This window comes from Camellia sinensis, chromosome 4 (genome assembly GCF_055761805.1).
Source record: "Camellia sinensis isolate YWXY chromosome 4, ASM5576180v1, whole genome shotgun sequence".
NCBI classification, from domain to species: domain Eukaryota; kingdom Viridiplantae; phylum Streptophyta; class Magnoliopsida; order Ericales; family Theaceae; genus Camellia; species Camellia sinensis.
Genome location: NC_138964.1, coordinates 219563319 through 219633586, shown reverse-complemented (window position 1 = coordinate 219633586; position 70268 = coordinate 219563319). Strand labels below are relative to the sequence as shown.

The 70268-nt window shown below is 36.3% G+C and overlaps 3 protein-coding genes and 2 long non-coding RNA genes across 8 annotated transcripts; 1 reads left to right on the top strand and 4 right to left on the bottom strand.

The window, feature by feature from the left end:
- Positions 1 to 10309: 10309 nt before the first annotated feature.
- On the bottom strand, positions 10310 to 15634 carry LOC114316292 (cysteine-rich receptor-like protein kinase 46). Of its 4 annotated transcripts, none has more exons than XM_028262963.2 (8): positions 15108 to 15634; positions 13616 to 13940; positions 13191 to 13319; positions 12736 to 12860; positions 12040 to 12247; positions 11699 to 11933; positions 11313 to 11463; positions 10310 to 10679 (listed from the first exon to the last, which is right to left on the bottom strand). In XM_028262963.2, the coding sequence occupies exons 1-8, from the start codon at positions 15537 to 15539 to the stop codon at positions 10353 to 10355; spliced, it is 1932 nt and encodes a 643-aa protein (XP_028118764.1). In that variant the 5' UTR covers positions 15540 to 15634; the 3' UTR covers positions 10310 to 10352. The 4 variants fall into 4 exon arrangements, with proteins under 4 accessions (XP_028118764.1, XP_028118766.1, XP_082778861.1 ...); XM_028262965.2 differs by having other exon boundaries at positions 11313 to 11400; positions 15108 to 15625; XM_082922735.1 differs by lacking the exon at positions 11313 to 11463 and having other exon boundaries at positions 15108 to 15625.
- A 2348-nt stretch (positions 15635 to 17982) lies between these two features.
- On the bottom strand, positions 17983 to 35303 carry LOC114316294 (polyribonucleotide nucleotidyltransferase 2, mitochondrial). Its single transcript, XM_028262967.2, has 16 exons — positions 34837 to 35303; positions 29674 to 29829; positions 29408 to 29578; positions 28629 to 28754; positions 28389 to 28550; positions 28089 to 28208; positions 27435 to 27572; positions 27168 to 27330; positions 26300 to 26425; positions 25760 to 25890; positions 25250 to 25469; positions 25052 to 25135; positions 20296 to 20375; positions 19959 to 20102; positions 19176 to 19709; positions 17983 to 18670 (listed from the first exon to the last, which is right to left on the bottom strand). The coding sequence occupies exons 1-16, from the start codon at positions 35299 to 35301 to the stop codon at positions 18566 to 18568; spliced, it is 2925 nt and encodes a 974-aa protein (XP_028118768.2). The 5' UTR covers positions 35302 to 35303; the 3' UTR covers positions 17983 to 18565.
- Positions 33020 to 33268, bottom strand: LOC145823209 (uncharacterized). Its single transcript, XR_014365479.1, has 2 exons — positions 33179 to 33268; positions 33020 to 33106 (listed from the first exon to the last, which is right to left on the bottom strand). It is a non-coding gene; the product is annotated as an uncharacterized LOC145823209 (long non-coding RNA).
- LOC145823210 (uncharacterized) lies at positions 33523 to 33887 on the bottom strand. The gene is made up of 2 exons (XR_014365480.1): positions 33776 to 33887; positions 33523 to 33703 (listed from the first exon to the last, which is right to left on the bottom strand). It is a non-coding gene; the product is annotated as an uncharacterized LOC145823210 (long non-coding RNA).
- Positions 35304 to 55082: 19779 nt separating the features above from the next.
- Positions 55083 to 65718, top strand: LOC114316295 (isocitrate dehydrogenase [NADP]). Its single transcript, XM_028262968.2, has 15 exons — positions 55083 to 55475; positions 55564 to 55607; positions 55704 to 55813; positions 56762 to 56799; positions 57151 to 57228; positions 58258 to 58311; positions 58415 to 58516; positions 58624 to 58712; positions 58795 to 58898; positions 59067 to 59135; positions 62678 to 62793; positions 63726 to 63760; positions 63849 to 63991; positions 64601 to 64723; positions 65354 to 65718. Exons 1-15 carry the CDS (start codon positions 55112 to 55114, stop codon positions 65445 to 65447), a joined length of 1563 nt encoding a protein of 520 aa, XP_028118769.2. The 5' UTR covers positions 55083 to 55111; the 3' UTR covers positions 65448 to 65718.
- The last annotated feature ends 4550 nt before the right edge of the window (positions 65719 to 70268 follow it).

Sequence of the window (70268 nt, the reverse complement as noted above, 5' to 3'; positions counted from 1 at the left end):
ATCCAAATAACCCAACCTTCACCCATAGGCATTCAGGCAGATATATCACATAAGCATATAGCCTCATGGTAAGCATGCTATTCATGGCAGTCACTCACACGCATGCAAGGATACTAAAGCATGAAAACTTACCGAGTACTCCAAGCCAAAACAGAAGCTAATTAGAAATCCATGCATGATCCTAATTATACGGAAATGCCTAATGCAACACATGCAAAAATGCAACTATAGCAGGCTCGCCTATTCTAGACATGGCATATAAAATGCTACAGCTAACATGTATTCAACTTGAAATTGAAATACAAATGCAGTTAGTATGATGCGCCGAGCCCGGTGCAAAACAGATGAATGAATGCAAACATGCTATCATACTCTATGCTAATTGAGACATGCCCTAATCTAACCATCATAAGCGGGTAAATAAAAGGGAGAAAGACGTGGGGTTGGAAAACATACATCACACACACGCACACTTATTACAGTTGTGCCCTCGCGCAGAGGGTCCGAATAAATAATATACAGTCCCAAATAATTACAAAAAATCCTAATTAATTACCAAATTAACTAAGAAAACAATAAACTGGCATGCAAGCCAGGGACTGCCTTGACTCTTCTTCAGATGATGAATGATGCATATCCGAGTCGCCTTTGCACAGAAATCCACTGTGATGCCCCAATTAGCCTCTGTTTTGCAATATTTTTTTGAAAAGCGCACCAAGCCCCGGAAGACTGCTGATTCTTGATTTGCTGCAACAGAGAGCAGGAAAATGGCATGGCAATGTATTTTCACAAATATATGCATGTCTCGATCCTCGTGCCACCAATCACGCATCTCGATGCATGATGGCCGAGGAGTCGAATTGTGCAACTCAATATAGAATGAATGCATATGAAAACACAACAAGACCTAACTCCATCATGGATAATCCGGAGTGTCGGTGACTGGGAATTGAGACACGTTCCGTCACTCGAAGTACGAAACGTCCCTCGTTTCCTGTGCTCGGGCTAACTCCTATCCCAAGCACGATGCAATATGCATGATATGCATGAAATGCAACTAAGATACAACCTAACATACACGATGCTATAAAATGGCATACACGATGCACGAGATAACATGGTATACACAATGCGCTGACATACAACCTAGCATACACAATGCTGTGAAATGAAATGGAATACACAATGCAATATGGGCTTACACCAACATGAGTGAACCTCAGCCACACTCACATAAGAGGCCATGAGATGAAAATGAGACAACTCGGAATGCGTGCACACATGCACGCAAACCGAGGACCGATCCTAAGGCACCGAATGCCACTCTAACAAGACATGGCAAGGAATGGAATGTGGTATATTAGCATGCAAATTTCAGTAGCAAAACATGATGCAAAACAGCCCCGAAATATGGAAACATGGCACCCGATGCATGGAATGAGACCCGAAATGCAAAACTAGGCATGCGCGATGACCTATAGCTATACAAAACATGCACTATTTGAACATGAAGTGTGAAGACAGATTCAAGGCAGTCCCAAAAAAAGCATGTTTACAGTTTTAAGCAAGGCCAAACAATGAACACAAATGGGGCTAAGTTAGCATGCAAAAATGGCCCCGTAAGAGAGGTAATGAAGCAAGTAACAGCTTCTGGCCCCAAATGGCCAAGAGTCTTTCAACAAAGTTGAAGAGGGGATCAAAATGAAGCACTTTTCAGTTTACAACAAGCCACGGATCCAAACACAAACAGGCCTAAAACAATGTGCAAGAAATGGGCCAAAAGGGAGACAAAGAAGCAAGTGCTGGTTGCTAGCCTCAAACAGAGGAGGGCCCTTCAACAAAGTTGAAGAGGGGCCCAAAACATGATATTTTACAGTTTATGATCAAACCCAAAACAATGCGCAAGCATGCTCAAAATACTATGCAAAACAAGGCCAAAAAGAGAGCTATAACACAAAGTACAAAAAGGATGCCTCAAACAGTAAAATACCCTTAATGAAACATGAAGAGGGGGTCAAAATAAGGCCATTTATAGTTCGGACCAAAGTCCAAACAAATAAGCACAAGGGGCTAACAAATCATGCAAAAATAAGGCCAAAATAGGGATATAAAGGCAAGTGGCAAATGGAAACCTCAAACAGTGATGATTCCTTCAACAATGTTGAAGAATGGCTTAAAATAAGTCACTTTACAGTTTATAACAGAGCTCAAAACAGTTTACACGTAGGCCAAAAATACTACACAAGAAAATGGCATAAAAGAAAGGTAAAGAAGCAAGTGCCACAAGGAAGCCTCAAACACTGAGAGGCCCTTAAACAAACAAGAAATAGAGCTCAAAAAAATGCTATTTTCAGTTAGGGTCGGAGCTCAAAAAAGTAAGCACAAGGAGCTAGAATATGAACCAAGAAAAGGGTCAAAAAGGGGAGAAGAGGACTTACCCTTGAAGACTAGTCTTTGACAGCGTTTTGGACCAAGAAATGCTGCCTCCTAAGCTCTGAGAAGACCCTCCAAGCTGCTGGAATGGAGTGGTGATGTGGTGCTAGGTGATGGTGAGGAAATGGTGTAAGAATCAAAAGGGTTTTTTAAGGCTTAGAGTAGAGAGAGAGAGAGAGAGAGAGAGATTTAATGTGAGAGCTCCAAAATAAAATATTCTAACCCCTAAAACACAGTTGGGGGGGTCTATTATATAGACACAAGAGGGTGGAAAAGAGGGGGGAAAATAAATTCAAATTTCCCCCAAAAATTGGCCTAAAAGGGAGATAAAGGGGCAAGTGATAGTAGGAGATCTCAAACCGAAGATAGCCCTTCAAAAAAGTTGAAGAGGGGCTCAAAATAAGACACTTTGTATTTTATGACAAGCCACGAAAATAAATACAAGTAGACCTAAACTATCATGCAAGAAAAGGCCTAAAAGAGGGATAAAGAAGCAAGTGGCAGTAGGAGATCTCAATCAGCAAAAGGTCCTTCATCAAACATGAAAAGGACCTCAAAATATGACTATCTCAAGTTTGGGTCGGAGCCCAAAAATGCAGAATGAAGGTTCGGGAGCCAAAACACGTAGTTCGGGGCCCCGAAAGTGGGCTGTTAGGCACCGGAAGTGGTGTCCGACCACGAAGTTGGTCTCTCGGAGCGCAGTGTCCCTCAAAAGGGAGTAAATAAGATGCATGCCAAAAATTGGAGCAAACGGAGGTGGTTAAGCGGTCCCGAACCGAGGCACACGGCCAACGGCTCCGAAAAACCGGAAACCGGACTCCAAACGGGCAAAACGGCCTACGACCACGAAACGTAGCCTACGGCCACTGAGAGATGATCTACGAGACCTCACCCTCCCTTTGGTAAGAGAAAATAGAGAAAACAGAGCCTGGTTCGCAAACCGAGGCAAAGCACAAAAGAGTCCGGAAGTCCGGAGGCAAGGCTCGCAGCCGAGACTCTGAAACTTCTGAACGAGCACAATATGCAATATCACCGAGCGTTCAACTGGTGACGTCTGAGTCTCAAGGTCGGTCAAAAATAGGGTGTCTACACGGTTTTAAACTAAAAGTTGAGCAAATCATCAACGCAATTAACCGTAGTTAACATCTCAGTTGAGAGTCTCAGAGTTGAGCAAAACATCAACTCATTCAACCGGAGTTAACATCTCGGTTGAGGATCTGAAAGTTGAGCAAAAATCAACTCATTCAACCGGAGTTAACATCTCAGTTGAGAATCTAAAAGTTGAGCAAAACATCGACTCATTCAACCGGAGTAAGACATCACGGTTGAGAATCTCAGAGTTTGAGCAAAACATCAACTCACTCAACCGAAGTAAGACATCACGGTTGAGAATCTAAAAGTTGAGCAAAACATCAACTCATTCAACCGGAGTAAGACATCATGGTTGAGAATCTCAGAGTTGTGCAAAACATCAACTCATTCAACCGGAGTAAGACATCACGGTTGAGAATCTAAAAGTTGAGAAAAACATCAACTCATTCAACAGGAGTAAGACATCACGGTTGAGAATCTCAGTTGATCTGATCGTCGACTCAATGAACCGGAGTAAAACATCACGATTGAGAATCTCAAAATTGAAAAGCAACAATCAGAATGCTAAGGCAAAGATGAGACACTTCTATATATTACCAAAAAGAATATTACATTCTGAAGTGTAAGGCAAAAAATTCATTTGCCCAAAAAGAAAACAAAAGCTAAAAATAGTACAGTTTGATGTTGGCCACATTCCATGGCCGGGATATTCCTCTGCTTTCCAAATCCTCCAAGTGGTATGCCCCCTTGCCCGCCAGGCCGATTATCTTGTAGGGTCCTTCCCAGTTTGCTCTTAGTTTGCCTTCACCTGGAACTAGGGTATTGCCCATGACCTTCCTCAAGACCCAGTCACCTACTTTGAACGGTCTGGGGTGCACCATTTTGTTGTATTTCCTTAAGAGCTCTTGTTGGCAGGCGGCCACATGGATGAGAGCCTTTTCCCGACGTTCTTCCACGAGATCCAATTCCAGGGTAATGGCTTCGGCGTTCAACTCGGGCTCAAAACTTTCACTTCTGAGGGTGGGCATTCCAACTTCCAAAGGTATGACCGCCTCCATGCCATATGCCAAAGCAAAAGGTGTTTTCCCAGTAGATCGCCGCGGGGTTGTTCGGTATGCCCAAAGGACGTTGGGGAGTTCCTCGGCCCATTTTCCCTTGGTTTTCTCAAGCCTCTTCTTCAACCCATCAAGGATGGTCTTGTTTGATGCTTCGACTTGACTATTAGACTGGGGGTAAGCTGGGGTAGATTTGTAGAATTCAATCTTCAAGTCTTCACAAAATCCTTTGAATAGGCAACCGTCAAATTGGGTGTCGTTATCAGAGATCAAAATTTTTTGGAGGCCAAAACGCATTACCACATTCTGCCAGACAAACCACTTGACATCTTTCTCCTTGATTGTTGCCAAAGGCTTTGCTTCAACCCATTTGGTGAAGTAGTCTGTGTCCGCGATGAAGAACTTCAGGTTGCCTGGTGCAGTTGGGAGTGGCCCCACTATATCGAGCCCCCACATCGCAAAGGGCCAAGGGCTGGTGAAGGGAAGGAGTTCTCTAGCCGGTTGGTGAATTTGGTGGGCAAACTTCTGGCACTTCTCACACTTGCAAACATACTTCTGCGCGTCGACTTACATGCACGGCCACCAGTAGCCGTGCGAAATAGCTCCGTAGGCCAAAGATCTGCCCCCTATGTGACTGCCACAGATGCTTTCGTGAATTTCGTACAGGAAGGCGTCCACACTGCTCGGGTGCACACACTTTAGATAAGGACCGGTAAAAGACTTCTTGTATAAAGCACCTGACGGAGAGAGCTAAAACCTCTCTGACTTCACCCGGACTTTATCTGCTTCCTTCTTCTCGGCTGGAAGGGTCCGGTCTCTGAGAAAGAGGATTATAAGGTCTATCCATGAAGGACCTAGCTCAGCACAGAGTACTTCTGTCTGCTCGATTTCCTCAATGCTGGGCCGCGGAAGGAATTCAATCAGGAAAGGGTTGGGAGATGTGCTACCGACTATGGAAGCAAGGCCGGCCAATTCATCTGCTCGGTCGTTTTCTTCTCGGCCAATCTGTTGGACCCTTATTGCTTGGAATCGCTTGATGTGGTCTCTGACCAGAGCCTGGTATTTCATTATTCTGTCATCCTTTGCTTCGTAAACCCCAGAAACTTGGTTAACCACCAGCTGTGAATCACTGTAAACCATTAGCTCGAATGCGTGCATCTGAAGCGCGCTCTTGAGCCAGGCCAAAAGCGCTTCGTACTCAGCCTCGTTGTTTGAGGCAGGGAATCCGAGGGTGATAGAATGTTCGATAGTCAGCCCGTCTGGCGAAATCAGAACTATACCTAGCCCAACACCGTGACGGTTCGAGGCTCTATCAACAAAAAGTTTCCACATTTTGCCAACAAAGAGCTTCCAACAGTCTGAGGGGTCCTGTGAGGCTTGAAGGTTGATGGGATCACGGTTGTTCGGCAGTTCGGCTTTAAGTTCTGTGCTGAGCGATTTCATTTCAGCCCCCCTCGGCGATTCGACCCCGGACTCAGCAAGTTGATCCGTAATGCGTAAGTCTGTAGGCGAATCGCCGGGTTGCAGAATTATGCCGACTGCAGGCTCTGTGCTGAGAGGTTCCATTTCTTCCCCCCTTGGTGATGCGGTACCGAACGGAGCAGGTTGGTCGGTGACACCCGACTCCGTCATCACATCGCCGGGCTGTGGTATTGTACTAACCGAAGATTCTTCGGTGGGGCGCGCAAGTTTCGCGTCGCCGTCATCGCCTAGCTGTGTTATTGCGGTCTAGCCTGCATTCACCTCCTCATCTGCCGCGGCAATATCTACCGGGCATACCGGATGAGTTCCAAGTGAGAATTCAGCAACGAAGTCGGCCAATGTCTGAGCTTTTATGGCAGTTCGTGGCTGGAATTTGACGTCAAATTGTCCCAGTTCAACCGCCCACTTGAGGATTCGACCGGAGAAGTCCGCCCGTTTGAACAAAGCTTTGAGGGGGAACTCGGTCAAAACGATGATTATATGGGCATGAAAGTAGTGCGCCAATTTCCTGGAAGCCATCATCAATGCCAATGCAAGTTTTTCCAGCGACAAGTGTCTCGACTCTACTGGTAGCAAGGTTTTGCTGACGTAGAAGATAGGGAGATGCTTGATTCCTTTCGACCGGACAAGCACCGCACTTACCACATGCTGTGAAACGGCCAGATAAAGGTAGAGCTCTTCGCCGGGCTTCGGTGTTACCAACAGTGGCACTGAAGACAGATACTCCTTGAGCTCGGCCAAAGCCCGGTCACATTCTTCATCCCATGAGAACTTTGAGTTCAGAGCTTGAAAGAAGGGGCGGCAGCGATCTGATGACCGGTTTATAAATCGGTTAAGCGCGGCGGCCATTCCGGCCAGATGCTGCACGTCCTTAGCCGAGCTCGGCTGCTTTAATTCTTGTACGGCTCTGATTTGTGTGGGGTCTGCCTCGATGCCTTGGTTCGTGACTAGGAAGCCTAAGGAAATATTTGATATTCATCAGAGAATAATAGAGATATTATGTACAGAGAATATTGTTTAGATTGATCATATTATCAAGTGTAAAGAGGATATTGAGAAATCATATACAGAGAATCTGAAGAAATTAGAAGAGATATCTATTTTGAGGGAGAAGCAGAACATAATTCAGAAGAAGATTTGTTGTATGATCGTTGATGAACGTTGCAAAGATCTATATGAAGAGGCAACAACAAAACTGTGTATGTGTTCAGAGGACTTTTATTAGCCATTTAAGACTTTGAAGAAATTTACAGAGATCTAGAGAAAGAAGACGAAGACTTTGTCAATGGCGCTCCGATATTATTGTTTATTATACATCAGAACGTGTTTATACAAATATATTGTGGGACCCATAAGGAAATCAATAAAATAATCCACGTCAGCCATTAGGCGGTGGTTCTATACTTGGTCTTAGAATCTAAAAGGCTTCAAGAATTCTTAATTTTTTATTATTATCTTAAATAATCCCATAGTCTATAACCCATTTTCTTATGCTACAATCTCGCTATGATGATGCCACCTGTCTAGCACAGGAATACCTCCAAAGTTGCAATTTATTTCTATAACAACCATCAAATTGCTACTTTTACCCCTGTGTCCCAACGTCCCAAGATTGGACTGTTGGATCTTAATAAAACACGTGGAGGGCCTGGATTTCATTTAGGGCGCGGGGTAGATTATTACCCCCGCACCCCTTTGAGGCCCTATATAAAGCCATGGTTCAGGATCTGTGATATTATCTGACGGAAGAACATGGCGATTACAATCTCTCATATCTCAGATGCTTCTAAAGGTTTAATCATTAAATATTCGGATAAGAGAGTTAAAGGAAAGGAATCATTACAAATAGACACAGTGTTATCAAAGGATACGACATTGTTTAGCATATTCCAGAATAGAATAAAGCAACTATGGGGAAGATTAGATCTCAAAATAACTCATGAAGGATTAAAGGTTAGTTTTTTTTATCCTTATGATGGAGATCAAGGGAATTTATTCTATATATTGTTGAATATATCAGATCAAGCAGAACAAGCTATTATATCTTTTACAGAAGAAGGATTATATATATCTCATACAACGAGAAATTAAGCTTATGGTGCTCTAACAACGAGATCCTTGAATACACCAATCTTTTTTAAACGCCTAATACGATGACGAGTGTGATAAATAGAAGACATAAGCACGCCAATTCTTCCGTCAAATTATATCACAGATCCTGAACCCTAGCTTATATAGACATAAGGCATGTGCGCCTCATGTGAGCAAAGGGGCACTTTGGGCATTACGAAAAGTGGGTTTGTAACGCAGGGGGTAATACTAGCCCCTGCGTCCTCTATTCCAATATTTAATTGGCTCTAACTACCATGTGAGTTCTCACATGTAAGTTCTATTATATTTTAATGTCCAAAGACTGAGTCGTTCTCCTCGTTAAGCTGATGTCATCATAGCAAAGGTGCATCATAAGAAAATGAGTTATAGACTATAGGAATATTAAGATAATAAAAAATTAATAAATTCTTGAAGCCTTTTGGATTCTAAGACCAAGTATAGAACCACCGCCTAACGGCTGACGTGAATTATTTTGTTGATTTCTTTGTGGGTCCCACAACAGGTACTGTAAAGATTATAATTATACTGAAAGATCTGCAAGCTCTTCTTCTTCGTCTTCGTCTTCGTCGTCTTCTTCTTCGTCTTCTTCAATAACCTTTGATTCATATATATGCTCTTCATATTATATGTTCTGATCACCTGTTAAATTCATATCTAATAAAGATCTATTAGATATAATACATATAGTTGTATGCCAATCTCAACAAAATACACAGGTGCCATATTTGTATGGATGAAATCCCTGATCCATAACTCCCCTGTTCTGAATATGAGATACCCATGATATATTTACCTTCTGTTTTTGCTTCGTATCATCTGTAAATCTCCTTTTTAATCCCCCCAGATAACTTTGGATATATAGATAGTTCTTCTGATATTTCTGAAAATAAATTGTGCGATGAGGGTCTGTAAGTTGATGTTAGTGTTGTCATGTGACAAATTAAGGAGGTGAACAATGAGAGGAGAGGATCAATAAAATGTGCTTTCGGTGGGTTAGGAATATGGGACGTATCATATCAATTCAAAAATGATACTATGGGGCTTGCCTTGTCCCAAAATTCAAATAAATCGGTTACCAAAGCTAGTTCTCGAGTTTCTCATCATTGTCTTATATGCATTTCTATTTCATTCCGATTAATGGGAAAAGAAAAAGAAAAAAGAAGATAGAGAAAAAGATAAAGAAAGGTCTAAATTCTGCCTTTTGGAGGTAGACATTCTACAAAACTTGAACAATATTAGAAAGAAACAAAAAAAATAGTTTTATCATATAAAAGAATGGTTGTAATTTCTCATATCAAAGGGAAAATGATTTCATGCAAGCCATCATTTTAAAATTTAACTACTAATATGAATGGATGAGGTGCCGCCATATTAGTTTATTTCATTAGTTTATTTCTGTCATATTATTGATGTACTTTTTTGTATGTCTTTTTATAATAAATAAATAATAAATCATGTCCAAACCACATCTGATACAGCTTATATGTGATTTATCCTTTTTTTTTTATTTATTTAAAAATTTATGCCAGAATGTTGCTTGACACAATTTTTACTTATACAACTTTTACTTTAGGTTTTTGATAAAAATAGATTAGACAAGTTAGAAAAAAAATAAAATAAAAAGAGTTTGCTTCCGATTATCAATTTTAAATTTACAAAAATGCACCAAACAGTATTATGTGAGAGTTCCATGAACTTCCTGGTTATGACATCTCCCTTTCTTCTTCTTTTTCTTTTTCTTTTATATATATATATATATATATATATATATATATATATATATATATCTATATCACATTTAAATTTGAGTGAAAATCTCAAAACCTTTCGCCACTTCTCTACTCAAACTCGTACCAAAATAAATTTTACTAAATTCTTACCCAATCAAAGGATAATCATTTTTTTACTCAAATTTGTAAGGGCAAACTTGTAGTGATATAACAGCTTCTAAATTTACAATTTTGCCACTTTCCAAACTTTTGCTCAAATTTGAGTTTGGCCATTGGGAGTCCTCTTTATCAAATGAAGCTTTTGCTCAAGATTTTACTCAAATCTGAAAAAAAAAAATGAGTAGACTGGAGATGCTCTTAGCTAGTAGTACATTGTGCCATGAGAGAGAGAGAGAGAGAGAGAGAGAGAGAGAGAGGGAGAAATCATGGATATATAAGGATATATAAATCATCTGTCATTATGATCAAACTCTAAATATTTATTACAAGAATCAACTGAAAGCAAATGTCGGTGTTGTTGCCTAGAAGAGCCAAAAGAAGCAGATGAGATTGATGAAAAGTCATCCGTGAAAGGAGGCTTTGATGGAGTTGGCAATTCTACATTCTTCTCTTTAAGCATTTCAACTACATTTGTCATTGTAGGCCTTAAAGCTGGTGACTCTTGTGTACACAACAAACCAATCTGTACAATTCTTTGTACTTCTTCAACATCTTCAATCTCCATGCTTTTGTCTATGATCTCTGCTACTGTATTTTCCTGGAAGTGCCTCCATGTCTGTAGAGAGTATTAAAGAAAAAAAAACAAGGTTAAGCATCACACCAACAACAACTAATAAAATATTTTGGCAAATCATTACCTGTGGTGTCTGTTATTTGCCTCTTGTGTCAATTTAGTCATTGTAGTTCTAATTGCATCAATTTTGTCTTTAAAATTTTCGGATTATGGCATGGAGTCCAATTGATAACATTCATTAAGAAATTAATAGAAATCAAGAACAAAATGGTCCATTCAAATTAATCGATAAGTTTTCAGTCACCTTGGGGAGAGAATAGATAATTTTGCTCCTTGATTTCAGTCTAACTTCTATAGGGGCATTTTTAATTGGACTAAATTGGCATAATGTAGAGAAGAAGAAAAAAGGGGGTAAAATTGATGCAATTAGAATTATAAGGGCCAATTTGACATAAGAGGTAAACTACAGGGGCTATGGATGTAATTTTCCTTAATAAATAATGGAAAGAAGTCATGGAATCATCTATCTCCAAAATTCATATTCCTATGTCCTTAATGCACTGGCTGCATAACCGTGCCTCCAGATTCCCATATTTGAAACTTCTCATCACATGAGACCAGAATTTTAGAGACACAGGATCTTGGCCCAGATAGGAGAGAGTCATGGGGATTTACCGTGGTAACTAGTGTGCTGAGAGTATCTTCGGAATGAAATTTGTTATTCTGCACACCACTGACTACTTCGAGTACAAGAACTCCATAGCTATAAACATCAACTTTTTCCGTTAATCGTCCTTGTGCAAGGTATTCAGGAGCCATGTAACCTCTTAAATCAATGAATCAATACAAGAGTTGGTTTTCAAAAGGTACAACAAAATCATAACGAGACATCACTAATTGAAAAGGTCAAGTATTTTGAAGCAATAATGCTACGTGCACAGAAAAAACTAAACACATTGATTTTTCTACGCACATAAAATTATTGATTTTGAAGTGCTATTCGTTCAAGAGTTAATCACGAAAGGAGAAACAAAAGTGAGGTTATGGCAGAAAGTACTTACAATGTGCCCACAATGGCAGTGTTGGCAACTATTCTTTCACTTGAATAGAACCTTGCTAGACCAAAATCTGCAATTTTTGGTCTATATTTCCAGTCTAATAAGATGTTACTCGCTTTGATGTCTCTATGAACAACCCGAACTTGACAATCTTTGTGAAGGTACTCTAAACCTTTGGCTGTCCCTATGATTATCCCAAGCCTCTTTTTCCAGTCTAATTCTTTCTTCTTCTCTGGGTCTTCCTTCCATGGTACCACAACATAAATCAGATCATTTAGAGAAAGGAAATATCAATACACTACCTACTTCAATTTTTTTTTTGAGGATTGGTTATGATAGCATACCAAATAAGATGCGATCAAGGCTTCCATTTGCAAGGAACTCATACACAAGGAGGCTGTCATTAGTGAAGCAACAACCAAGTAAGCGAACCAAATTCTTGTGTTGGGCTTGACAAATGATGTCGATTTCATTGCAAACCGCCTGAATTTGACACTTGCCGCCTACGAATAGCCTCTTTATAGCAATTTCTCTACCATCCGCCAATGCTCCCTATTGCACTAATAATATTAGATAAAATAATAAAATTAAGCTTTTGGTAACAAGTGTTCTAAGGACACTTGTTAACAAGTTTGAAATGACTGTATATATATTTTTTTTTTCATAATTGTGAGTGTTGTAAATAATATACAACTATTTTAAGTTTTGTTAACATTTAGACTGTGTTTGGTTGGGGGATTTTGGAAGGGATTTGGAAAGGGAAAAGGTGTGTAAAACTAGGTGAAATATAAGTATATTTTATTCACATTTTACCTACCTTTTCTTTTTTCCTTTCCAAATCTCTTCTTAAATCCCTCAACCAAACACATCCTTAAGGCACTCGTTAGTAAGACCCATAAAATTATGAAAAGGATGTGAGAATACATATTGTATATATGGTATATATTAGGAAATTGCCTAATTCCTAATATATACCATATATACAATATATATTCTCACAAAGGATACTTAAAAGAAACTTACTAAATGCATGCATTTACCTTGAATACTTCACCATATCCTCCTTGACCAATCTTGTGGGATTCTTTGAAGTCCTCTGTTGCTTTCTGTAGTGTTGAGTATTTGAACCGCAGGCACATCGTTGCTAATGAATCTATCTCCAATCCTTCAAAAAATTCAATACAAACACAATAGCAAGACCAACTCAGGAGTTCATTGAAGTATACCTTAAGCTATCTGTTTGTAAAAGATAAATATAAAAGGAAATTCTAATATACACCCCTTTAAAAAGGCTATACCATATACACCCTAGTTACGCCATGTTCTTGAGTTATGAGCAATTTTCTTCTTTAATTATGACATTATTTTAGTATGACTCACAAGTTCTTTAATTATGCCTCATGTTTGAAGGGTGTGCACCATAGTGTTTCCCAAATATAAAACCCATCATAAGATAGAAAAAGAAATCATCGCATCTGTCTATAATCAACCTTACCCTGTTCTTCAAACTGGCGATTTAATCGTTTCTTGAAAATGATTTTACCCACAAAAAACCCTATAAAAACTGCCATTAAGCAGGTCCCAACTGCTCCAAGAGTATATACCATGTATAGAAGAATAGCATCTGCAAGAGATTTACATAGTAAACCGTAAAACTTATATCAATGTCTTGAAAATGGGAAAGAACGTGAGAAAAAGAGGTAATGTATGTAAGATGTTAATAATCACTTAAGCTATGGCATCCCAAAAGCCATCACGTAAATCGCTAGGGTATTAGCTTTTTCTAGCAACACTGGTTCAGTTTTTAGTAAAAAATTTAGGAACCCACTAAAAGTTTGGTTTGGCCACCCCAATTTGAAAGTCTTGTCTCAAATACTTTTTTGTGTAGACTAATTCCAGGAATTTAAAAGTAGGACTAACCTCGAGTTATCAGTGCAGTAGGCTTATTTGAAAATGCATAACTAGAGTAACGTAGAAAGCAGCCGGTGTTGAGTGCACGCCCCTCCTCTGATGGCAGGCATAACGAGGCGCTATCGCTTGCATTTATCAGGCATTTATTGCACTGTTCACTGTCCAAACTCTTCCAACAACTAGCCATACCATAGACTGATATGCCATTCGTTTTTGTCTCCTCGTCTGCAAAGCCTTTGTTCATAGGTGCCTTTTCTACCAAATTATCTATCAATACCATTGCCGAAAATGCATATTCCTTAGAGTTAGCAGCAGCATCAGTGTCGCTGCATCTCTTTTTACATTCAATCCCCAAGAGAGGTCAAGATACACAAGAATATGTTAGATGAAGGAAATTATAATTTTTGCTAAATGTATATAAAATATGAAACAAACCATGGTTGTAGAACAAAAAGTGACTACTTTTTTTTACTAACAAAAAGATTTAATTGCAATATTGGTCCATAAACTATGAGTTTCGTGTAATTAATTTTAATCTCAACATTTGATTGTGTCAATTTTGTTCCCAAAGTAATAAATTTCTGTTAAAGTGATCCTCGCAAGCAAGGATTCTCTCCTTACATTTCCTACTTCACTTCCTCCTTGCAATGGTCAAGATTCATTTTAAGAGAATTTAATGGTGTAGATCCTTCCAAAAAAATTATTTTTTAATTTTTAATAAAGTAATCTGAACCATTAGATTCTTTTAAGATGAATCTTGACTATTGCAAGGAGGAAGTGAAGTAGGGAATGCAAGGAGAGGATCCTTGCTCGATCCTCACAGTCAATATTCAGAATCAGGGGTTTTTTTGGAATAACAAATTACACATCAGCATTTTTATTTTATTTTTTGGTGAAACACATCAGCATTAATGAAATTGACATGAAATGTTGGGACCAAATTCAATGACATAGAACACATTTTAGGAATAAAAAATTAATTAACTCTTCTTCTTTTTTTCTTCTAAAAATACTCGTGATTCTGATTATGAATATTGACGGGTCAGATATGAGGATCACTGTAACACACTAAATATTTTATATATGAAATTGATGCAATTGGAATTTTAGGACTAAAATGACACAAAATTCATATTTGAAGACCAAAAATGCAATTAACCCTAACTAAAATAAAGAATTATTTGCATAGTAACCATGATGATAATCACATTTTGGTACCTTATTTTTAAAATAAAAATTGCAAAAGAAGTAACAATTTATTGCTTTTTATCTTACATGAATATCTGTTAGTTAAAAAAAAAATTAAAAAAAATATATCATTTCTCTGTGTTCATCAATGAATAAAAGCTCTTATGTTTTCCAAAAACAAAATCAAAAGTAGAATCAACAATCAAAAAATTAATAGAAATTCTTATTATTTTCCATTTCGCTCACAAATTATTTACATGCAAAATTAACAACCAAAAATAAATAAATTTGGAGAAATGTAGAATGAATTTACCTGCACATCATAGATTTCTGAAGCGATTTCTTCATAGAAGCTATAATTGTCGAACCTCATGAAGCAACCATCGAGAAAAACACGACCGGCGGTGAAAGGGAAGCAACCGATCAATCGAGAACTGATCTTCGAGAAACATTTATCGCAATCGTCGAGAGAGAGATCATCCATACACTGCCCTAACACGAAAATCCTATTAGGTGTTTCACCGTCTTCACCTGTCGCGAACTTGTTTACGAGCGTTTCTCTCTGCATTGTTAGCAAAATCTTAGCGTAGCTTCTCATGTATTTGGTTTCGTCTTGTGCGCGCACATCTCCGCATATTTTTGCGAGGAGGTCTGTTCGAGGAGCCGCCATTGTTGGAGGGAACAATGAAGCTTTGAGGACGAACATGATGATGATGATGATGGACGACAGAAGAACAAAGGCCATAAGAGAGAAAGAGACAGAGGACGGTTACACAGAGATTTTCTCTCTTTGGATACAGTACAGGGGAGAGAGAAATGGGTTTTGATTTTTCTTTTCTTGGTTTGAAAAAAAAAAAAAAATGGTTATATTTAGATTTAGTTGGTTATTTTATGGTGTTAAATTTTTACCATTTATTCTAAGTTTTGAAAGATATAACCGCTAAATATTAAAAATATTTTAATATAAATACATAATAATGAATTACGAAAAATCCATTGATTAGTTCAGATTGGTTTTTTAGTGTAGACTACAATTTTTAAAAAAAACACTGTAAAAAGTCAAACTATTTTCTTTATTTTTATATATATTTTTCATATTTTTTATAAAAATAAAAAATTATTAAAAAATCAATTTCTAAACACTCCTTAAATTTAATGATGTGTTGGTAATAATTTTTTAATTAAAATCAATGCTAGTTATTTTCTTTCAAAATGAAAAATTCAAATTCAATCATATTATTCTATAGTATAACTTTTGTTTACTTTTATTTGTATAATATTAGAAAAATGGGTGGGTGCTCGAAATTCGTGGGTCGAATTTGGGTCGAATTCGAAGAGGGAGAGAAGAGAGGGAGAGAAGAGAGGAGAAGGAGAAGAGAGGGAGACGGCGGGTGCTGGTTTTGCCGACCCCGTCGCCTCGTCGCCTCGCCATCCTCGTCGCAGCCCTCCTGTGCCTCCGCCGCGAGGAGCTCGTCGCCTCCGCCGCCTCCGCCCGCCGTCCTCGTCGCAGCTTCGTAGCTCGTCGCCTCTGCCCCCCGCCTCCGCCTTCAGCCCTAATAATTGGGCCCCCTCCAGTCCTCCTCCTCCTCCCTTCCCTTCTTCTTCTCCCTTCTCCTCTTCTTCTTCTTCTTCTTCTTCTTCTTCTCCCCTCTTCTTCGTTTCTGATTAAACACAAGAAGAAGAAGAAAAAAAAAAAAAAAAAAGACACCAAAACGGCATTGTTTTGGTGTCGAGCCAAATTCGACCCACGAATTTCGAGCTACCAACCGGGGTTGATAATATTATTCTATAATTAGAAATCCCATTTCAACATTTTAAACCAATCTCGGAATATGAATACGTGGTACTATATGATATTGTGGTTGGTGAAGAAAATAAGTTAGTGAGGTATTGTATGGAGTTCGGGTGCCCACCTAGCACAGCAGGCACTACTATGCGACTTTATGGACTTATTTCGGAATTCGTTTTGATAATCTGAACCGTTTACGTTTTAGAGTACATTAAATAGAATATACCTGTAAAAAATTAAGTTAATTAGATATCGTTAACTTTTTCATCTATTCACATTTGTATCTTCAAAAATAAATAACATTATAATTTAAAGTATTAAAATGAATACAAATGTGAGTAGATGAACGGGTTAACGATATCTTATTAACTTAATGTTTTACAAGTATATTTTACTCGATGTACTCCAAAACGTAAACGATTCAGATTATCAACACGGATCGCAAAATAAGCCCATAGGGCTGCGTAGCAGGCACCCTAAATCCGTATTGTATTGGGTAATTGAAAAATATAAAAAAAATATGATAAATAATAATTGCTTAGAAAATACAGGCACATATAATATTCCGAAAGTATTCTATAATTTTTCATTAATTTGCTGGTTCCTGCGAGATTGAGACGGGATTTGATAAATGTATTTTTAATAATTTTTTATTTTTTAAATTCATTAAACTGATATTTTTAACAATTATTACAAAAATTAACTTTTGAGTCATTTTAAATTTACTTTTTGTTAAAAAAAATTATCATATTGGGGACATTATAGAATTTTTAAAAGTATTGCGTAAAACGACTTTTCACAAATTTATGTTAAAATTTTAATTTTTTGATGGAAATTTTAATTTTAAATAAACTTATTTACTTTATAAATAAAAAAAATATTTGTTTAATTCTTTCAGGACATGACCTGTGTAACCATACCGGTCTAAATGAAATACGTAAAAAGGTAGGGAAAAGACTATATCATATGTACATTATAAGTCAGTTTAAAAAAATAATAATAATATGCACATTATAACTATAAATAAATAAAAAATGATATAATTTTATGCTTCTTGAATCATAATTAAAAAAAAAATTATAATTAAAAATAAAAAAATCATAACTAAATATCTCAAGAAAATGACATAATTAAGAGTGCATATAATATATGAGGTGTATAATAGATTCTTCAAAAAGTATAATTAGTAAATGACACTAGCCCAAAGTCAAAGATCACACACCTACATAATCCTGACCGTCCATCTGGGTCGATTCTTTGACTCTTGAGGTCAGAACTGAACCCACAAACAGATCCAGGTTAAATTTCTGTTACCTAACTAACTAACTTACTAAGAGAATTATTTGGTTCTACTACATATTCTGTACATTGTAGATAATCCAACATATAAGACGAAAAATAATGGGGATTTTTTTCTTACCTTTTTATTATTTTTGTTTTCAAAAATATGAAAACTGAACAAAAATGAATACAATTTTTTAAAAAAAACAATACCAAACAGGGCCTATTCAACTGCCACATGCTCTCTCAATGATTCTCATTTTTCCTTAAACAAAACTCGAATAGATATTAATAAGAAAATCAATAAATAAATAAATTTACAACAAAATCACACAGCACAGGCCACCTATATAATCAAAATTTTGAAATCCGTGTTGTGCATCATAATCATGACAGTTCAGATCGATGAAGTTCACTAGCTTTGGAAAAACGAACCTTCAAATGAGAACCGAGAGCCATTCTAATTGTTACGTGGACAAGCCCTAGGTCGCAAAAGCTTTGCTCCAGCCAAGGCTGCATCGCCCACCAGGTCATATGAACATCACACGCCTTGATCCATGCACACCCCAATATTTTCCCAGCATTTTCAACATCTCTGCGCTTATGGTACACGATATTTTTTCACACCAATGTTCTTGCTCATTGATGGGCATGACAAGTATGCAATTTTATTCTCAGGAAGGATATAAGCCGATACAAGACTATTCATCTTCTACCATAGACATTACAGGAATTCCCTTGCTAGAAAAACTTGAACACGTGACTCTCAACTCATCGCCGATCTCAAAGTCTCTCCTGCCGCTACTCTGCAAGGAAGAATGAGCCATTTAAAAAAAAAAAAAAAAAAATCAATATTTTCACGTTTAAATAAGCTTTGAACGTGTTTTAATGTTTAAAGGTCAATTCCTGAAAAGCATGTCTGCGATCAGGTTAAAATCAAAGTCATGTTTCTTTTATGGTCAAGAAATCATGCTTCTTTTCAGATTCTTAAAAATCAGTAAATGTTATTCCATGATAGACAAATGTTGGCTGAGTTTCCTAAACTCATTTTCTGATTTTTTTTTTCCTTCAAAAATTAGAAACTAGTTTGATAAAAATAAATACCAAGAAGAAGATTCTGAACTAATTAAAAATCATTATGCCCCAAAAAAGAGAGAATCATATGAAAATAATGAGTATTTTCCATTTTTCATCAAACTAGTTTTTGAGATTTTTTCGGAAAACATATTTTAAAAACTCAGCCAAACACAAAGACAAAGATAAAAACTAAAAAGACTGCTAACAAAACAAAAGCAAGAGGCTAATATGTACCTCAAACCGATACATAGCATGAATTCCACCACCCAAGTCAAGGACTAATCCCCGTGCACGAATTTGGTGAACCTTAGCTGTTACCTTCATCCCAAGCTTCAGATTTCTCGCATTTATTGGAGCCTTGACCACAGCTTCCTTATCATTTAGATCATCCCGAGGGCCACTTTTAGAATTCTGATTTAAGCCGGCAGATTTTTCCGCCTCGTCACACTCTGCAGCACTTCGAATTAGAATAGATGATGATGAGAAAGAAGAGGAGTTTTCCACACTAATTTCATGTTTACTCGCTAGCACATCCCCCATGGCAGAGTGCTGATTTCCTTGCTCAGTAGGCACATCGCCAACTGATGTCCAATCATTATGTGCTTGTTTTATAAAGGCAAAAGATTGTTCAACCACATTATTTGTTCCGGATCCTGGTTGGGGTAAAGTTTCTTTAAGAGATAATTTGATGTTACCACGAACATCCTGCCCTATGCACTTTAATGAAAGTTGCTGGCCAATAGATACCACATCTGAAACTCGGGACACCTGATGAGAAATAGGCAATGAGTTTCATGAAGAGAGGTGAAAAATCAACCCAAACGCTACTAGATGCAAATTCTTCAATAAGCTGATCCGCAAAAGTCACATGAGAAGTGAGATTGTGAAAATCACCAAAAATAAAGTATACTTGAAAAACTACATGCAAATGTTCAAAGAATTAGATAAACAACAGAGACGTTGTTCAATGAAGAGGGGGGAAAGGGAAAGGTTGTTCTAACACAATTATTTACATACCAGTTCATGTGACAATTCAGAAATGTGTAGGAGACCTTGTTGGCCTCCATTAAACTCCACAAAAGCACCATATTCTTTGATCGATGTTACAATGCCTTTGTAAATCCCTCCAACTTCAATCTCACGACCAATTATAAAATCAACCTGAAGACCATGTTAAAGTTAAGACGCACTTTAATTGGAGGATTCTGATAGAACTAACCTTATTATTATTAAGAATGCTAAACAATCGATGAAATGTAAATATTTAGCCTAGCTTCTAGAGATCAGGCCAGATATCAAGTGATACAAGTTAAAGAACACATAATAAATTATTACATCCTAATGCAGGAAGTACCTTTTCTAATACTTTTTCCAGTACAGAGTGGTTCTTAGCGACTATTGTAAGTGTTCCATCACTCACAGAGATCCGTGCACCTGGATTATAGACATTAATATAGATCATTATGGAAAATTATTAGATGCATATAAAACAACAGTCTTAATCTAACTGCTAAGTGATCTACACCCAAGTGAGCCTTACAAGTGTCCATCAATCTTACAAGTTTAAGGGGTTGTTTGGGAATATGTTATTTTAGTAACTTTTTGCTTTTTACTAAAAGATGTGCAATGTGCTAGAGAGGTGATGTAAACTAAATACAAAGTTTCAGAGTGATAAAAAAAAAAAGGGACAAATTACACCAACAGTCCCTATAGTTTAGGGTTCGTGTCACTTTGGTCCCTGACTTTTTAATTGTGACACATTTGACCTTGAATTTTAAATATTTTTCCAAATAAAGACAATTGAAAATATCATTACTTAATTTCAATGGCAAAATCATCAATTTGATCAAATATAAATTAATTTGACAAAAATAAATGTCAAAAAAATATTTTAAAATTTTTAAAAATTATTTCTACCCACCAAAGATAAAATTATGTAAAATTGATAAAAATTACATGATTAATGTTTAAAAATTAATTTTACATGATTATCATCCAAACACATAATAAAAATTAATTTAGTAAAATAAATAAATAAATAAATGTCTAAAAGATATATCAATTTTACATAATTTTATCTTTAGTGGGTAAAAATAATTTTTAAAAATTCAAAAATATTTTTTTGACATTTATTTTTGTCAAATTAGTTTATATTTTATCAAATTGACAATTTTGCCCTTGAAAAATCCAATAGTATCTTTAATTGTCCTCATTTAGAATAAGATTCAAAATTCAGGGTCAAATGTGTCACAATTGAAAAGTTAGGGACCAAAATAACACAAGTCCCAAACTATAGGGACCATTAGTGTAATTCACCCTAAAAAAAAACACAAAGTTTGGCATTGAACAGTTCTTTTAGCATTTTACGTATCAACTAAATAATGCCCAACCAGTATTTTACACATCAACTAAACAATTTTTAAACAATATGCAAATATAATTTGATGGGGAAGATACGGTGGCAAGTTTAAATGTGAACACTCAAGGGGATGGCTTCAAAGAATCTCATGTACCACATCTAAGTCAAAATATCCGCACACATTGTCCTTGTAAAAAAATATATTGATGTATATTATTGATTGATGTATTACAAGATTGATTACAAGATTGATTAATTACAATTCCTATACAATCTATATATAGAAGAAAATGTGGTAGTAGGTGTAGTGGAGGTGATAGTGGGTTAGGTGAAGTGGAGTGTGTGGTGAAGTGGAGGTAGGTGAAGTGGAGTATGTAGTGGAGTAGGTGAAGGTAAAGATGGGAAATTCTAACAGCCCCCCGCAAACTCAAGGAGGAGAGAAACTAACCAACTTGAGTTTGGAGAGAGGAACAAAACAAGAAAATACATAAAAACAAAAAAGGATAGGAGACACTGTATGGTCGTGTCAGACCGTTGGTGAAGACACTGTATGGGGTGTCATAACGTTGTAGAGGACACTGTATGGTGGTGTCAGACCGATGTAGAAGACAGTTTATGGGGTCATGTCGGACCGTTGTAGAAGACAGTTTATGGGGTCATGTCGGACCGTTTGTATAAACTAACCGGAATCTATGTCGGGACAGTTTACAGAGTCTTGTCGGACCCATAAAGGAGCTAACCGGAATCAATGTCGGGACAGTTTACAGAGTCTTGTCGGACCCTTAAAAAAGCTAACCGGTATCAAATGTCGGGACAGTTTATAGAGTCTTGTCGGACCCTTGTAAAAGTGGCACCCTCAAAAGGTGTGCCCAATTTTGTCAAAAGGCGTGCCATCAAAAGGCGTGCCCAATTTGTCGGGCGTCAAGAGGCGCGCGATGCGCGTGGCTGGCCCTGGCTATTTAAAACAGGTTGAGGCGAAGGCTGTGCATACTAGCCTGAAACCTCTGAACGCTCGGAGAGCTTGTCTCTGCAAATCTTGAAACACCCGGAAACTAACCCTTCTCTGAAACACTTAACAACTCAAAAACATGGCCTCGTCTTCCCGTCCAGCTACCCAGAACCTGCTCACGCTCTTTCCAGAACTGAACGAGCCCACAAGAGAAATAACGGGTGCGGTGGCCAGTGAACCGCAACCAAACACCTCTGGTTTTGCTCCATTGAACTTTCCGATGCGGTCGGTGGAGCAAAAAATGGCGATGCAAACTGATATTGAGGCTAATCAGTATACTCTGAAGTCATGCGTGGAAACCATGACGGCGGTCACAAATTTGTCGAACCGGCTGCAGAGTAGGACAAATGAGGTGCAGCATTTAAACTCCCAGCTGGCTCTGCTCCAACGCATGTATAAGGATGCGCGAGCAGAGATAAGCGTGCTAAGGGCAGAAAACAAGGAGCTGAAGCGGAAGGCCACCGTGATGTTCCGATTTGGAGGTCCTCCATATGCTGCAGTGGATGAGTATGGGGGAGTGAACTTGCTCGGCGGCGTGGAAAACACGGAGGCAGCACCGTCAAGGGCTGCTCAGGACGGAGGCAAGAAGAAGAGACCGGCGGCAGAGTAGAGAAGAAAATCCTGCCTGTGGATGTGGTTGTTGTTTGTTTGTTTGTTTTTTTTTTTTTTTTTTTTTTTTTTTGTGTAAAATGGTGATCGGGGTGAGCCCCTGATATGAATAAAATAGGAGTGTTGGGCAAATATGTAAATTTCGTGGGTTTTTTTTTTTTTTTTTTTTTATTATTTTATTTTTTAATAAAAAAGAGATATATATATATATATATATATAAAATAAAGGAAGTGGGAAAGTGGCGGTGGATGCAAAGTGGGTTGGAAAGTGAAAAGATGAGAGAGAGGAGGCATGTGGGTGGAGAATAAAGAAAAGAAAAGAAAAGAAAGGGGATCATTGTGTGTTGATCATTACCGAGAGAGAGAGTTTGTGCATGTGGACCTCATTTGAACAGCATGTGTAATGGGTCTTCTTTTGTCAAAAGGCTGACACTGCAGGCCAAGTGGCCTAAGCTCCAATGGAAAAGAACAGGTTGGCTTGAGTTTCCCCAAAGACCTTATAGAATGAACAAACAAGAAAATCGGGGCGTATAAGAGAGAGGCCAAAGCTATTCATGTCTTTTGGTCCCAAAGCACAAGCATCGAGCAAGACATGCCACCCATTTTCCTGTGCCATGCTCATCCATTGATAAGAGTAACTAGTTCCTGTAACTCTGGATTGAAGAGGGAACACAAACAGTCCCCTGTTTTTCTGCTTCTTCCTCTTCCTCACAACCATCGTTTTCAATTTTTTTCGAGTGAATTCTCAGTCTAGGCCACGTGAATTCCGCTGACCTGACTCGAGCTCCTCTCTTCTCTGCAACAATAGTCATGGCTTCAACCGCTTCACTCTCGTAGTCATAAACGGTCAAAAGCTTCCGACTAGATTGGAATGGGTACGATTCTGCAAGAAGCTTAAAAGCCGATGACCTGTTTACGGTAAAAACCATGCAGTAATCGTTTTCAGAGATATTGAGAAAATCCATGATCTTTTTTTTTTTTTTTTTTATGGAGGATTCCAATTCAGATCCTTCCCCACCATGAAGTAGCTGCGACTTGAGATTCACAGACTTGTAGGACACACCGAAGAATGGAAAATCCGAAGATTGAGGCGGGGGAGAAGAAGAGGAGGATGCAAGACTACGGCGGCCACGAGATCGAAGCCTAAGCTGGAATCTGCGTCTTCGGACTCTTTGGCGGCTGCGTAAGCGTTCCAATCGGCGAGCAAAGACGACGACGATTTCTGCAGATCGTTGCTGCTACTGGGGCCTCCGGCGAACCATGCTTGGACAGTTTTCTGCATATTTGTAGAATTTTGAAGGACGGAATGGAGAGAGACGACTGTGATGATCGAGAGTGAGAGACTTCCGAGAAAGAATCGGATTTATCACCAGCAATTTCACTCTCTCTCTCTCTGGAAAGACTGAGAAACAAGCTTTGATGTCTGATCTGTCTGATTGGCGAGGAAGAGGAGGAAGACGCTGGCGACTATACATGACGCTACGTTTGTACGGCTTCTGCTTCTTCGAGATCTCAGGTAATGAGGTTGAGGTTTGTGCACTGGTATGTGGGTGAGAGTATGGAGGAAGGAGAGAGAGAATTTGAAAATTTGGGTTTGTCCGGCGGACGGCCAAGGTGAGGCTGCCGCCCGCCGGTGAAGCGGAATCACTAATTTCTTAACCTTGCTCTGATACCATGTAAAAAAATATATTGATGTATATTATTGATTGATGTATTACAAGATTGATTACAAGATTGATTAATTACAATTCCTATACAATCTATATATAGAAGAAAATGTGGTAGTAGGTGTAGTGGAGGTGATAGTGGGTTAGGTGAAGTGGAGTGTGTGGTGAAGTGGAGGTAGGTGAAGTGGAGTGTGTAGTGGAGTAGGTGAAGGTAAAGATGGGAAATTCTAACAGTCCTTTCAAATCTAATGTGGCATTATTACAGAAAGAGGAAAAGAAATTCATTGCAAGAACACAAAGACATCAAGATGGGCAAAAGGCCATAAAATTTTACCCGACAATCAGAATAAGACACAAAAGGTAATAGGAAAACTGTAATATATAAACCAAAAATTTTAGTCATTCATGAGAGGGACTTCAAAGATTGAATTAAAAGATATGAAGAACTCTCAAGCTTAAGCCAGACCTGTTTCTTCTTCAATTTTTCTCTTTAAGGCACCAAGAGGCCCAATCATGCGGCGAAGAGCTTCATTGCTGTACTTCAAGGTAACTGCATCATGGATCATAAATTTTACCCAAAAGCACAAAATACAGCTCACGGTCAAAAGTTTCCCAACAAAAAGAAATCTACAGAACAAAGTGCAATAGGAGTGCAAAATCTTACCTATTCGTGGAGAATTCCTTTCATCCTGAGTACGCGGCGCGTTTATTTCTTGTTCCATGTGGTCAAGGATTTGAAGCCGAGCTTTAAATGCAGGTTCCAAACTCTCACAAATAATATTTAGAGGAATTCCAGCAGGCTTTATATCCAATTGAATTGCTGTTATTCCATTCCGTGTGCCTGCAATTTTGAAGTCCATGTCCCCCAGATGATCTTCCAGGCCCTATAGAGTGGGAGAGACGGACAAAGAGATAAAGAGGAATATAACTAGTAAAAATTTTAGGTGCTCCAACCAAAAGATTAAAAGAACTTAGTACCAGAATAATTCTGCAAAAGACAGCAAGACATTTCCCAAAGTATATATTAAATTAATAAGCAAAAAGATGACTGAAGTGAGCAATAACTGCTTCAGCAGACTTCCATGGACTTTCCAATGTTCTTTTTTTGTTCTTTTGCTAAATTCCAAAAACTTTTCAGCATTCAGCCTATGACAATAACAATAAAAATCCTTACCAAAATATCAGTCAGTATGCGGTAATCCTTGATTATGCCAGTTGATGGATCAACATCACTCACAAGGCCTACGGACACACCTGCTACATGTTCACTTAATGGAATTCCCGCATCCATCAAAGCCATGCTGCCTACAGTAAATAGAAATAGAAAAGCATAAAACAACTTGATGAATGAAATATACCCATTAGTCTATCACATAACTGACTTTCAAATCACACAGCAGCTTTTTTGCATCATTATCAAAGCTTTTGTGAAAAGGAAGGTGTGGCCATCCATTTAAAACAATAATTTTTGTTCATGATTTGCAAGTGCCCCAAACATTTAGTAGTGAATACTGGAAAGTTTCACAATCACTTTATCACTCAATAAATATGACTCAACCACAACTGTAAAAGAGAGGTGACAGACAATCAAATATAAAACGAGAATAAAGTGAAAAGGATGACAAAAGTTCAAGCAGGATGAGGGATCCATAGCACAGAAAGGAGACAGGGAAATGCCTGACTGAAACAATTGCAGTAGGATAGAAGGGTATACCTCCGCAGACAGTTGCCATTGATGTTGAACCATCAGAGGCCATGACTTCTGAATTAACACGGATTGTATATCTTAAATCATTTTCAGGAGGTAACACAGCAAGCAGAGCTTTCTCAGCAAGAGTGCCTACATTTTTTTTTAACCCAAGCAAAGGCAACAATTTTAGATATTCTTAGCTCATTGAATAAATTATGTAGCTATTTAGATTAAACAGTACAGATACTTGTACAGAAAAATCATCATCTCTTGAGAAACATAATAATAAAGCATTAGCAGACTATCAGTGAACATATCACTTCTCACATAAAACTATGGCAACTTGATAATTGATAGTGCAGAGGAGCATTGAATCATGCCATTATGCAATCATATAGAAACATGCATCATACGGTCTGTTCCACCATAGAATATTCAGTCCGTTTGCTTTCATATAACTTCACTTCTTGAAATATGGTGCCTTTCCATTCACTAACAGCCAAAGCGGTTTCAGAGGACAACAATATGAAAAGTAAGGTTGCCTTACCGCCAATAACTTTTAGCTCTTAATTCTTTACATATATTGTATGAGAGTGCAACGTATTGTATATAGAGAAACCCTAACACCCCCAGGGAGTTGTTATACATAATCTCCCTGCTTAACAGCAAGTTTGCTACACAAATCACCTCAGATTTGAACACCATCCACATAAATTCATATACAGACATATGGCAAATATTTTAAGAAAACAGATATGGAAAGAGTTAAAATTGAGCAACAGAATTACTGGAGCAGTGTAAGAAGCTTGATTCAATTGGTCAAAATAAACAGACCAATCTTAATTCATTGCTGACATGACATCATGGCATGAAGAAAAATCAATTGCTTTACCATGCCCAACTTCCCGCCTATTCAGGCCAGCTCTTTTACCCACTTCATTAATACTGAATGGTGGAAAACTATAGTGAAGCATGAAACGCTTGGTTGAGGGACCGACCAGGGACTCCAAACGTTGAGCGTCTCCAGGTGCTCCAAGGGTCACAGTACAAAGAACCTGTAGAAAACATCAAATATGTCTATAAAGTTGGATCTCAAACATGCAGAGATAAGGCAGATTATGTCACTACAACAAAGTAATCTAAGTAAATAAGTACTGGCCTGGGTATCTCCACGTGAAAAAAGTGATGATCCGTGCAATTGAGGTAGATAACCAGCTTCACAAAACAAAGGCCTAACTTCATCAAGACGCCTTCCATCAACTCTAAGTCCTTCAGCAATAATTCTTCTTCGAACAATCTGGTATTTTCATAAAACTTGACAAACTCACCATCATTGAGAGATGTAAAAACTAATATAAATAAATATGAATTTAGTAAGAAAAATAATATATCTAAAAGCTTAAATGGATAGTTCATAAAAGAACATCAATTTCCTTCATAAACAATTTACCGCCAAATCCAAAGTTTTATGGTCCAATAATATGTCACATTACACATCTTGGTTTCGTTAGAGAAAATGAATTATGTACATATATATATATATATATCCCCCAGCTGCAAGAACACAGAAATAGCAAGTGGTATCTTTCCTCCAAGAGGAAATGCTATGTTGCATTACCAATACCAACTTAAATAATAGGAACATAAACAATTACATAGCACGATAACAAATCGTAGACAATAGGTGTTTATGCATTAAAATTTTGAGAAATAAGTTAAATTACAGAATCCATTCTGCAGACATGAACATAACTGAAGAACTTCACAAAATATAGCTTACTCAAAGAATTAACTCACAAATTTCTATGCATACCTGTTTCCTTACAGTGTCAACCGTCTTTGATAGAACCTTTAAGCTTTCTTCATCACACTCTTCAACCAGTACCTTTTTTACATCTTGTGTAATCTTATCTAAGGCCTCTCCACGTTCAAACTGAATGTAAATAGTAGGACAATAATTAAAAAAATACATCGGGCAGAGAGAGAATATCACAAATCTTTCTTGCTTTGACGCAAACAAGACAAGATAACCAACCAAACAACAATATCCACAGGTATTATATACACATAACCACATGGCAAAGTAAAATGTTACTAGAAGAATGATTCACACCTTGCCATAGGTAGGATCTGTAAAGACAGCTTCAATAGGTGCTTCGGTCAAGTTCCTGATTTTTTCCAATGTGCCCTCTGACACCACAGACAATTTATATTCCTTCTTCCGCTTACCAGCTTTGGCTGCTAGTCTGATTTGAGGCTCAAGATATTTAACTGCCTAATTATTTGGAGTCAGACACCTTAATATAATTCAATTACTACACTGCTGAAAGTTGTTGTGAGGCTAATGACTTACCTCAGGATGAGCCAGCCTTAAGGCAGCTTCCAGATCTCTTTCTGAAATCTCACGAGCTTGCACATCTACCATCAAAGTTTTGTCCTTTGTGCAGGCATATACCAAGTTGAGATCGCTTAAATTAAGCTGCATGACGTTCATTATGTTGCAAATGCTAATCATAATCCAAAGAGAATTAGCCATCTATATAACAAAATATGTAGCGCATCGTAAAAGCATATGTGCAACGTTTCAAGCATATGGAGAGATTTGAGAAATTTGAAGCTAATTTATACTAATTCAAGCCGATACAGCATCAAATTCAATATGTAAAAAACTCAAGTGAATGTGATACTCGCAACAAATCAAAAAATTACCATTTTACAATTGATACTACATTGACAGTCATTGCAGGAACAGAACCAATGAAGCAATGCAAACATATATTATAGCTATGCCATGAACTAAATATTTTTGTCAACAACAGGCCAAGAAAAGGTTTCTGCTCTATTTGTTTCCACATATCAACATGCAAATCAAATGCTGGTAAAATTTGAACATAAAAATAGCATGATAAGGCAAAGAAAAATGAGGAACCAAGAAGCAAAACTTCTGTGACGACTACCTTCAAGATCAGCTGAAGAACCACCATTATAGAAAAGAAAAACCCCACAATTTCAAATATCATTGAATATAGGCATATCTAGCATGCTAAAACCATCCTACGAGTGTGGCAAGCAATGCGTGCAACAAGAGGACATATATGCACCACTACCAAAAAATTATTAACCGAGTATTACCTCATCCATGCTTGGATTAACAATAAATTTCCCAGAAATCCTTCCCATACGTATCATTCCAATGGGACCACCCCAAGGAATATCTGATAACATAAGAGCAGCAGATGTTGCATTAGCTGCCATTACATCTGGATCTTGCCTCCCATCAGAAGAAAGAACACTTGCCATTACCTATGAAACAGTCCACAATGATCAAGAGAGTAAGAGCAGTGAGTGAGAAAGAAAGTCAGCAGAATATGTCACAAACCAAAACAGCAATACCATACCTGGACCTCATGGTAGAATCCAGCAGGAAAAAGTGGTCGTATGGGTCTATCAATGATACGACCACATAAAAGTTCACGTTCTTTTGGAGCACCCTCCCTTCGCATGAATGTGTTGGGAATCACACCTTGTGCGAATTGTTTCTCTTGGTAATCAACCTTACAAGAATAAAGAGGCATTAAAATCTTCATAGAAGGCAAGGAATCATAAAAGAGAATAAATTTGTAATCAAATAGCACCCAAGAGAAAATAACACTAACTCCATCACGAGCTGACCATAATGACATCTTTTTTTGTGAGGAGAAAGGAACTTATAAATATGGAAAATTTATCAAATATTTGACTAACCAAACATTTGGCTGGTCTTTCTCCTGGATCATGTGTCATTAGATACAGAGGGGCATCACTGCCAAAGACATGATTAGATGCTAAGTTTTTCACTTGAGTCTATATCCCACCTTAAGTTTGTCATTAACTTATTATCATTTTGTCATTTTTACTAGGGGTGAGCATGGTCCGGATTGGACCGGATTGGGATAAAACCAGGACCAATCCGTTATTTACGGTTCCTAAAAAATTGGAACCAATCCAATCCGTTTAAATCATGGAACCAATCCGAACCAATCCATTTAAATACGGATTGGATCGGTTTAGGACCACGGATTCACATAATTAAATAACAAAAATATATATATAACACTTGAATTTCATAAAAATATAAACATAGCGCTATATTAGTTCCATAATAGCAACATGTTTTTCTATAATAACGACATACTGTTCTAGAATTTAAACAACCATAAGAAAACTGGTTTCACCATAAGTATTTAGACCATTGCAAATTAAAACTTAAAACTAACAAACAAAAGTAATAAAAGAAGTGTTAAAATTCACCTACTCTCCACCTACTTCACCCACTTAAACCTACTCCACTAAACCTAACCCACTACACCACTACCATCTCACCTACTCCACTAAACCTTCACCCACTTAAACCTACTCCACTAAACCTAACCCACTACACCACTACCACCTCACCTACTCCACTAAACCTAACCCACTACACCACTACCACCTCCACTTCACCTACTCCTCACCTACTACACACTCACCCTCTCCTATATATAGGAATCATTGTAACCATAACATCTATATCAATCAATAATACAATTCTCTATTTCTCTTTATACATTAAATTTTCTACATGGTATCAGAGCAAGGTTAAGCACTTAGTATTTTTCGCTTCACCGGCGGGCGGCAACCTCGCCCTGGCCGCCCGCCGGACCTCAACCTAATCTGCTAGAATTTTCTACACATACCTTGAAATTTCTTCGAGTCCACCACCACTGCCTCTCCTCTCACTGTTGTCCTCCCATACACCACCGTCTCGATCGTCTTCATCTACAATGTTGCAGTGAAGGATCTCAAGCGTGGTTTTGTTGCATCCAACTCAAAGGATGATCCAGCCAAGGAAGCTGCAAATTTCACCTCCCAGGTTATTATTATGAATCACCCGGGTTAGATTGGTAATGGGTATGCTCCAGTTCTTGACTGCCACACCTCCCACATTGCTGTCAAGTTTGCTGAGATTGATCGTCGATCTGGCAAGGAGATTGAGAAGGAGCCCAAGTTCTTCCGTGAACATGCTCTCCTTCCTTTTACTCTTGGAGTGAGGCAGATGATTTGCTGCTGTAACAAGATGGATGCTACCACTCCTAAGTACTCAAAAGCAAGGTATGATGAAATTGTGCATGAAGTCTCTTCCTATCTGAAGAAGGTTGGTTACAACCCTGACAAAATTCCTTTTGTCCCCATCTCTGGTTTTGAGGGTGACAACATGGTCCACGAACCTCGATATGATTACACAGCCCAAGAGGCCATCAGACAAGCCTCCTCTTCTCCACATTCTTGATAACACCAACAGCAACAGTTTGACGCATTTATTAGAGAAAAGGTCCAAAGGCAGCTCCTGTCAAAGCTGATGCTCAGCAGGCTGTACCACCTATTGAAGTGCCAGCACTATCCTTGCACATGGGGGGCACCCACTCATTTCTTTATTGTTTTCTTTTACTCACCCATGTGACCCACGATGCAACCTATACTTTTTCTTTTCTTTACACTCTTGTTCCCCACTTTCTTTATTATATATATATATATATATCCCTTTTTTATTATATTATATTAAAAAAAAAAAAAAAAAAAAAAATCTTCATCTCTCCTCCGTTTGATTTCCAACTCCATTATTTTTATTTTTATTTATTTTCTCCAAACCACTTTCCTTATTTCCTCCATCTTTCATTTTTTGATTTCAAATATATTTTTATTATTTTTTCTTTATTTTTCTTTCACATTCTTTTTAATCTTTTTCCAATTCCCTTCATACCATATAGCTTTGCACACCAAATCATATTTTATTTATCTCAGGGATCAACCCCGATCACAATTTTACACACACAAAAAAAAAAAAAAAAAAAAAAAAACAACCAACAAACAAACAAACCACCACAACACACCCGCACCCACAGTGGGATTTTTCTTCTCTACTCTGCTGCAGGTCTCTTCTTCTTGCTTTTCTCTTGGGTGTCCCTTACCGGCGCTGCCTCCATACTACCCACTCCACCGAGCACGTTCACTCCACCCTGCTCCTCCACTACAGCATATGGTGGACCTCCAAATCGGAACATCACGGTAGCCTTCCGCTTCAGCTCCTTGTTTTCCGCCTTCAGCACACTTATCTCTGCTCGCGCATCCTTATACATGCGCTGGAGCAGAGCCAATTGGCCGTTTAAATGCTGCACCTCATTTGTCCTACTCTGCAGCCGGTGCGACAAGTTTGTGACTGCCGTCATCGTCTCCACACAGGACTTCAAAGTATACTGATTGGCTTCAATGTCAGTTTGCACTGCCATTTTTTGCTCCACAGACCGCATAGGAAAGTTCAACGGAACAAACCCTGGGGCGCTTGGTTGAGGTTCACTGGCCCCCGCACCAGTTATCTCTCTTGTTGACTCGTTAAGGTCTGGAAAGAGAGTGAGCAGACCACGGGAAGACGAAGCCATTTTCTGGACAACAGAGTGGTACAGAGTGTCTCTCAGAAATCTCTCTCAGAAAACAGAGTGTTACAGAGTATCTCTCTCAGAAATCTCTCTCAGACAACAGAGTGTTACAGAGTATCTCTCTCAGAAATCTCTCTCAGAAAACAGAGTGTTACAGAGTATCTCTCTCAGAAATCTCTCTCAGAAAACGAAGAGTTTTTCAGAGTTTTTCTAGCAGGTTTTTGTCTCTGCTTCCAAGCCTCAGCCTCCGCTTAGGTTTATAAAGACCATGACAAACAGGCCGACACGCGTTCTGTCGATCACGTGCATCGCCGCGTGTCTGGCGCACCTTTTGATGGCACGCCTTTTTATGGATTGGGCACGCCTTTTGATGGCACGCCTTTTGAAAACATGGGCACGCCTTTTGATGGCACGCCTTTTTATGGATTGGGCACGCCTTTTGATGGCACGCCTTTTGAAAGATTGGGCACACCTTTTGAGGGTGCGACTTTATAAGGGTCCGACAAGACTCTGTAAACTGTCCCGACATTGATTCCGGTTAGCTCCTTTATGGGTCCGACAAGACTCTGTAAACTGTCCCGACATTGATTCCGGTTAGTTTCTACAAGGGTCCAGCAAGACTCCGTAAACTGTCACAACAACTGTCACAACATTGTCTGCTACAACGGTCCGACATGACCCCATAAACTGTCTTCTACATCGGTCTGACACCGCCATCCAGTGTCCTCTACACCGTTATGACACCCCCATACAGTGTCCTCTACAACGTTATGACACCACCATCCAGTGTCTTCACCAATGGTCTGACACGACCATACAGTGTCTCTTATCCTCTTTTATTTTTATGTATTTTCTTGTTTTGTTACTCTCTCCAAACTCAAGTTGGTTAGTTCCTATCCCCCTTGAGTTTGCGGGGGGCTGTTAAAATTCACCTACTCTCCACCTACTTCACCCACTTAAACCTACTCCACTAAACCTAACCCACTACACCACTACCATCTCACCTACTCCACTAAACCTTCACCCACTTAAACCTACTCCACTAAACCTAACCCACTACACCACTACCACCTCACCTACTCCACTAAACCTAACCCACTACACCACTACCACCTCCACTTCACCTACTCCTCACCTACTACACACTCACCCTCTCCTATATATAGGAATCATTGTAACCATAACATCTATATCAATCAATAATACAATTCTCTATTTCTCTTTATACATTAAATTTTCTACAAGAAGATATTATACGATTTTAAGTTTGAGTTTAGATTTTACATAGAATAAGAAAAGATACTATGGGGGAGGATGTATAATAAAAATATAGACTATTTGTATACGGTCCGGATCGGTTCCAATCCGAAACCGTGGGATTCAATCCGGAACCAATCCGTGAACTACGGATTTTTAATTATTCAATCCGGAACCGAACCACGGATTCAAAAAACCAATCCAAACCTATCGGATTGGACTGGACTGGATCGGATTACGGATTTCACGGATTCCTTGCTCAGCCCTAATTTTTACCTCATTCACATTTTCATTTTATGCTTTTGTTTTATTCTTTCATCTTGAAAACATCAGCCACTGTGGCATGACATCCTCTCCCAGTCCTCGAACTTTCGCTCACTCTAATAAAATATTCTCTCATCAACATTGTAGGGTAATGAGGAACAACCCTCGCTTTGGAATTCTTTTTTTATATATAATTACTTATGCAGAATGTACCCAGTGCCTTATTTCAGTATTCTCTTTGGCTAGTGATTTTTTGCATTGTTTACAACACACTGTTTTCAAGCAACAACATCTCTCTAAGCTTTCTCTCTCAAATAAAAATTAGGGACATTGATTTATGGTCATTTGTGCTATAAATAATGGGTTATGATTTGCTAAAATTACAAATTTACATCACTATCACACCGAGTTACAATTTTGATTTGTCAATATTTAAGTTTTTAATCAATATAAGCTCAAAAAAATTATTATTATCTTATTGTTGTTGCTTATTAATTTCCTTTCTCCGGCACTGCCTATGTCCCTATCCCCTACAATGTGAGCTCATAACAGGATAATAAGTGCAACATATGAACATGTCGAACATACAGTGAGGGGCAAGAAGTCGCGAACAGAGTCGCCTTTAGCTGAAGAAACGGTGGAGAGAACTTTGGTATCTTCCATGGCTAAAACAACTGCTCCGTTGGCAAATCGAGCTATCTTTCCTGTCTCCAATGTAATTTTCCTCGATCCGATTTCGAATTCTTCTGTGAATTTTTCGAGAACCTTAGTTCCGGCGACAGAGGTCTCGTAATCGGACGGAGCGAAGCCAATATGACCGCTGTGAATGGTGCGGAAGCCGAATCTTCTCCACGTGAAGATGAAAGGTAAGGATGTGAGGACTGGGTTCCTCCTGCTCGCCATAGATGCCATGGTGAGGAGAGAGAGAGAGAGAGAGAGAGAGAGAGAGGGTTTAGGGTTTAACTGATATTTTAGCGCGAGAGATAGAGGGATTGAGATGTGCGAAAAGGGTCGGATCTCCATGAGCCGGGTCACACTAGTCAATAACTTCATTCCTCCCTTTTTATCTCGCTTTTTATGATTGGGAAATATCAAATCAATAGATTTTGTAAAAGATAATTACAAATAAATAATAAATTTTATAAATATTAATAATTTATAAGGACGCTCATGCCAAAAAAAATTTTGTTGTCCACAAGTTCAAGCACTAAGCTTCCATTTGGCATGTCAAAATAATTTTTTTGACTATTTTAGTCAAAAAAAAAAAAAAACAACAAATTAAAAGGTTAATAAGACAAAATATCACGTTCAAATTATAATCATTTAATTTTTTCTATCAAAAAAGTCAAAAGTCTATCATAAACGAGACTTTTTAACCTCAAATTAAAATAACTAAAAATTTAAAAAGTCAACCTATATCCCAAACGAACTCTAAAATATTTTGTTCATAATGACAAACTAGTATAAAAATACCAAATTACCCATTGTTAATACGACATATTTTTCAGCCCCTCTCTATATTCTCTCTCTCTCTGTCACGACCCAACCCTAGGGCTTAGGGCTGGAATCGCAATTTACTAATTTATTTGTAGCAAATTAAATGGTGCAGACGAAGACAAATAAAAATAATTAAACAGAAAATTTACTTCATTTTACTGTTTTAATAAGAGAAAAATACATCTATAGGGCTTTTATTTATTTATGTTTTTATTATGAAGTGACCGGCCCTCAGTAAAAAAATAAAAATAAAAGGAAGAAAAGGAAAAAAAAATAATAATAATGGATCAGTATCAATTCTTGTTCAGGTTTCACTATATGAGATTACGGGTCTTCCTTACATCTCATCGCCTTAAAAAGGCAACAGGTATAAGCACAAAGCAGAGTGAGAAATATTATGCCAAGAGTATAAGGAATACAAAATAACTATGGATAGTTAGTTAAGTTAAAGCGTTTACATAACTTAACTTGAATAAACAAATTATTCAAAGTGGCAGAAACTGAAATACGAAAATTATGTAAATAAATAACCATAACCACGGTACAAAAACATAACAGAACAGAGGTCACAGAAGTGACAGTCAGAACAATGGTCAATAGATCCATGACAAACAAAGGACCTGCAATAACCCCGACCTCCGATTAATGCTAAACCATGATTATTTATGCCTAACAGTAATTTAGAAGAAATCCGGAATTAAATTGCATATGTATTGCATTATCCTTGTAGTTTTATCTGTTTGCCATAAAATGATCTATTCGTGTTTTATGTTTTAAACTGCAAATTGAAGGCCTTATCGGCGGCCGACTCCGAAACTGATTAGTGTTTTATGTTAATTAGAATTAATGAGATTTTATGGTAAATTTAGTTGAAATTTGATTTGGTGTGATTCAATTGGATTAAATAGGCTAAATTACATTAGTTCAAGTTAATTACTATTTTGCCACTTAGTGGACAATCCTAGGCCATTACTCTCCATGTTATGTGTTGATATCATTTTCATTCATATTCCTAAGCCAAAACCGACTAGAGAGTGAGAGAGTTAGGAGAAAATAGAGTTCATCAAGATTTGGCTTGGAACTTAGGAGAATTGAAGAGGCATTGCAAATTTGAGCTCCTAGACTTGGAATTAGGGCTGCAAGTGAACCGAACTGTTCATGAACAAGCTCGGCTCGGCTCGTTAAGGGCTCGGCTCGAGCTCGAATATTAGGCTCGTTTAGTAAACGAGCCGAGCTCGAGCTCACATAAACTCGGCTCGTTAAGCTCGGCTCGTTCATCTTTATTTAAATTATATAATAAATATATTATTTATATATTAAATAATATATAAATACATTATTTTTATATTAAATATATATATATATATAAATAATAATATAAATACATTTTTTTATATTAAATAATATAAATAATATTTTTTATTTAAATATTTATATTTAAATAATATTTAAAAAAATTATCAAGTCGAGCTGAGCCGAGCTCGAGTTTCATTAAAATTAACGAGCCGAGCTGAGCTCGAGCCCAGTTCCTTATCGAGCTGAGTTCGAGCTTAATAAACGAGCGCGATAAGTAAACGAGTTGAGCTCGAGCTCAGCAAAGCTCGGTTCGGCTCGGTTCATTTGCAGCCCTACTTGGAATTCAAGGTTTAAGGTAGGAGATTCCCCTTTCAATTGTGAACTTAAGATTAATCCTTGCTTGGTTCATGGGACATTAGTAATCTAAGTCATGAATTGATTGAAAATGTTGAATTGAGGCATAAATCATGCATACATGTCTACATTCTTGAATTGTGAGGTTGTTCTCATAGAATCCTCACATGCATGTCCATATTTTTGTTATAATCCATGAATTCATCATATTCTTGAGCTTAATCTTGCTTTGGATCATGTTTTGGAGCATTAGAAGTCATGAGAATTCATGCATGTTACATTTAAGTTTGTTCTTGAAGTTTTATTTGAAATTGTGTTTAATTGACTCACTTTTGGGCTTGATTTTACAAATTGATCTTTGAAACATCTTATACTATGAGTTTACAAGTGTTTTCCAAAAAATGGGCCCAAGAGGTCGAGTTTTGAGGTGTTGAATGCTTGGTTTGAGCTTGGGAGGCAAATCTGAAAATTCCAGAATTTGGCTTCCTCGCTCGAGCGAAGGAACGCTCGAGCGACCATCGTTTGTTCAGAGCTCCGCTCGAGCGAAGGAATGGTGGCTCGAGCGTAAATTCCAAGCTCTCAGGTTTTTGGTCCACGCAGACGCACGCTTGAGCGACGAGACCTACGCTCGAACGAAGAGCTGTGTCTTACGCTCGAGCGAGCATCGAGCAGGTATCGAGTGTAAAATTTCAACAACCAGTACTTCTGCATTTTTACAAACCGCTCGAGCGAAGGAGTTTACGCTTGAGCGACCCCTCTGTTTTGACAAGCTCGCTCGAGCGAGCGAAGGAAACTACGCTCGAGCGAGACCCCTATTTTCAGCAAGTTTTGAAAAATATTTTCCAAGGCATCTTTGCATCCTCATTCCATCCTAGACATTCCTAGGTCATGTTTAAGACTCTTTAGTGAGGATTTAAGGTTAGAAACACACTAAGAACCATCGACGTAAGTTTTGTGCAATTAAAATGTGTGTTTCAAGTGTGTGTCCGTTATGTGTTATATAGGTCACGTGCCGCGTATCGTGTGATCAATCTGCTCCGTCTATCTATTTTAAGACCAACTGTGAGTAATAATTTAGTAAAGTTATGTTCAAACTATATCTACTTTCCGTGTGATAAAACAAGATCTGCTTTCCGAAATGATATGTTCTGTACAATGAATGACTATTCAATTTCTGATATGTATTCATGACATCCTTAGCATCATGTGATATCTATTAGCTGGTACCCGGTATCGAAGGTTCCTTTATGGAACTTATTTTTGTCTACACTCTATTACCCGTACCGGAGGCCCTGTCACGGGGGCTCAGCTTTTGTTCTGTTCTGTTGTCCGGATCTGGAGGTTCCTTTATGGAACTGGTTATTCGTAACCTCACGTGTATACGTTATGTTCTGTTCTATTCTGTTTATGCTAATGGATGTATCACGTAAACTTAATCATGACTTATGATTTTTGTCTCTATATGATCTGGACAAATGATGAATTTGATACAAATCTGAATTATGATTTCTGAATCTGTACGAACTCATTCATTGAAACCCTTTACTCTATTATTATTCATTGAGCTTCGCTCACAGTTTACATTATGTATGTAGGTGAGCCGGCATGTGACTAGGGCCAGAGTTGACGGCCTTCTATTTTGTTTTTGTCGGTCAACTGTTGTGCCTCCTGAGAAGGTTCCGAACGAAGCCTAGGACATGGCTGTTTTTTTGTAATCATGCTAGTCTGTGTGTATGCTCTGTAGAGTCAGGTCTTGGGAAGTATATTCTGTAAATACCTTGTAAATATTGTGTATCTGGACTGGGATGTTTGTGTATATATAAATAAGTTTTGAAATGTTCTGTCCCACGTACGTTTTCACAGCTCATTGGACCTTGTCTATTTTGTATTATTGCTTCCGCAGCCCCTTATTATTTGCTAATCTGTTCAGAGGCCTTCGGTAATCTATGGATTACTGGCCGGTTACGGTGCTAAACCTACAGGGGCGGGTTTGGGTCGTGACAGAGTGGTATCAAAGCACGTGTTCTACCACACACACAGGTCCGTATGAGCTTAGGATGTCCTAGTAAGAGTTAGGGGCATTCCATCTGCATGTGTCAGCGTGTGGTATTGCAACGGAATATGAAAACTGAATATACATTTAAATCAAATGAATTGAAGGAAACGAATAAGATTATGCTTGTGTTTATTATCATTTGATGTCTATCTAGTAAGATAGAGAATGCAAGAAGAAGTGGTGAAAGTAAACCTTCAGAGGCTTGCATGGGCCGAATGGAACAAATATTAGCAGCACTGACTGAAACCTTGACACAACAACAGAGACAACAACCTTTGCCCCCTCCGCCTCCACCGGCACAAGCTGAGGTAGATAATAATGACATCATCAATCTGACACAGAAATTCATGAAAATGAAACCGCCAACGTTCTATGGTGGAATTGAACCTCTAAAAGCTGAGACTTGGTTGCTTGAGATAGAAAAATTGTATGAAGTATTTCCTTGTTCTGAAACTTAGAAAGTCCTCCTAGCCACCTACACTCTGAAAGATAAAGCCCGCAGGTAATGGTTATTGATCCGAAGTGGCAATGAAAATATGACATGGGCACAGTTTAAGGCTATCTTCTACGACAAGTACTTTCCCCAATGTTTCAGGGATCGGAAAGTGTCTGAATTTCAAGAACTCAAACAGGGAAGGACGTCTGTGGCAGAGTATGAAGCTAAATTCACCGAACTGGCACGGTTTTCTCCACATATGGTGGATACTGATTACAAGAAAGCACGAAAGTTTGAAGGTGGACTGGATTTAGAGGTGTTTGATCGGGTAGGCATCCTAAAATTGCCTACTTATGTGGAAGTTCTAGACAAAGCCTTAATGACAGAGGCCACCCTAGCCACCATGAAACAAGGTAAAGCCCCAGCAACTACAATAACTGAGTGGAGAGGAAAAAGATCCGGGTTTGGTTTTAAAAAAGGTCGGTCCTTTGTTAGTAAAAAGCAAAACACAGGGACTTCGAACAGCTCGAGTCAGAGTAGTGGGTCTATTCGAGTCCGTTTTGATTGTGGTAAAAGGCACATGGGTGTGTGCTACCGAGTGTCCGGTGCTTGTTACCGGTGTGGCCAGCCAGGTCATGTAGTGAAAGATTGCCCGCTAAGGTTTGAGACTACTAGTCGTCTTGCAGCAAGTTCAGCGGGATCCGCTTGTGTGGCCAAAACCAATAACAAAGCCAATATTGGGAAAGAACCTCTGAGACAAGGCCAAGCGTTTGCCTTAGTACCCGGTGACGTACCGAACACCTATACTGTGGTATCAGGCATACTCCCTATATGTTCTCAAAATGCATGTGTATTGATAGATTCTGGTTCTACACATTCCTTTGTATTGCATGTTTTTTCTCGAAAATTGACTAGACCATTAGAACTTATGACCTATGTATTATCTGCGTCTACGCCGTCTGGGGATTCTATGATGTGTGCTCATGTGTTATCCAGCATGTGATGTTATGATTGGCGATATGATGTTACATGTAGACTTATTACCCTTGGACATTAATCATTTTGATTGTATTTTGGGGATGGACTAGTTGACTAAATACTGTGCTACCATTGACTGTGCAAATAAAACTGTTGTGTTTAGGCCACCGGGTATGCCTAAATTTACTTTTATTGGGAATGGGGTAAATCCTCCCCTATATTTGATTTCGGCTATGAAAGCTGTAAAACTCCTTAGGAAGGGATGTAAGGGTTATCTGTGTTGTATACTGACTGCACCATCTGACAGTACTACTGTAGAAACAATCCCTGTTGCTTATGAATTTCCCGATATGTTTCCGACTGACTTACCTGGGGACTTAGTTGATAGAGAAATTGAATTTACTATTGAGGTGTTTCCAGGGATGCAACCTATTTCTAAGACTCCCTATAGAATGTCTACCTCTAAATTGAAAGAGTTGAAAACCCAACTTCAGGAACTGTTAGATAAGAAATTTATCCGTCCGAGTACTTCACCTTGGGGTGCTCCAGTTTTGTTTGTCAAAAAGAATGATAGATCTTTAAGATTGTGTATAGACTACCGAGAACTGAACAAAGTGACTATCAAGAATAAATACCCTCTGCCCCGAATAGATGACTTGTTTGATCAACTTCAGGGTGCCCAAGTGTTTTCCAAAATTGACCTCAGGTCCGGGTATCATCAATTAAAGGTTAGAGCTGAGAACATAGAGAAAACTGCATTCCAAACTAGATATGGACATTGTGAATTTTTAGTAATGCCGTTTGGGATGACCAATGCACCTGCAGCTTTCATGGATCTTATTAATAGGGTGTTTAAATCATATCTGGATGACTTCATTGTTGTATTTATTGATGACATTTTGATTTATTCTAAAGACAAGGAAGAACATGAGAACCATCTGAGAACCACTTTGCAGATTTTGAGAGAAAAGAAATTGTATGCAAAATTGTCCAAGTGTGAATTCTGGCTTGACAATGTGGCATTTTTGGGACATGTAATCAACAAGGATAGAGTTTCTGTTGACCCTCAGAAAATTGAAGCCGTCGTGGATTGGCTTAGACCGACAAATGTGACAGAAGTCCGAAGTTTTCTGGGACTTGCAGGTTATTACCGGAGGTTTGTGAAAGACTTTTCCAAGCTTGCCATGCCGTTGACTCAGTTAACTCAGAAAAATGTGCCATTTGACTGGAGTGAACAAAGAGAGGCAGCTTTCCAAGAGTTGAAAGCCAAGTTAGTGACTGCACCAATCTTAACCTTGCCCAACGGTACTGATGAGTTTCAAGTGTACAGTGATGCTTCCTCTAAAGGCTTGGGGTGTGTACTAATGCAAAACGGAAGGGTGATTGCCTATGCTTCTAGACAACTTCGACCTCATGAAAAGAATTGCCCAACACATGATCTTGAATTAATGGCTGTGGTGTTTGATTTGAAGATATGGCGTCACTATTTGTATGGGGTAACTTGCGAGGTGTATACAGACCATAAAAGTTTGAAATATTTCTTTACCCAAAAGGAATTGAACATGAGACAGAGACGATGGTTAGAACTAATCAAGGATTATGATTTGCAAATCTTGTATCATCCAGGAAAGGCTAATACCGTAGTAGATGCCTTGAGCCGAAAATCCAGTGCGAATTTGTCATGTTTGCTATTCAACCGAAAAGAATTGTTGACTGACCTAGAACAAGATAGGTTATTAACTGCTATTGCCGCTCAACCTACAATTCTTGACGAGATCAAACAGAAACAGTGTGAGCATGAATACTTGAAAAAGATTACGGAGGAATTTGATTCAAAGCCAAGGCCAGGATTTGTGTTTGAGAATGATGTGCTGAAATTTCAAAACCGTCTTTGTGTGCCCAATTGTTATGATTTAAGGAAACGTGTTATGACCGAAGCTCACGGTAGTAAATTTGCTATGCATCCGGGGAACACGAAGATGTATCATAATTTGAAACAGAATTTTTGGTGGCCTGGAATGAAAAAGAGTATTGCCGATTTCGTGACTAGATGTCTACATTGCCAACAGGTTAAAGCTGAACATCAACGACCCGTTGATTTGCTACAACCACTCCCAATACCGGAATGGAAATGGGAACACATTACCATGGACTTCATTGTGGGATTGCCTCGTTCTTCTCGAGGTATGGACTCTATCTAGGTTATAGTTGACCGTTTAACTAAGTCTGGCCATTTTCTGCCTGTCAAAACTATTTATAACACTGATAAATTGGCCAATATCTATATGACTAAAATTGTGAGATTGCATGGAGTGCAGTTTCTATTGTGTTTGACAGGGACTCAAAGTTTGTATCGAGATTTTGGCAGAGTTTGTAACAGGATTTGGGGACTGAATTGAGACTGAGCAGTGCCTATCACCCACAGACAGATGGGCAAACTGAACGAACGAACCAAACTCTGGAAGATATGCTCAGAATGTGTGTGTTAGACTTCCAAGAGAATTGGGAGACCTACTTGCCATTAGCTGAATTTGTGTACAATAACAGTTACTATTCAAGCATTGGAATGGCTCCTTACGACGCTTTGTATGGAAGAGAATGTTGTTCTCTAATATGTTGGGCTGAAGTAGGTGATAGACCTTTGTTGGGACCAGAACTTGTGCAAGAAACAACCGATAAAGTGAAACTGGTACAGCAACGTCTGAAAACTGCACAGAGTCGGCAGAAGAGTTATGCCGATATTCGAAGAAGAGAGAGGGAATATGAAGTTGGGGACCACGTGTTCAAAAAGGTGACCCCGATGAAGGGTCAAACTCGGTTTGGTGTTAAAGAAAAATTGGGGCCAAGATATATTGGACCTTATGAAGTCCTTGAAAAGATCAATCCGGTGTCGTATCGGGTAGCCTTACCTCCAGTAATGGAACACATGCATAACGTCTTTCATGTATCGATGCTACGAGAATATTTGAGGGATCCACTCCACGTCATTGAACCGACACATGTGTTTTTGAAAGATGACTACACTTATGAGGAAAGACTTATCCAAATTGTGAATCGCCGGATCAAAAAGTTGAGAAATAAAGAAATACCATTGGTAAAAGTTGATTGGCAAAACCATGGAGGAACCTATGCAACTTGGGAAACCAAGGAAGACATGATGAAGAGATATCCGGAATTGTTCCCATTAGACCCAATGTTGTTTCCGAATGAAGGTAATTTGAGTTTGAAGGACCAAACTCTTTTAAGGGGGGGAAGACTGTAATAACCCCGACCTCCGATTAATGCTAAACCATGATTATTTATGCCTCACAGTAATTTAGAAGAAACCGAGAGTTAAATTGCATATGTATTGCATTATCTTTGTGTTTTTATTTGTTTGTCATAAAATGATCTGTTTATGTTTTATGTTTTAAACTGCAAATTGAAGGCCTTATCGGCCGCCGACTCCGAAACTGATTAGTGTTTTGTGTTAATTAGAATCAATGTGATTTTATGATAAATTTAGTTGAAATTTGATTTGGTGTGATTCAATTGGATTAAATAGGCTAAATTACATTAATTAAAGTTAATTACCATTTTGCCACTTAGTGGACAATCCTAGGCCATTACTCTCCATGTTATGTGTTGATATCATTTTCATTCATCTTCCTAAGCCAAAACCGACTAGAGTGTGAGAGAGTTAGGAGAAAATAGAGTTCATCAAGATTTGGCTTGGAACTTAGGAGAATTGAAGAGGCATTGCAAATTTGAGCTCCTAGACTTGGAATTCAAGGTTTAAGGTAGGAGATTCCCCTTTCAATTATGAACTTAAGATTAATCCTTGCTTGGTTCATGGGACATTAGTGATCTAAGTCATGAATTGATTGAAAATGTTGAATTGAGGCATAAATCATGCATGCATGTCTACATTCTTGAATTGTGAGGTTGTTCTCATAGAATCCTCACATGCATGTCCATATTTTTGTTATAGTCCATGAATTCATCCTATTCTTGAGCTTAATCTTGCTTTGGATCATTAGAAGTCATGAGAATTCATGCATGTTACATTTAAGTTTGTTCTTGAAGTTTTATTTGAAATTGTGTTTAATTGACTCACTTTTGGGCTTGATTTTACAAATTGATCTTTGAAACATCTTATACTATGAGTTTACAAGTGTTTTCCAGAAAATGGGCCCAAGAAGTCGAGTTTTGAGGTGTTGAATGCTTTGTTTGAGCTTGGGAGGCAAATTTGAAAATTCCAGAATTTGGCTTCCTCGCTCGAGCAAAGGATTACATGTTCGAGCGACTATCATTTGTTCAGAGCTCCGCTCGAGCGAAGGAATGGTGGCTCAAGCGTAAATTGCAAGCTCTCAGGTTTTTGGTGCACGCAGACGCACGCTCGAGCGACGAGACCTACGCTCGAGCGAAGAGCTGTGTCTCACGCTTGAGCGAGCATCGAGCGGGTATCGAGCCTAAAATTTCAACAACCAATAATTTTGTATTTTTACAGACTGCTCGAGCGAAAGAGTCTACACTCGAGCGACCCCTCTGTTTTGACAAGCTCGCTCGAGCGAATGAAACTACGCTCGAGTGAGACCCTTGTTTTCAGCAAGTTTTGAAAAATATTTTCCAAGACATCTTTGCATCCTCATTCCATCCTAGGCATTCCTAGGCCATGTTTAAGACTCTTTAGTGAGGATTTAAGGTTAGAAACACACTAAGAACCATCGACGTAAGTTTTGTGCAATTAGAATGTGTGTTTCAAGTGTGTGTCCGTTATGTATTATGTAAGTCACGTGCCGCGCATCGTGTGATCAATCTGCTCCGTCTGTCTATTTCAAGGCCAACTGTGAGTAATAATTTAGTAAAGTTATGTTCAAACTGTATCTACTTTCTGTATGATAAAACAAGATATGTTTTCCGAAATGATATGTTCTGTACAATGAATGGCTGTTCAATTTCTGATATGTATTCGTGACATCCTTAGCATCATGTGATATCTGTTAGCTGTTACCCGGTATTGGAAGTTCCTTTATGGAACTTATTTCTGTCTACACTCTGTTACCCGTACCGGAGGCCCTGTCACGGGGGCTCAGCTTCTGTTCTGTTCTGTTGCCCAGATCTGGAGGTTCCTTTATGGAACTGGTTATTCGTAACCTCACGTGTATACGTTATGTTATGTTCTATTCTGTTTATGCTAATGGATGTATCACGTAAACTTAGTCATGACTTATGATTTCTGTCTGTATATGATCTGGACAAATGATGAATTTGATACAAATCTGAATTATGATTTCTGAATCTGTACGAACTCATTCATTGAAACCCTTTACTCTATTATTATTTACTGGGCTTCGCTCACAGTTTACATTATGTATGTAGGTGAGCCAGCATGTGACCAGGGCCAGATTTGACGGCCTTCTATTTTGTTTTTGTCAGCCAACTATTGTGCCTCCTGAGGAGGTTCCGAACGAAGCCTAGGCCATGGCTGTTTTTTTGTGATCATGCTAGTCTGTGTGTATGCTCTGTAAAGTCAGGTCTTGGGAAGTATATTCTGTAAATACCTTATAAATATTGTGTATCTGGACTGGTATGTTTATGTATATATAAATAAGTTTTGAAATGTTCTGTCCCATGTACATTTTCACAGCTCATTGGACCTTGTCTATTTTGTATTATTGCTTCTGCAGCCCCTTATTATTTGCTAATCTGTTCAGAGGCCTTCGGTAATCCACGGATTACTGGCCGGTTATGGTGTTAAACCTACAGGGGCGGGTTTGGGTCGTGACATGACCACAAAGTGGCCAAATAAAGGCCAATGGTTATTTAAGTCCCACAAGACATGAGACTCCCGTGGTGGTACTCATAGAAAATAATTGTTTACAAAATTATTGTCAAATAATTTATAAAATTTAAACAAACATATCCACGGGTTTCATTTTAAACAAATGGAGTTCAACAAATAATTAACGTAATTGACATATAAATATAAGTTATAAAACATAACTCGTATAAATAAATTATGGTAATTCAAAACATATGTAAAATATATTATAGTGACTCAAGGTATAATATAACTCACCTTAATATTAATTCCTATTATTTCCCTCCTATTTACGCTAGCATCTCAAGACCATTTCCTTCATCTTTTATGTCTCTCTTTTTTTTCTTTCTTCTTTTCCCCTCATTCCTTTACTCAATTCACAGCCCTCCACCCTTTTATATATATACAAGCACATGATGCCTACAAATGGTGACTCATTTCCCCTAAGGCCTAGATAACAGAGGTGGCGCAACATCTTTCTCGTGGAGAGATTTACAAATCTTCTTAATTAATTGTTAGTTAATTGATGTTAGCCTTATCACTTGTTGTTGGCCTTATCATATTTGGTATGCTTATTCTTAGTATTACTATTGCCTACTATTATTATCATTATTATCCTTATTCCATTTATTTATTTTATTATTATTGTTATTATTATTTATTTATTATTTTAATAATATATTATCACATACAACCACAATTATATATAGTTATAAATATTTATGCGATATTTCATTAAACGTTCAGGATGTCACACTCTCTCTTCCCTCTACTTCACTATTGAAACGGAGTGTCACACCCGCTTGCCTCTCTTCTCTCTCTCACGGCTGCTTCACCACTACTTTCGTCGCTTGCCTCCCCTCCTCCCTCTCTCATAGTTGCTCGACTCCCCTCTCTTTATCATGATTGATCCACCATCACCTCCACCACTCACCTCATATCCTCTCTCTCTCATAAATGGTTGCTAAGAAATGTTCATCGTGGCTTAGATGAGCTCTTTGTCGTCGATCTCTCTCTAGACTTCACTACCACAACCTCCACTTCGCTTCCACCTCTGCCTCCACTGCATCATCCTACTCCTCTTTTCCATCGCAATCTCGTCCGCTTCTCCCATCGTTGTCATCTCCTCTATTGCCACCCCCGATGTGATGAGTATCGATCTATACGTATATTTATGAGTATTGAATTGTATGTATGCGTATATGTTTATGTTTGTCACCTCTATTGCAATCTATACGTTTATGTTTGTCCCCAAGTTGACGAGCGTGAAATGAGTCCCATACACTACCATCCCCCTCGCCACCTACATCTCCACAAAATCTACAAAGGCACCTTTTCATTTTTTATTTTTTTTCAATGAAAAAATCAAGTTCACAAACACAGAAGCATGCATGCTTGCATGTATATATGTGCATGAGAGAGAGAGAGAGAGAGAGAGAGATTTTTCAGTAGAAAGGAAAATGTATGAAAATTTTGGTTATATGGTCCTACTAGTGGTAGACAGATGATCACATAGGGTTATCAGTTTTTTTTTTTTTTTGTCTGTTCCTCCCAATTCATAAATTTAAAATTAGTTGTTGTTGGTTGATGATAAAGAAAGAGAGAGAGAGAGGAGCAAAGATTTCAAAAGATTCAAAAAAATTGAATAGAGAGCTATTTTTAAATTTTGAATTTCTTAGTGGGAAAGAAAATGTATGAAAAGTTTTTGTTACATGGTCCTACTAGTGGTAGACAAATGATCACATAGGGTTATCTGTTCTTTTTTTTTTGGGGGGGGCTATTTTTCCCAATTCATGAATTTAAAATTAGATGTTGTTGGTGTTGGTTGATGATGAAGAGATGGAGAGAGAGATGAGCAAAGATTTCAACAGATTCAAAAAAATTGAATAGATATTTTCAACAGATAACAAATTTGAACAGATAAAAAATTTGAACAGAAAAAAAATTCAATAGATAGAAATTTTATCAAATAAAAAATTTCAACAAATAAAAATAATTTCAATAGATAGTCAACGAAAAGTCAAACAGATAAAAAAAGTCAAGGGGTAAATTGGAAACAAAATGTTCTCTAGGATTTCTCACTAAACTATTTCACAAAGAGTGGACATCAATAAAAAAATATCTCTGGAACCTAGTGCCTTACACATTTCTTATATTGGATTTATCACCAATTCACCCTTTAAATAATAAATATTTTCATTGTTCTGTAATTATTTTTCAAAAATTGGACTAAAATGTAAATTCTCCTTTTTTTTTTTGGGGGTCACTCCGGCCTTATCTCCCAAGTTATACTTATTTGTCAATTTGTCCACCATATTAATTTGTTCAACTATATGTTTAAGTATTATTTATTTATCTACCTATTTGTTCATGTCACATATTTATCAGAAAATATATCACCTATCTCTGGGTGGATGTCATTTATATGTTCACATGTGTTATTTCTCTATTTGTTTATATGCCATTTATTTATTTAATTAATTTTCTTATTTGTTCATATCACCACACCACCACCAGCTGCCGTCACACATCGATAGCAAATTAACGAGAATTTTTTTTCAGAAACTTTGTTATTTTTAATAAATAATATTTTCCGCATCCAGTAACTCTCACACCAATAATTGACAAATTTCATAACTATTAAATCGTCTTTCAACCATCAAGCCATTCAAAGCGAGTTTCAAAATGTGTTTAATATTCGACTTATTTACTTAAAGAATTGAGTTCGAATAAACTTTTAACAAATTGAATATGAGTAAAACTCAGGTTATTTAGCTCATTAATGACCCTATATATGTATGTATGAGGGGGAAATATATTGCAGTGTAATTTTTTTTTTAAAAATTTAATGGTAAACCGTATACACTTTTATAATTAAATTTATAAACATTTGTTTTAATCTGCAATTTTTTTTAAAAAAAATATCACTGAAATGTATAATAAATAGAGATGTTTTGTTGGGATTCTGATTCTCCAAAGTGATTCATGAATGCCAAATATATTGTGCTTTATTGGGTTCTGTGAAAAAAGATGAATACAGTAAAACAGAATTTCTAACAATTGGCAATATGTTGTGTCAGCTTCGAGTCCCTGACGCCTAAATCAGTATTCGTTTTCACCATTTTCACGTCTCCCTCTCCGTGTATGAGAATGCTGTTACCGATTCAACCACTTTGGTACATCCTTGTCCGAACACGTATCTATTTTAAATATAAATATATTATGAACCTTAAAAATGTATTTTGAATTTTATTTCAAAAAGTGAGTGTATAATATAAATTTAAAATTAATAAAATATGAATTACACTCATAATGAATCATTAATTTATTTTTAAAAATATTTTTTTGTGAATAAATGTTATAAATTTGTAATATTATTAATATTTAAATAATATGATCAGTTTTGTTTTATTCATTGTATTATTATTGCAGACACAACCAACCAACCATGGACACAAGAATATCTGTTCTATTTGGTTTGATTTACATAAATAGTTTTTAAATTTTTTTTTGAAAAAATAGAAATTAGTTTGATAAAAATAAATATTAAAAAAAATTTAAAACATATTTTTGCCTTCCCAAAGTATAAAATTATATGAAAATGATGAGTGTTTTATTTTTTCATTTTTTCTACCAAATTATTTCTTTTTTTTTTAATTGAAAACAAATTTTGAAAATCAAACCAAACACAAGCCAAACTCAATTGAAATATGTGGGGTTAGAGCATCTCCAACGGTGAACCAAATTTTTTACCAAATTTGAGTAAAAAAAGTCAATATTCTCAATCTGATATGGTTTGCTCCAACCGTGCATCAAAAAGGAAGGATCGACCGGTAAATGCAATTTTTATTTATTTTTTTTATTTTTTGACCGGTTTGAACCTATCATTTGAAAGGGAACCAGTCGACTGGTGGGTCAACCAGCTGGACAACCGGATAGTTGACCGGTTGGCCCACCCCGACGGTAACGCACAGTGAAATGGTGAAATCTGGTGCCTGTGAATTTTTTGTTCTATTCTCATTTTGATACCAATTTAGTGAAACCATTAGAGCTCCAAAAAGTGACTTTTTTACCAAAATTCAAATATAATGCAAAGTTTGATGAACCGTTGGAGATGATCTTAGGGGCATAATGAATATGTAAAAGTTTTGGGAATATAATCAAATAAAATGGAAAATAAACCATTAATTTTTATTTTATTATTTTTCTTATGGGAAATGATTTGGAGCCCTAAAAACATTCCCCTAATCCCCCTAATTTCTAATTTGGGCAACTTTTTTCTTTTTTTTTTTTTTTTTTTTTTTACTTGATATGGAAATTAGGGGGATTAGGGGGATGTTTTTAGGGGATGTAGCATGACCCATTTCTTATTTGTTCAAACAAAAGGGAGAAATCCTGTATAATTATCCTGCAAAAAGTACAGGGTGATTTTTGTTTGGATAAAAGGGAAAGTCACTTTCAATCATTGGTTTGGCAATTCGTGTGGTCGCTCTCTTCCCTTCATTCTTAGCAGCCAAAGTTCGATTTGGCTCCAAACAGTAAGACGAAATAAAAGATTGCCTGGTTAGGGAAATTCTCTGGCGATCTTTGGATCGTGGTGTCTTAATTAAACTTTTATTGATTAAAATAATAATATTTAATATTTTTTTTTTGTTGAATTTATAAGAGATAACCTGACAAGTATTAATCACTAAAGGACATTAGGAAATTTGACCATCTCCTTATTAATTAGAATTCGAATTTCTTACTATTCAAGTAGAAGTCCGATGATTTAGTGGATCAATTAGTTTTTTCCAGTTTAGCTTTATAAGGATAGATGTTAAGGCCCCGTTTGTTTTGGGATATAAGGGAAGGATTGAGATTTTGATAGTTGTAGGCCCCATTTAATGTGTTGTTTGTTTACAGAATTGAGAAAGGGACTAACAAGCCGAACGGCTTAAGATAGGCCTTGCAGATGAGATTCGGATGGGCCTCCAGGACTTGGTATTAGAAAAATAGTCCGGCGGACTATAAATTTTTAATTTTATTTTTTACATGTCGGACATTTTTACATGAACATTAATGTTTAATTTTTTATTATTTTTGTTAAATAAAAATCATTATTTTATTTATTTTCTTTTTTTCTGAATTTATTTTTATTTTTATTTTATTTAAATTTTTTACATGTTGGGTATTTTTTTTTTAAACATTAATATTTAATGTTTTTGTATTTTTTTATTTGTTTTATTATTTTATATTTATTTTATATAAAAATAATTTAACAATCCCTACACTAACAGCTATCATCAAAACAAATACAATTTTACTTGATCCCCTCACTATCAACCCCCTCCATTCTACCTCTAAAAACAAACGGGGCATAAGAATCCTACCTTGAAAGTGTCCTGTGCATCAAAAATTAAAAAATAAAAAAAAATTCAAAGTACAATGTCATATTGTAAAAATCTTTTACTGCTAATTATTGTGTCATAATGGTTGAAATCGCTAAATAAATTATAGATGTGTATTGCAATTTTTTTTTTTTTTTTTGTAAGAGGAAAATTAAGGAGAGAAGCTGAATTCTCTATGCTTTTGCTAACATATTCATTGTTTTTATTATTATTATTAATCTCATTGTTCCTTTTATTTTATTTTATTTTATTGAATTCTCCCTTAATAAAGTCTAACTCCAAAATTCAACAATAAGATTTTTTTTTACAAGCAGTAGTACATTAGCAATCTCTTGCCTTCAAAAAATAAAAAATGAAAATCAATTGAGCTCAGTCATGTTGGCAAAGTAGCAGTAATTTTTTAAAACATAATTGTTATAATTCCATTTCTCACAGATATAATCTCCCCAACACACAGCCAAAGTTATTCCAAAGGGGAAGAAGAGCTCGAGAAAATAAAAAAAAATAAACAGCAGACTTGAGAAGCGATCAACGATTGTGAAGTGGATTTGTGCCGCTTGGTGTGGCTCTCTTTTCTTCTTCAGATGCATGATTGCCACGCAATCTGAAGCCATTGATGTCGTCGTTGCTGAATGATCTGCAGTTGAGGTTGTTGCAGCTCTTGTAATTGCTCTCCACCATGAATGGAGTGGCTCTCTTTTCTTCTTCAGATGCATGATTGCCACGCAATCTGAAGCCATTGATGTCGTCGTTGCTGAATGATCTGCAGTTGAAGTTGTTGCAGCTCTTGTAATTGCTCTCCACCATGAATGGAGTTTTTTCCAACTCTGAACTAGCAACAAGTACTAGAAAGTGCAATTTCAAGACCAACGGAACAATTGAGAATATTACAAGCAGTGAATTCTTGCACCTCATTTCCTTGTATTAAAAAGTCTTTAGTTTCAAGTAAGTAAATATAAGCAAGGTTGATATATACACATAGGGCTGCAAGAAGTGGTCATCTGTACAATTGATTCACAAGTCACCATCAAGACCTTGACAACCAAAAGAGATGAAGAGCGTGACATTTTTTTCACTTAATTCAAAATACTTTTGTCTGAATTAATTACCTGTGAGGTTTACAAAATGAACGAGTACTTGGAATGAGGTCCACAAGACGAAGCATGGCGGATTACAGAAGATAGTGGGTACAAAGATAAGCCGATTTTTCTCTCTATATATATATATATATATATTTTTTTTTTGGAAAAGTAAATATAGAAAGATATTTATTGAGTGTATTTAAAAATTCCACTTTTTGAATGAGATTGGATTGCAAATATGATTTTTTTTTTTAAATCGAGTGGGAGGTTGGTGTTGTGACACCCGTAGCATAGCATGTGTCTCAAATCTATTTTAATGATTTGAGCCATTCATAATGTAAATTGAGAAAATTAGTTTAAGATCCCTCTCTCATTTTTAATAATGAAAAAGATTCACAATATTGTTTTATGATGTCTAAACTCCTTGTATCACAGAAAGAAATTTCATATATTTTTTCGCTTCAAACCCTTATCCCTCTCTCTCTCCTCTTTGTTAGACTTATGCCTCATCTCTTCTCTCTCCTCGCTACTCTTCTCTCTCTCTCTCTCTCTCTCTTGTTGATCTAGCTCGATCAGTCCAACAAGCTGTGTATCAAGAACTCGTTTCTTAGGTCGCCAATTTTGATTTTTTTGTTCTTCCACAAAGCCATTCGGGCAGAGCTCAATGGCCTCCATCGCATCGCTATGGCCTTCGCTTCCAATCAAGATGGTGACTTAAATCCTCTATTGGAGCAGGATCATTTCTTTCAGCCAATTTATAAGCACCACTGCAATGCAGATAATGAGGTTTGTTAACAAATTAATTGAGAAAATTGATTGAGTTTTCATGTGTATATTTGCGTTTTACTGTGTTAAAAGGTTAATTGTTTGTTCTATTACTTTAAAGCAATTGAATTTGGCTTATGCTTATTTGTTTAATGTGATTATTCGAAGGGTGTTGTGAACATTTCCACGCCTCATCTTCGCCTCCATAAAACGGCATTGCTGTAAAGCTCTCTCTCTATCACTCTCTGGGCCACTGTAATGGTGAATATACAGGTATTCCAAATGGAGAACAGTGAATTTCTCTGAAGAGTGGGAAGACTGAATTGTAGATATCAGGAATTTTTGTAGGTTCAAACCAAAGAAAATTCAAATTTCTCTGAGTTCGAATAAGAGAAAATTGAATAATACAGAGAAAATTCAACAACACAGAGAAAATTGAAATTTCTCTAAGTTCAAACTAGAGAAATTCAAAGAAAATTGAATGCTTTGAATTTTCTCTAGTTTGAACCCGCAGAAATTCTTTGGGAAGTTCCAGAATTTCTTTGGAGATAATTTCTCTAGATTGAAATTTATTTGGATTAATATTGAGAGATCTTAGACATTATGAAAATATTAAATGTCTTTTATGCTATAAAATCTTAATATCAAGCATCTTAAAAAAAAAAAAACTTGTAAATTTTGTTGAGTAGATCATCTATGGGAAAAAAAAATTATTTGGGCATTTGTAACCCATAACAACATCACATTTATGCTTTTAAAAAAACAAACTATTAGCGTAATTTTAATAATTTTTTTTGAAAATAATTAGGCCATAATCATAAGATTACGCATGTCTGATTATTCTCATTTTTTTTATATAAATATTTTTGATAAATCTTATAATATGAACTATTTGAATTATTAAAAATAAGTTTGAGATAAACTTAGTGGGCTGTGACAGCTCCAACATCTACCTCTCTCTCCAAAAATCATATTCAAATATTGAAAATTTCAAAGATATGTATAAAATATGGGTTACAAAAGTTAGGATTTTATAATATCACATCTTTTAGTTATGATTAATTTTTTCAAGTTATGATATTATTTTGATATGCTTGATTATAATTTTTTTTTTTTTAAGTTACGATTCAAAAAAATATAGGATTATATAATTTTTTTTCTTTGATCCCATAGGAAAAGAAATAAAAATAATTCGGGTAGCCCAGAATGGCCCGTTTTGTGTTCAGAAAACAAAAGTCTGGCCCGTTTTGGATCCGAGAAAAGCACAGAAAAGCGGGGCAAGGAGTAATTTTAAAGGCGGCAGCAGTAGTCATCGAAAGGCCAATGCTCGGACTCCGCCTCTGCGCCATGTCTGGCGCCGCCGCCACAGCTACATCATTTGCCCTAAAAAACCCTAGCTTATCACTCAATCCCAATCCCAATCCCAAGCTTTTCAATGGAGTTTTCTCCAAGAACCGTGTCTCTTTCTCCTATAACAATCTCTTCTCCAAAGCCTCCATTCGTAGCTTCGCTTCTTCAAGTGCCATCGACAACAAACTCAAAGTCCAGAACCCCATCGTCGAAATGGAGGGTAACTTCTTGTATTTTTTAGCTTTGGTTTTGATTATTTCGTTTGGAACTTCAGTTTTTGTTGTTGTTTTGATTTTGTTTGATCGTAGGCGATGAAATGACTAGAATCATATGGAGGATGATCAAGGACAAGGTGCGGATTTTAGTTTTAGTTTTTGGATTTCTGGAAGCATTTTGATTCATTCTTACGATTTGATTTATTTATTTTAAATTGTATGTGATTTTGCAGCTTATTTTTCCATATTTGGATTTAGATATTAAGTATTTCGATTTAGGGATATTGAATCGCGATGCCACTGATGATAGAGTCACTGTAGAAAGTGCTGAAGCCACTCTTAAGTAAGCCTCTCACTTTGTTGAATTCTTTCTTTTGAGGTTCCATTTCTTGGTGCCATGGTAAAAGATTGGTCTGGCAAGCATGAGAACAGTTGTTTTGAATATGAGAGAAGCAATGCAAACAGTGCTGAAGGTTAGGTTAGGTCTATGCTCATTCTAACCCTCTAGGATTGTCTAGCTGGAAAGTAGCACATACATGGATACACAATACGACATGGACACATGGGCATGTTGATTTTCAAAAAAAGCAAGACACAACACAACATGTTAAAATTTTATATTTCTATTTTTACAAATTTATTATATGTCACATATATGAATAACTAATTCAAAGATAATGAAAAATATGTAACACGCCAATTATTACGTAAAAAAGCTATATATTTCATAACTTAAAACTTGACTTTTTTGGTTATTGTTGGTGGTTTAACTTGTTTTGCCTTGGTGGTCAGTTTACAAGCAAGGATAAAAAATTTGTTTCAGTATGTTGTTTCACTTAGCTTTGACATTGACAAAAGAATTTGAAAATGTATTAAATTTTTTGAAAACATAAATTGAAACCCATATAACTGTTAATTCATTCTCCATAATTAAATAATTGAAAATGTTGAAATCTACGAATATTAAAATTCATTTTCATAAACAAAAGGTTTAAAAGCTTAGTTGGGCAAGGGGTTTGCCATTGTAATAATATCGGAATTTGATTCATCATTTTTTAGGGTGGGTGTAGAGAACCTTTTATGCAGGCAGGGTGTTTTTTAGAGAGACAGTGAAGTGGATGTTTCCCTGTTCAAATGATATTGAAAGTATGCTGGGATTGATTCTCCAAAAAAAAAAAAAAATGCAGGATTAATTTATGTAGAATATATACAATGTAACCTTATTAATTTATGTAGAATAAATACAATGTAACCTTATTATATTGTCATTCTAACCTTTAAAAATTTTCAGGTACAATGTTGCTGTGAAATGTGCTACGATTACTCCTGGTTAGTTATTATATCTTTCATTTTCATACTTTTTAATGATATGCTGTATTTAACGAGCATGGAACATTGTAATATGGGCATGCAGGCTTACTTTGGATTCTGCGACTGGGTTAATATAATTAGAAAGTTTTGTTTTGAATTATTTGCTTCCAGGTTAGATGATTTTGGAAAATTGTTCTTTTTATTAATGAATTTTTGAGTTTTGAAGAAATTCCAAAGAAATTTTACTAGTGCAAACTTTTGAGACATTGGTATTTGTGGTTTGAGATCTGATTCATTGTGTTTGTTATTTGCCAGTGAGTTGTAGCATACATTGTCTAATTTGGTTTGGGTGTGTTGCTTGTGTTGCAGATGAGACCAGAGTTAAGGAATTTGGATTGAAGGCTATGTGGAAGAGTCCTAATGGCACAATCAGAAATATATTAAATGGTTTGTGTTTGATATATTGAATTCTTTGTTTTGCAATGGCAAGATGAATCCATATGTTGTTGTTCTTGTTGTTGTGCATTTATATGATTGTTCCATCTACTTTTCATTCAAAGGATTTTCTCTCTTTGGGAAACTAGTAGTTTTTGGTTCTTGTTTTGGGAGCATGTGTTCGTATAAACATTGTGTTGTACTATGTGAATTATCTTTATTAGTTTAAGGTAGGGACTGGCTGTGTCATAATGACTTCTTCCAAATGTGTGTACTAGCGTTTTCTAGTAAATATAGTGATTGTGATCAAAACATTAAATTTTGAGCTAGATGTTTGTTGTGTCACAGCTTTTATTGTATACATGGTATTTTTATCTGAAATATTTTTGGCCTAGACGAGGTGTTGGTTTGGGATGATTTAGTTCTACACCTATTTACTCAGCTGTCAGGATGGAATTATAGTCCCTCAGCTCTTGCTGGCTGTAGCTGTCCCTGCATGTGGGTGATCGAATGTTTTATCTGTCAATTAACACCAGAATAACTGTTTAAATGTAAGTGAAAAATATTGATAACACAAATAATTCCCAATTCGGTGCTTTTTGAAATTGAATTTTAGGGTTGGTTTGTATGTTTTGCCTTTTATTAATGAAATAGTGCTGAAGGCTTGAGTGGATAGTTGATCCCAGGTCTTTGGTAGAATATCACATAAGACTTTATTAGTAGATTAGGAAGCTACGTAATCTGAATTTTAATATGCTACGTCACAATAAATTAATTGAGGTTTTGAAAAACAATAAGGCAGTCTTATTTTCAAGATCTAAAGGAATTTAATTGGGTGCATGAATATTATATAGATATGGTTTGCGTGAACTCCTCATTATGGTCTTGCTTTGTAAGTTATTCATGTGTAGATGCTGGCAGACTAAGCTGTGGTATTCATTTGCCATGAATTCATTTTCCTGAAGCTATTTCCTTATATTTTTATATTCTTCAATGTTCTCTGAACTGATTTTTCTTCGTTACTAATTTTTGTTTTTGTAGGTACCGTTTTCCGTGAACCTATTTTATGCCGGAATATTCCCAGAATTGTTCCTGGTAATATTTTGTTTGTTATCATCTTTAATGGGATATCAGTAAATGAGGTATTAATAATTTATGTATTATGGATCACCATTTGGACTTACTTTTTAATTTTCAGGTTGGAAGAAGCCCATTTGTATTGGTAGGCATGCCTTTGGAGATCAGTATCGTGCCACTGATACTGTCATTGAAGGACCAGGAAAGCTCAAAATGGTCTTTGGTGAGCTGATTTATATTCTATTGATTGTAAACTGGACTGAAAACTCTCTCTATGTGTCAAAACAGTATCAATGCTTACAAAGTTACTTGTGTGGTTCTTTTATTCAGTCCCAGAAAATGGTGACGTGCCTGTGGAACTTGATGTTTATGATTTTAAAGGACCTGGCATTGCGCTTGCTATGTACAACGTTGATGAGGTTTGTCTAGTTGCTTTTCACTCAGATTTTCAAAATTGCAACATCAAATCTTTCTATTTTGACACTATTGTGCAATTTGAAGTCTATTAGATCCTTTGCTGAATCGTCAATGTCACTGGCATTTGCAAAGAAATGGCCTCTTTACTTGAGCACCAAAAATACAATTCTCAAGAAATATGATGGCAGGTAACTTTAGGCTGTAGTTTGGGAATAGGTTTCTTTTGTAAATTCTTGCCTTGTTTCTTTTTGTAAATTATTGTCTTATTTAGTTTGAATTTTTGTTCCTCCCCGATTTTTCAATTTAGGTAAAGAAATGGAATGCGCACAATATTTATATCAATTTTCCTGTTGCAGGTTTAAGGATATATTTCAGGAGATATATGAGGAGAAGTGGAAGCAGAAGTTTGAGGAACATTCAATATGGTTAGCTGGCATCTGTTGCAAATTATAGCTGCATATTTGTTTCCTTGAAATTGTTCAAATGGTTTATAAAAATTTGTTAGAATTTCCCATCTTTACCTTCACCTACTCCACTACACACTCCACTTCACCTACCTCCACTTCACCACACACTCCACTTCACCTAACCCACTATCACCTCCACTACACCTACTACCACATTTTCTTCTATATATAGATTGTATAGGAATTGTAATTAATCAATCTTGTAAGACATCAATCAATAATATACATCAATTTATTTTTTTTCATGGTATCAGAGCAATAAGATTTAGGCCCGTATTTTGTTTTCTCACCGGCGGGCAGCCGGCCGGCAACCTTGCCTTCGCTGCCCGCTGGAATTTTCTACACATACCTTCACTTTCCCGACCTCTCTACACTCTCCTTCGTCTGAAAGTTGAGAGTGCCTCAGCTCTAGTGGGTCGTATTGCATGTTCCATGCTCCCACTCACAGCATACTTGGTTTTAAGATCAGCATGCATGTTACAAGCCCCAGAACCTTCTCATTACCGCCGCCGGAGTTTTGAAAATCTCCGTTGTTTTGGCCTCTCCGCCTCGCCGGAAAACCAACTCCACCGCAAGTGCTCCAAACCACCTGCGGAACTCCGGCATACACCTCCCCGGAAGTCCTCCGCTGCCGCGGCTTCGACGGCGCAAAGGCCGACGCCTGGTCTATCTCTCCCAGAGCATTGCAGAAGTTGGAACTTGCACAATTCACTTCTGATAACAACCATTTTCTCGCTTGTTCTCTCTTGGGGTTAGCTTCTCAGTACTCCAAAAAGAAAACCAGAAAACAAAAGGACAGAACCATACCAGTCCATCTTCAGGCAAAATATGGTTAGAGTTTTGACTCTTACTTGGGCTTTTGATTTAGAAGGCCAGATACAGAAGCACAATGTGTTGACTTGTAACTACATTTCTCACATCAAGACTGAAGCAATTCAATGACGTTAAGGCACACGGCTCTTTGATCTGCTGTGCCATCTCTTTTCTCTCTCTCTAAATTGAAACTTGCAAACACACACACTGCTCCACTTCAAGCACTTTCTTTTATTTTAATATATATATATATATATATTTTATAATATTTTACTCAAAGCACCCACGTTGCTCCACTGCCATATATCTTTTTAAAGAATAAATACAACCCAACCCATGTGCTGGTTCCACCCAAACCAATAAAATAAATCAATAAATAAGCCACAGGCCATTCACTTCACTTTTCTTGTTCTTATTATTTACACTTTTTCTCCACCCAAGACCATCATCACATTTTCCACCGCCCACTTTATTTTTTAATCAAACTTTATTTTTTTATTCTAAACCTTCATTGATGCTCTCAGACTGTTCCCCACTTTTTTTTTTTTATTATATATATATATATATCTTTTTTTATTATATTAAAAAAAAAAAAAAAAAAAATCATCTCTCCTCCGTTTGATTTCCAACTCCATTCTTTTTTATTTATTTTCTCCATCCACTTTGCTTATTTCCCCCATCTTTCATTTTGATTTCACATATATTCTTATTATCTCTTTCTTTATTTTTTCTTTCACATTATTTTTAATCTTTTTCCAATTCAATTCATACCATATAGCTTTGCACACCAAACCATATTTTATTCATCTCAGGGATCCACCCCGATCACAATTTTACACCAAAAAAAAAAAAAAAAAAAAACAAAAACAACAACCACACCCACAGTGGGATTTTTCTTCTCTACTCAGCCGCCGGTCTCTTCTTCTTGCCTCCGTCCTGGGCAGCCCTTGACGGTGTTGCCTCCGTGTTTTCTACGCCACCGAGCACGTTCACTCCCCCATATTCCTCCACTGCAGCATATGGAGGACCTCCAAATCGGAACATCACGGTGGCCTTCCGCTTCAGCTCCTTATTTTCCGCCTTCAGCACACTTATCTCTGCTCGCGCATCCTTATACATGCGCTGGAGCAGAGCCAGTTGGCCGTTCAAATGCTGCACCTCATTTGTCCTACTCTGCAGCCGGTTCGACAAATTTGTAACCGCAGTCATGGTTTCCACACATGACTTCAGTGTATATTGATTGGCTTCAATATCTGTTTGCCCTGCCATTTTTTGCTCCACAGACCGCATCGGAAAGTTCAACGGAGCAAAACCAGCGGTGTTTGGTTGAGGTTCACTGGCCACCGCACCAGTTATCTCTCTTGTTGACTCGTTCAGGTCGGGAAAGAGAGTGAGCAGACTCCGGGAAGAAGAGGCCATTTTTCTGGGCAACAGAGTGTTACAGATTTTCTCTCTCCGAAGAGGCAGAGTTTTTCAGCGAAGGGTTGGTTTCAGAGGTTTCAGAATGGTATGCCTCAGCCTCAGCCTTCGTCTTGGTTAAATAGCCGAGGCAGCCACGCGTATCGCGCGCCACTTGCCGCCAGACGACAAACGGGCGCGCAAGCCAAGGCGCCCACGTGCCTCGCCATCATGTCCGGCACACCTTTTGATGAATTGGGCACGCCTTTTGATGGCACGCCTTTTTATGGATTGGGCACGCTTTTTGATGGCACGCCTTTTGAAAGATTGGGCACACCTTTTGAGGGTGCGACTTTTTAGGGGTCCGACAAGACTCTGTAAACTGTCTCGACATTTGATTCCGGTTAGCTCCTTTATGGGTCCGACAAGACTCTGTAAACTGTCCCGGCAGACTCTGTAAACTGTCCCGGCATAGATTCCGGTTAGTTTCTACAAGGGTCCGACAAGACTCTGTAAACTGTCCCGGCATAGATTCCGGTTAGTTTCTACAAGGGTCCGACAAGACTCTGTAAACTGTCCCGACATAGATTCCGGTTAGTTTCTACAAGGGTCCGACAAGACTCTGTAAACTGTCCCGACATAGATTCCGGTTAGTTTCTACAAGGGTCCGACAAGACTCTGTAAACTGTCCCGACATTGATTCCGGTTAGTTTCTACAAGGGTCCAGCAAGACTCCGTAAACTGTCACAACATTGTCTTCTACAACGGTCCGACATGACCCCATAAAATGTCTTCTACAACGGTCCGACATGACCCCATAAACTGTCTTCTACAACGGTCCGACATGACCCCATAAACTGTCTTCTACATCGGTCTGACACCACCATACAGTGTCCTCTACAACGTTATGACACCCCATACAGTGTCTTCACCAACGGTCTGACACGACCATACAGTGTCTCCTATCCTTTTTTATTTTTATGTATTTTCTTGTTTTGTTACTCTCTCCAAACTCAAGTTGGTTAGTTTCTCTCCTCCTTGAGTTTGCGGGGGGCTGTTAGAATTTCCCATCTTTACCTTCACCTACTCCACTACACACTCCACTTCACCTACCTCCACTTCACCACACACTCCACTTCACCTAACCCACTATCACCTCCACTACACCTACTACCACATTTTCTTCTATATATAGATTGTATAGGAATTGTAATTAATCAATCTTGTAAGACATCAATCAATAATATACATCAATTTATTTTTTTCAAAATTCTATGGTAAACATTCAGGTATGAGCATCGATTAATTGATGACATGGTAGCTTATGCAATAAAAAGTGATGGCGGATATGTTTGGGCTTGCAAAAACTATGATGGAGATGTCCAGAGTGATTTACTTGCTCAAGGTAATGATGTCTAAGCTGTATGGACAATTATGTGTGGAATATTTTGTGACCATAAATTTGCTCTTGGAATTTTTAGAATGTTTGTTCTTTCGAGGGAACAGCGGAGTTGGTATTTAATGCATACTGGGTTGCAAGGAGAGTGAGTTATTACTATACATTATTTTGGATATCTATAGAAACCTAAGATAGTTTTGTAGGGGTAGAGACTTTATTGTTTATACATAGTCGCCCTTTTGGAACTTAGTAATATAAATTGCTTTAAAAAATCAGCTTGAATTTGAGAGCTTGAAGATGATTATTTAAATTTTAGACCCTTATATATGAAAATCCCCAAACGTTAATTTAGGGATAATATTAAAGTTGAGACTTTTTGAGCATATACCTCTTATTAGTATTCAAAACTTAATATTTGGATTTATGATTAATGCTTGACATAATCTTCAATTTCAAGACTAGATAAATCCAGAGTGAAGCCATTGAAGCTGCTCATGTACTTGCTTGATGAACTTTAAATGGCTATTCTCCCTGGTTTTCTACTCCATGCTTTCTATTACTGATGGGGAGGAGAGATCTAATCTACTAATTCAGAAAAATAAGTGATAATTTAGGTTATGATTTTGTTACTGTTAATACAGTTGGCCTCCAAGATGAAGGTTAAAGCTAGCTGTAGTTTGAGCTCGTAGTGCTTCTATCTTTCTATTATACATGTTTTTTTTTTTTTTGGCATTATTTTATTTGGATAGATTGTCTAAATAAAGTGGGAAGTGCTGAGGTGGACGGGTAATTGGTAAATCTGGTGTTTGTTATCATGCATGATGTATGCAGCCTCATTAATTATTTTGTGACTTTGTGTTAGTTTGCAAATGTAAGTCGACTTTCACATACAATTGGAATGTTTACTTTTCCTTAGAAGTTTTCTTCTCTTTGTGCAGGATTTGGTTCGTTGGGCTTGATGGCTTCTGTATTGGTTAGTTGTGTCGCCCATTTTTATTTTGACAACCTTTTTCTTCTGGTCTTGTGAACCTAAAAGCAATCACACTAACACATGTGTGCAGTTGTCCTCTGATGGTAAGACACTAGAAGCTGAGGCAGCTCATGGCACTGTAACTCGCCATTTTCGGTTGCATCAGAAGGGACAAGAAACTAGTACAAACAGTATTGCTTCCATATTTGCATGGACACGTGGATTAGAACATAGGTGAAGTTTGCTGCTTTTCCTTAAATGAGTTAAATTGGCCAACATCTTCTACTCCTAGTGACATGTTTGATAATGTTTATTTTCATAGAAGTTTTACTATTGTACTTAACAAAATTTCAAAAACTGGAAGTGTGTCGAGCTGCCTATGATATTTTTTATTTGGACTGAATAACTGATGTCATGCAATAATGAGAAGTTATACGGATGTATGAATACAAGAATGAAAATAAAACTTCTGAATCAATAATATATTGGTAATTCAAAATGTCGTAACTGTACTTGTTTCATGTCTGTCATAATTGTCTTGTTTGCTGAGTACTTGTGATAAACTTGCCCTGTTAAAGTAAAATCATGCTATATTATGTATCTATACATTTTGTCTCGTAAATTATGATTACATCACTGGTTCAGGCTGGCTGGCTTATGCTATGATTCTACTAGACTTTGTATGTAAATGTCTATGAACTGTATTAGATTGCAAGTCACTTTCTTTCCCCTTTCTTTTTTTTTGTTTTTTCACTACAATATTATTGAAAAATTAGTGCTACATATTTTAATTAGGTAGGTAGCCTTGATACATCTTTTTTCACTCAAAAAAATGTTTATCAGGGCTAAACTTGATAAGAACGAAAGGTTGTTGGATTTTGTTCACAAGCTAGAGACTGCATGCATCGAGACAGTGGAGTCTGGGAAAATGACAAAGGATCTTGCCATTTTGGTCCGTGGGCCCAAGTAAGTGGCATGCTCCCTTTAACTATTCCATCGAGCATTTCTTTTGCATTTTATTAAAGGAATTACGTTTCTATTCTATTTTTTGCAAGTACTTTTTCTCTCTTTTTATTCCCTGTTTGATTGTTATTATTGATTGTTATTATCGTTAACCGTTATGAGTGATGTTTTGATTGTTATCTAGCAATGTTCTGTTTCCCCCCCTTGTTGGGGGATGGGGACAAACCTAGGATCCTGTATAAACCCTAGGAGTTAGGACATGTTAAGAAAGACTAGCTTACCAACTGTAGAAATACAAATTAATTGGATTGTTAATTCTCTGAACAGGATACAAATGATGCTGTCAATCAGTTAACGACTCAGTACATAATTTATTTAATATAAGAAGTTATGTGATTACAAGAGCTTGAATGAATTTTCTTTAAAGTTTTTCCCAAGTAAATTGGTTTGAAATGTTGTACCTTGGTGGTTGAACGGACAGGAGAAGGGGTTCCCAACTTCCCAGTTTTCATGGTCAATCCAATTGGTTAATTAATGTTTTCAAAATACAATTCTAATTACTAGAGCCATTTTATTGTCAATACTTCTAGGGAATTTCTATGTGATTTACTCAGATGGTTTTGGTTTATGCAGGGTATCGAGGGAGTTCTACTTGAACACAGAAGAGTTCATTGATACTGTTGCACAGAATTTGATCTCAAAGCTTCGGACACCTGCAGTTGTGTAAGTTGATCTATAGTTCGTGATATGAGATTAGTCATTTCGTAAAACCAAGAGGTAGGGGGTGAGTTGCTTCAAGAGGTTGTTTTTGGTAATTAGTGGGAAGTCCATCTTTATTGCAATGGCATATTCTGGTTGTTTCAGTGTTCTACGATGAGTGGTACCTTCTGTGACTGGGACTTGGCTCTTACCCGAACACCAAGTTACTCCTCACACCCAATAATGCACTTTTGTATTTTATTCTAAAAATAAAATAATTGATAGTAAGTTTACTTAAAGTTTTTTTTTTTTCTTTTTTTTTCTTTTTCAGAAAGTTTACTACAAAGTTGCATGTAATTCGAAACCTACTGAAAAAATAAAGTTCCTCATGCATCCACGAATTACATTGTACACACACACACACACACACACACACACACACACACACACACACACACAAATACAAAACAAATTTTTAATTTTATTAATTTAAATTTTAAATTCGTTATTCATTTTCAATATGAACCATTGGGTGAATTATGCTAACAGTTCTTGTAATTTGTGACTTGTGTCACTTTAGTTCTTAAATTTTAATTGTAATACATTTGATTCTGAATTTCGAATCTCGTAATTAAAGATACCATTACTTCATTTCAAAGATAGAGTTGTCAATTTGATAAAATATTAACTAGTTTGATAAAAATAAATATTAAAAAAATATTTTTGAATTTTTAAAAATTATTTTTACTTACTAAAGATAAAATTATGTATAAATGATAATTTTTTTTAACAAATTAATTTTTAGTATGTGTTTGGATGATGATTATATCATGAGTGGTTATTTTTATTAATATTTTTAGATGGTTATCATGTAATAGATGGATATTAGATTTTTAATGTGTAATTGATATGTTTAATATATAAAATGATATGTTTAATATATGAAATGTTTATAGTTTTGAATTTTTTGATTTAATGAATTAGTTTAATAATGACATTAAAGGTGTCACCATGTTGACTTTTGAAAAAATATAAATTAATTTAATAAAATTTTTTTTTCTATCTTCTCAAGATATAAAATTATATAAAAATGATGTATTTTTAATTTTTTTTTATCAATTTAATTTTTAGTTTTTCAGGGAAAAAAAATTGAAAATAGATTCTAAAAAATAAAAAAAAAATAGAATTTTATAACTAAAAAAGTTCTAGCATTATTCATTAAAAAAAATGTCATTACATTTTAAATAACATATAAATTAATCAATACAAAATAAATTGTATGATGATTTGTCTTTGAAATGGTTTGCAAAGGAAATATCTTCAAAGGAAATATTATTGATTGTCCTTAGTTGGGACAAAATTTAAATTTTAAGGTCAAATGTATCCCAATTGAAAAGTCATTGATCAAAATGACACAAGTCTCAAATTGTAAGGATTGTTAGTGTAGTTTGTCCTAAATTATTTGTCTATTTTTGTTAGGTAAAAATTAAATGAAAAATAAATATTTTAGTTATTAAATTCAATGAAAAATTATATTTTTGACATTTTATTTATATATGTATTGAGTTTAATAATTAAAATATTTTTTTTCTATCAATTTTTCTTAACAAAAATAGCCGAATGGTTTAAATTGAAAATAAATCGAAATATTATTATTTAAATTGATAAAATTAAAAATTTAGAGTTTATTTTTGTTATGAAGCTCAAATGTTGATTTTTTTAATTTATTTATTTATTTTTGTGTGTGTAATTGTCCTAAAAAATAAGGATGACCATCTAATTTTCTCCCATTTGTGCAACTCTGAGTATAGTTTTCATTTTTTACTAGATAAAATATAAAAAGCATTTCTTTTCTTTTTTTAAAATTTTGCTTATTTATTTATTTATATAATTCAACGCTACTTTTTATTTTATCTATTTATATCCACAAATTATTTAAAAAGCCGCTCAAGACTTTTTCAAATGTAAGTAGTCCTAAAGAATTTTGTTAAAATAGTTATTATAATAGCTAGTCTATTTGAATAACTAAAATATGATAACACTAACTGTAATAATTAAGTTAGGTTTGACATCTTTTAAAAAAGTCAAAAAGTCACTATTTTATTTAAGTCACATCATCTTTTTATCACATCATTTAAAACTCAACCCATATTTCATAAAAATTCAAAAAATACACTTATTTAAAACATTCTAAACAATCCTTTAACATGCCTTGTTTAAAGGGTTTTTTTTTTTTTTTTTTTTTTTGAGATTACTAATAGAAGATTACTATTGCATAATTTACTATATCTAATCAAAAAAAACTTATTACCAAATCAATATACAATTGTGGTCCGTTTGGTAGAGCTGTGGGAAAGTGATTATAACTTATAACCTAACAGCTTATCGCTTATAGTTGTGAACATAAGTTGATTTTTGACTTATAAATTAAGCTTCTCATCCCTCACTCAAAGAATAAGTTGATTTTTGATTTACAAAAAGCTATAAGTTGTATTGTTAAGTTGAACCAAACACATCAAAATAATTTAAATTAAGTTAAAAACTAAAATAAGCTGGAAATAAGCCCTACTAAACAGGACTTGTATGTAATATCTTTTTGCACTTTCTAAAAAAAAATAAAATAAAGAAAAAACAACTTTTGCCATTATATAGAATTTACAACTCCTTTGTATTGTTTGAGTTGGATAGAAAAAAAAAAAAGAAAAAAATCTTTCTTAATCACTTGTTTCGATTACAAATTAAGAACAAAATTGAGAGAAATATGAAAAATGATTCATCTATATAATTTTTTCTTCTAAACCTTCCGAATAATAAGTAAAATTTTAAAAATTAGCTCATGCTCCAGCTTGTAGCGACCAGTATAAAAGTTACATTCTATTGCCACATCATTCGCCGGGGGGGGGGAGGGGAGAAAATTATGTAAATATAATACTATTCGAGAAATATTTCCTTTAAAATTGAAGAGATTGGGAGAGAAAAAAATAGAGATTACTAATTTTGTATATTACCAAAATTACCCATCTACCTACAAAAGAAATAAAAACATAAAAGGTCAAAATAATTTACAAGGTTTTTTTTTTTTTTTTTTTTTTTTTGGGGGGGGGTGTGTTTAATGTAGTCTATTTAGGGATTGGGTGGGATGAATTATATAAGTATATTTTTCGATTAAAAAAGTAGAAGAAAAAAAGATGTATGTTTATGTGTATTAAAATATTGCATCAATCAGCAAAATTTCCTTCATAGCCTTCTGAGCACTGTCCGTGCCAGTGCACTGTGCTGCACTTTCTTTTTGTTTTTCACCAAAAAGTGCACTATTGAAAGGGGACAAAACTAAGGCCAAGTTTGACATATTGTAAAAAAATCAAAAATCTAAAAAGTTACTCAAAAAGTTAAAAAGTTAACACTATTCACCAAAAGTCAACAATTACGGTTGCACAACTCCCAATCCTGGTTTTTCCCTTTTTACAATTTTTTATTACACATTTTTTTTATAAAAAGTCAAAAAGTTAACCCAAACATCTATATTTTCTTCCTCAATTTTTTACTCCAAAAAGATAAAAAATACACTTATTTAGGACACCTCAAACAACCCCTAAAGACATTTTTATCTTCTTCTTTTTTTTTTCTTTTTTTTTTTTTTTAATCTTTTTTGTTAACTTGGTTGATGGGTTGTAATCTATTTAAATAAGATTGGGAAAATTTTATTATATCTTTTCTTTCCAACTTAATCAAAGGCAAAGGAAAAAAAATCCCAATCATTTACTATTGTATTAATAAATCATTTCTTTATGTTCTCTGGTAAATATTCAAACATAATCGGATTAGGTACGACCCACTAATGTGTTGGCTTCCAAGTGGCATCATTTTTATCATTTTTTTAGCATAATCCAAACAAAAAAAAAACTTTTAGTATAATCCAAACAAAAAAAACTCAAAAATTTAATTGGGACATTTACACACAAGTCATAATTTATAAATTTATATTTCATTAAATCATAATTAATATTTTTTTGATCTTGAAGTCCTATTAAGTTTTTAATAGTCGGAATTCTTCTTCAAACAATGATTGTTCATAATTTATGATTATATAAAGGAATATGATTATTTGACATTTATTTTGATTTTTAAAACTTTAAAACTATCAACTTTCATTGAAAAAACTAAAAAAAAATTATGTCAATTTTTTTTTTTGGAAAAATTTAAAAAACTAAATTATTTTTTGAATAAAACTAACAAAATTGTGTCTATAAAGGAACATGATGATGGAAAATTGATATGCAAAACTACAAAAAAAAATATAAAATGAAAAAATTAATAATGTTTTCAGTTTTAAAACTGGAAAAAATTGATAATATTATTAGTTTTATTGGATAGTTGAATCAAACCAATAAGTAGAAAGATAAAAACGTTTAATCTCAAACTCTAATTTTTTTTTCCCTCAGTGAAACAATTATTTGAAACATTACAATGAAAAAACGATAACATATTCTTAATTTTTAAAATTGAAAAAAACTGATAATATTTTTAGTTTTACCAAATAAGACTTATTAGTTCGAAAAATCTTTAAATAGGACCTGAATTACCATAACATTTGTAATTAACTTCGCCTTCGTTTGGCATGTCAATTTTTTTTATTTTTTTAACTATTTTAGTCACAAAAAGACAAAATAGGTTAAAAAGTCAATAAGACAAAACGTTACATCAAACCATAATTATTTTATTTTTTCTGTCATAAAAGTCAAAAAAATCTATCTCAAACAAGATTTTTTTAGCTCCCAACTAAAATAGTTAAAAATCTAAAAAATCAAAAAACCAACACACATCCCAAAGAACCCTCAATTTAATTTAA

What these genes read in the sequence shown, in the direction of transcription:
- LOC114316295 (XM_028262968.2), top strand. Translation starts at nt 55,112, where the DNA reads ATGGCCCGTTTTGTGTTCAGAAAACAAAAGTCTGGCCCGTTTTGGATC. An exon ending in AATCAGAAATATATTAAATG is followed by an intron (nt 57,229 to 58,257) that starts GTTTGTGTTTGA and finishes TTGTTTTTGTAG; the next exon opens with GTACCGTTTTCCGTGAACCT. An exon ending in ATTTTGGTCCGTGGGCCCAA is followed by an intron (nt 64,724 to 65,353) that starts GTAAGTGGCATG and finishes TGGTTTATGCAG; the next exon opens with GGTATCGAGGGAGTTCTACT.
- LOC114316292 (XM_028262963.2), bottom strand. Translation starts at nt 15,539, where the DNA reads ATGGCCTTTGTTCTTCTGTCGTCCATCATCATCATCATCATGTTCGTC. An exon ending in TACTGCACTGATAACTCGAG is followed by an intron (nt 13,320 to 13,615) that starts GTTAGTCCTACT and finishes AATCTCTTGCAG; the next exon opens with ATGCTATTCTTCTATACATG. An exon ending in TCAGCACACTAGTTACCACG is followed by an intron (nt 10,680 to 11,312) that starts GTAAATCCCCAT and finishes TACTCTCTACAG; the next exon opens with ACATGGAGGCACTTCCAGGA.
- LOC114316294 (XM_028262967.2), bottom strand. Translation starts at nt 35,301, where the DNA reads ATGAAGTTATTGACTAGTGTGACCCGGCTCATGGAGATCCGACCCTTT. An exon ending in GATTCTACCATGAGGTCCAG is followed by an intron (nt 29,579 to 29,673) that starts GTATGGTATTGC and finishes ACTGTTTCATAG; the next exon opens with GTAATGGCAAGTGTTCTTTC. An exon ending in TTGACACTGTAAGGAAACAG is followed by an intron (nt 27,573 to 28,088) that starts GTATGCATAGAA and finishes TGAAAATACCAG; the next exon opens with ATTGTTCGAAGAAGAATTAT.